The sequence below is a fragment of the Poecilia mexicana genome, unplaced genomic scaffold (assembly GCF_051168715.1).
Source record: "Poecilia mexicana isolate PSO_F unplaced genomic scaffold, ASM5116871v1 scaffold_3, whole genome shotgun sequence".
Lineage (NCBI taxonomy): Eukaryota > Metazoa > Chordata > Actinopteri > Cyprinodontiformes > Poeciliidae > Poecilia > Poecilia mexicana.
The window spans coordinates 19419289-19491377 of record NW_028263372.1 but is presented as its reverse complement, the minus strand read 5'-3'; the positions used below and the strand labels follow the sequence as shown (position 1 = coordinate 19491377).

Sequence of the window (72089 nt, the reverse complement as noted above, 5' to 3'; positions counted from 1 at the left end):
GAGGGGAGGGTGCGGATGTTTCCGCCTCCCTTGGGTGCAATCTGACTCGGATAAATATTTGCTGTGTGGTTTGAACATCACACAAAGCCATTGTGATGATCTTGTGGAGCTTGTTGCGATTGGTGTAGACTACCACAGAAATGAGTTGTAGTTTTTCAGAAACTTTCAGTTGAAATCATTATTATTCCCTTTTATTTCTATTGACCCATTTGTCTTATGTCATTACTAAAAGGCTGAAATTCAATAAGAAAAATAAATGGAAAATTCTATTGAATTATTTCAGCAAAAATACGATATAAAAATCTCAACAAACATTCAGAAATGTAAATCTGTTTTTAAGGATTTTGATTTTTTTCACAAAATACCGCAATAATGAAATTTATTGAGAGTTACCACAGACAAAAAATGTCAATTTGTCTTTAAAAAGTGTCACTAAAGATTTTCTCTGAAATTCTGCCCACTGACCCATGTTAGTTTGTGTTTTACCATCACACACATCCATCACAGCGTCCAGAATCATATCAATACTTGCCCATTTCCCCAGCTGAGTAGATCAATTCATTTAAAAGGAGCCACAGCCAGACATCCGTTGCAGAGATTAGTGCATATATTGGCCAGTCATCTGATGGAGGGTTGAAGGTTCATTAAGTCAATGGAATCCTTAATCAATAGGCAAACTTTAAGTCTAGGCTTTTATGGGGGACTTTCTGCTTCAGATGTATTTACACTGGGATGGCATGATGCACTGAAGAGCCAGTTTCTCATTTCCATGATGTTTATATTGCATTTCGCTCTGTGTATTTTGTCCTTGGCAAACAGTGGTTCTCGCAAAATGCTTGAAATATTTGTAACAGGATATTTCAACCAAATATTTGGAAAATGTTTACAGCTATGTTTCATAACCTTGCTGCTGTTATGAGATTTTGAACTCCTTTGGGTATCAGATGAGACTTCATTGGCGTTCTGCTCTCAAAGCAAACTGGAGATCCTTGATGGTTAAACTCAGCTTATAAGCATCAATTTCATGGCTTCATTCTGTTTCAGCACGGCCCAAATGACAGTAGGTGAAAAGTCAGCCCAGCTGGAGGGGTTTTGTAAAATCCAGGAGCTCAAGTTTCTTGCAGTCCGGCATATCCCTCTCCAGTTAAATCACGGGGCACGCTCTGGCTGTGATTCTTAAGTGTCACTTGTGTCCACCTGAATTATTGTTTGTGTGTAATGCAGGGGAAGAGCTGGGATGCAATGAGAAGTGGTTGTGTCCTCTGATTGATTGTTAAGTGTTGTCCAGGAGCCATTGCCAGACTCCACTTAACGGCCTGCACAGCAGAAAGCAATCAGTGGTTGTTACTAAGGGTCTCGTGGGGACGGCCCCGGTCATGATTGATCTTCAGTGGATCTCTAAAGATGTCTGAGAGAGCTGGGTTTCACTGGAGTGGTGTTCAGGTCAGGGGGAATGCCCTCCAACATCACAACTGAAAACTTTTCTCGGCACAAATAAAACTCTACTTTCTTTCTCCCCCGCACCCAATGTAACTTTTCCTTCTGTGGAGAAAATGAGACATGCCACGAGTGCCTCTGCCATTATGAGGCTTTTTAATTGGCATGACAAATGGTGGACACTTGCATACATCATTCATAAGGCATGTTAATGGCAAATTACTGCATGAAGCAGTGGATTATAGTCAAATAGTAAACCCCAGTGGATATATTGAATGTCTCCAGGCACTACCTGAAGACACACAACACACACACACACACGCACACAGCCGGCTGTAACACCAGGCAGCAGAGCTGTCTGCTCTCCAGTGGTGTGTCAATGTGTTCAGTGACCACAGCGCCTGGTGTTAGTCTCATTACAGAGGGATCAAAGGGACATGAGCTTCATAGCAGCGGGGACTCTCTTCAGCCCCCCCTAGAAGCAACTCCTCCTCTAATCTCAAAGGTCACGTTTAGTCATTCAAATATAAAACAGCATCACATCACTTTCACCCATGCAACCTGCTCGAGTTTTCTCCTAAGCAGATGTTAAGAGAAAACTGAAAGAAAAAAAAAAGAGTACCTTAAAACTGAGTATGTGTGCGGGGGGGAGAGAGGTCAGGATATGCTTTAATTTAATCAGTCGTTAGCATCTTGAATTACCAGCTTTTTTATAGCTATATGTAACAGCTTTTAAAGTTGTAGCAATATACATTATGATCACACTGAACCCTACATCCTACATATTAAAATAAAGAAGTGTAGGATTTAATAGACTCACAAAGTAGGTATGTCACAAAAAATATATTGTAATGTTGGTTTGAAATTTTTTATAGTACATTGCTCTTGACATCCTTATTACTTTTATAAACATTTGCAGGGAACTACATATTAACTGGCCGCTTTATTAGGAAAACCATGCTAGTAACAGGTTTGGCTTCCTTTTGCCCTCAGTACTGTGAACATTTTTCTTTTTACAGTTGTTTCATATTTGTCAGAATATCAATTTTGAGACATTTAAATTCTTGTCATTTGGAAGTAAGGTGTCCAAGAAGTTCCCTTAGAAAATATGCTGAAACATTTACAGCACAACTGAATAGTTGTAAAAGACAGGATGAGTTTATTCTTTCATAATGGGTTTGCTAAATTACAACCCTACTGTCTGGATGACATCCGGTGAAAGTGGGACTCATCAGTCCAGACAACTTTTTTCCAATCTGCTATTGTCCAATTTTGGCAAGCCCAAAGAAACTGTAGACTCAGTTTCCTGTTCTTAGCTGAGATACCGGCACCGATTTGGGCTGACTGCTGATGTTGTAGCCCATCTGCTGTTTGACGTGTCCTGAGAATATATCCTGCATACATACAGAAGATGTAATAAGTAGTCTTTGCCTTTCTATCATTGAAAACCAGCCTGCCTATTATCCTTTGAGTCAAGTTAAATAAATTCAACTTAAGGGGCCATCCCATGATTTGTTTTAAGGAATCTGGACTGAATTTTATAATTATTCAATCAAAACATAAAATGCTTAGAGCATGTAAAGCTGAACCACACTAGAAAGATTCCTTAATGCACAGGTTGGCATTTTATAAATCTATTATAAATTATAAATCTATTACATAAAATGTAATTAGATTTGTGATGCATCATATAAACTGGAAAAACTTGGATTGAATTTGTGTATTTAGATACACAAATTCAAATTCAAAAGTTGATTTGAACCAAATCCCAAATCAACTTTTTTCAGATAAACTATAAATTGGGCCTTAACCCATGTGTTTACAAATGGGGTCCAACTGACCCCACACACGTAAAACTTATATCATTTGCCACAGTCCTCCACTTTTGACACGTTTCACATGTTGTTGGGCAGCCTCCAGTAACAGAAAAAAGTCACCAGACGGGTCTGAAAAGTTGCTAAATAGAGGGACAAAGTTGCAAAGTTAACAACAGTGCTTCTCCTGACCACATGCTAGCTTAACAGTGTTGTGTCATTCACCAAAATGATTCGTTCAAATGAACAAATCATTTCGGTGAATGAACTGAAGCAAGTCACTGATTTGTTCATTTCTCTAGGTGAGGTCAGCGACATCATTGAATGGAATTGCATTCTGTGATTCACAGAATGTATGATAAAGATTCACTCAGGCAGTGACACAATGCCACTCCAGCACAGTGTACTGCGAATCAGAACGTGATCCGGTCGCTCACTCACAGTACAGCAGGATATTGTGAGTGAGTCGTGTACCGCACGAATCAGGGTATGGATGCTGTCTAACCCCTGAATCAAATATGCAGGCATAATGCAAAGCAATATAATGCTTCACTTCATGCAATATGCTTATTTTGACTGAAGACTGCATATTATGCGAATGCATTTCCAGCCTGTCAAATAAACAAGTAAATGGTATGTTAAGATAATGGAGACTGGGGGGTGTGTGCGTTTGCTTTTATGTCTCTTGACACAACATTAACTGTTAGCTTGGAGAAACAGAGTGAGCAGCACTGTGTTGGACACAGCGCCACTCCAACACAGTACTGTACGCAGATTGTGCTGGAAGAAGCGCCGTTTCACTCTATCAACTGTGTAAATCAACTTGTGAACGGATCATTTTAATGTACTGACTCTAGAGATTCAGTACACTCAAATGAACTTCGGCTCCCATCACTCTTGGTTGACCTCTGCTCATCCCAACACTTGACCATGCCCCTCAGTGCCTCCTAAAATGCCCACTTTGGTGGAATTTTTCAAAAATTTGTCTGGGATTGTTTAGATTGTATTTACTTCCACTTTAAGGTTCTTCAAAACAAAGTTATGATTTGTGAAACCTTTATTTTTGTGAAATGGGTATTCTTAGTCTCACTTTTGTAAATCATGGGTGGCATTCTTGAAATATGTGCCACTGACCCTACTAATTAGTCCTTCATCAACATCAGAAAAACAAACCGGTCAGCCCTACTTTTTAGTGTGAAGGCAGACACCATGTAAGTAGGCCCAAGTGGGCAAGGGGTGAAATGGGAGTCAAATGAGTACATAGTGTGTATCTCCATGTTTTTTTTTTTTTTGTTTTTTTTTTTTTTTTGTATTCTGGACAACAACTTAATTAGAAATGATCCTTCAAACTGATAAATCTTTATTAATAGGTCGTTTTTAATTTCTGTTTACTGTGTGTCTTTCCCTTTTTATGTATGTCTTGTTGCTATCCTCATATGCTGTCTGCAATTAAAATTACTTGACTGATTTTTGTCACAAAACGAAGCCCTTATTCTTTCAAATGACACAGTGAGTGGACAATGATGGTGACAGCTAATAACACTGTGGTGCCAACAGCAGTTCCTCGGGATCTGAGCAGCTGTTCTGCACTCTATATTGGCCTGTTCTTCAAGGGGAGGGAAAAAAAGAGCAACCTAGATGAGAATTTTGTGCTTCAGTGGCTATTGAAAGATGAGGCAATAAACTGCTAAACTTGAGTAATCACACAGTCCCTCAGGAATTCCTCAAATGGGGATGGTCAAAAAGCTTGAAATTTGAGCCCCACGCACACGACCCGGGCTTTAACATTTGATGAGATTCATTATTGTACAGAGCTGAATACAAGTGTCTTTGATTACAGGGCCCACCATTATATTTCCCTACCAGTGTGCATTTCCATGCAAGAAAGTCAGTGGGATTAAAATCTCAATTCATTCCAGTCAATTCTCCTGTAACAAGATTTCTTTAAAACCAGGCAGAGAGGAAAATGGACTCGAAAGCACTGAAACAACTAGACCATAAATTATAAAGATGTGCTATCTGTTAACTGAACACACCTTTAGCTTGCAGATGCATTATTATTTAATGTTCAGAGGAGTTGGTTTTATGTAAATTGGAGTCTTGTATTCTCTTCTGCCCCCTTCTCAATGCCAGGTACTTCCGAACCAAGCAAAGGGGAGAGATTATGCAAAGCAATTAACATATGAAAATAACGTATTAATATACTGTCTCTGAACTGTATCCAATCAGTTCCTTTTCACTGGTGTGTGTACAAAACAATTAAAATTAAATTTATACTGCTCTTCCTTAACATATTCTGCAGAAAATGGAATCAGTGAGCAAACGCTGACAAAAGTTTTACAGGCCTGTGTTTTTCCTTAAAGGCACACTGACTTGGAGAATATTTATAAGACGCCTTGCTAATAAATTCCAGTCTTTGTTTCTCCCTAATGATGTGTGCATCTGAGACAAAGCACTGAAATCCATAGCGGTAGCCAGGTGCTAATGAATGGCTTACATTATGCTGTCCACTAATTACTACTGCACCATAAATAAAACACAAGACAATCAATTAGTGGTAGGCGTGTGTTTGTTAGTCACGGGCAGCAAAGATCCTCCAGGCCAAGGCTTTGCAACAGACCAGCCTCTTCAGGGTGTAATTCTGCAACAGATAGGATGAATTCAGATAAATCATACTCTGAATCTTAGCAAATGCTAAGATTCAGAGGCAGTCTTCAGGCAGTCTCCCTCAGACGGATTACAGGTAAATATTATCAACAAAAGGATAAATGAAATTTTTGGATGCGCATGGAGTAGTAGGTCCCTTTCAATGATTACGACAAAAGAAAACCTCTTGGCAGTTTAAATTTAAATTGGGGAAAATAGCAGTGCTTCTTCTCCAAGCTAGCACGACACGAAGCCCAACCAGCTTCCCCAGACACCAACTGGTTAACATATCACCCTTCATCTGGACCAGAGCAGGCGAAATCAAAGTGCATTAACACTGCATGTAGACTGCACTAAATGAATTACACTGGCATTATGTGGCCTCTGGTCCGGCCTACATGCGTGGTAGGATGCATAATTTGTGCATTAATGTAATTTACATTTTAACACAGTCCTAAAAGTAAACTGATTAGTTGATAGCTATCTACTAATGTGCCAAAGAGACCTGCTTGTTACTTGCATCCAGAGAGAGGGCTGGGATTACGCATGACAAGGTTGGCCTTGCAGCAACATGGACAAAGAAATGATGCCTGCCAGGAGGACAGACAACGATCAAGTTTAGTGGTATAACATTTACTTCAAAAAGAGGCCGTTTTTCTTCTTTATTTTCAAGGACCTTTAAAAAGATCACACCAATAAGTAGTTTGGGCCATAACAGTAAATCCACAGGATAAAACAATAAGTTCTCAGGTATAGTATCTGCCTTTAGAGCCTTTTTGTTCCATCAAGAAAAACGTGTAAGATTTCAAAAAGTAGCTAACTGGCAAAGTAATGCAGTCAATGTATGCAATTCAAACCAAACGCTGCCACATTAAATGTCTTTTATCTCTGTCCCAGCAGAGTTTCAGCTCTTTCTTGGGACAAATTCTTGTCCCTGTGGATGACAGAAGTTTCCTTTCTTAAAAAAAAAAAAAAAAAAAAAAAAAAACAGAAAACAGTGCGACCGGGTTGCAGTCCCATGATGCAACGCTCCCAGTGGTTACATCTGCTCCATTCTTTCATCTTTCCCCATTGTTAGGTGGAAGCTGTCACATTAGGAGGAGAATCGTGGCTCCTTCCCACCCCCAAGTACCCCTCATTTCCCATTCCAGCAGTTGGCAGGGTGGCAGGCCTATACAAAGGAGCATGCACCAGGAGCGCAGAGGGGAGCACCGTTAGGAGGAAAAACAGTTTGGGAATTAAGGTCATTAATTTTCCACTTTCAAGGGCTGCCACACAGACGGAGATAAAGTCAGCATAAATATTCTGCCGAAGTTTCTCCTGTTTTTCTCCTCTCCCCATTTTCATCGGCAGCCCATTTATCTCCATGCTGTCAATTAGAGGCAAAAGCAAAGAACTAATTAGGAACTGTGCAATTTTAATTAGCTGTTTTGATAATTAAACTAATTGGTTCCCTTGTGTTTCTGCAATGTGTGCTAAGAACTTTTTGATATCTGGGCAGCAGATTTTCTATCCGCTGGTTAATTAGTCACTTTTGCATTAAAAAGGAGCCTTCCTTAATAGCCTTAATTTGCAGTTGAAAAGAGAATCTACCATCAATAATTTGTGTAATTGGTAACCGTTTGATTGTAATTTAGAGGCACGGCCGGACAGCTCTGCATGTCTAATTCCTAATGACTAGGATTAAAGTTGGATTAGCTGTTTGGGAAAGGGATTCACTCTCCCCTCTTCCCTACCCACCGAGTGACACCTTGTCGACATTTGATTGGTCATGAAATTCAAATTGACTAGATTGAACAGCGGGGCTTATGCTGGTTTTATTACTTTCTATATGGTGAGCCTGTCAGGTTACATCAAAAAGATTGCAGTGATTCTTATTTTCCACCCACCACGTGAGCAGCTCCATGAAGATGAGAAGGAAAAGTGGTTACAATTTATTATATTATGTGGTAAATCCCTTCTATCAAAGGTATTTATGTACAGCTGTGAGGAGAAAATATAGTCAAGATCAGCCACTAGGAGGAGCAACGCTCTCAGTGTAACAAAGTGCATCAGGTCTCATTCATGTATCTCCAAGCTTACAGGCTAAAATAACAAGCAACTAAGTACCCCTCTTTCATCACTGCATTTTTAGGTATGCATGTAATAAATGCTTTGTAAAAAAAATGACTTCTTGCAGTAGCAGAAACACAAAATAGATGCTTACAGGTGTCAGCAAGGTGCCAAAGAGCATTTGAACACAAAGGCCTGGATTAAAAGCATATCATTCAGCATCTTAACTGTCAGGCACAATCTCTATACTTTTACAAACCACAACCACGTCAGTAGTCTGATTAAAAAGCACGATTCATCCCACTTAGCCAGAATACAATTAAGGGATATGGCTTTAAAAGCCCAGCCCTGAAGCCTCTCCCTATTCCACATAAAAGGAGCACTCTCCACTGAGCTTTGCCTGTAAATATCATGTTTGATATGAGGTTTTAATCTGCTTAGCCATTCTGAACTATAGAATGGGCTCATCCTCTCCCTGGAACCTCTGTCCAATGGTTGTGTGCCTGAGGACGAATGGGAACACAACACAAGTGCGCTATCTGATTAGTTGGGGTTAATTACAGTGCACTGTTTTGTAGTGGTTGCATTTGAGAGCAGCCCATAAATAGACAGGCATGGCTAATGCATGCTCAGAAATGAATTCTAATTAACTGTGCATCAGAGGAGCCCGCTCAGGGCTTGTTGCTGGTATCCACTGACCCAGGTGTTGGATGTAGAGTAGGAGAGAGGGAGCACCCTAAGACACGGCAAGGAGCTTAGGGGTAACCTGCAAAAACATAACTTGTTGTGACTTAACACATGGGTAATTTGTATTGATGAGAACTATTTTAATAAGGGACCCTGTGAAACCTGTTCATGTGCTCTTATAATAATTGTTGAAGCAGTCCACTGAATGGTCTCCACTTTCAAATGTTAAATGGTTATTTGAAGCCGAGCCCTGATGACACTGAACCATTGTTCCCTTTACTTTTTCCAGTTTTCTGTGTGATTGGATTAATTATGTGTCACTCACTCAACGCTATAGGTCAGCAGACATACATTCTCGGTCATAAGTCATCAATCTATGCGACCGTGGAGATGAAAAGTCAAGCGTGTCAGCCAGAAAGCGGTACAGAGAGGGATCAGACCATTGATTTCAGGGCCAAACCAATCTTACCACAGCTTGCTGCCTTGAGAACTGAAATTATCCCTATGGGCATGGTACAAGAGGCTTTGTATCTTAGATTTGTAGAATAGGGCAGACATAATGTTAATTTGGGATTATTATCAAATGACTAAGCATATGCACTTCATACACTAGGTCAAACTGTTGAAACCAAATTGCAGGAGGATTTGAATTAAAATTAAAAAATTTTGTTTTTGCCTTTTACAATTTTCATCTCTAATTTAGACTGAAATATCTTAGACAGGTGTGCAGATAAGGATGCATAAGCTTTCTTCATCATACAGCACTGTAAATAAGACTGACCTCCACTAACAGATTAAATTCTACTTTGCTTTATTTGTCTGACCAAAATCTTTCAAACATTAAACTATTTTAATATGAAGCAAAGGTCGTTTTAGCTCTAAAAAAAAATAATTTTCAGAGTAAGATTTTTTTTGGGGGGGGGGCTATTGAAACCAACCTAATCCCATGTGAAAGGGTAATTCAAGTCCCATTGCTATACTATGAGAGAACTTTGACATTTTATTGAAACAATGTAAAAAAAAAAAAAATAATAATAATTTAAGCACAATCTGTTAACACAAAAAAGACTGAAATATTTCAAGAAGAATTCCATTATGCCCAAACTAAGTAAATTCAACACCTGATAGAAAACAGTGTCTTTGACATCGGTTCGTCTGTAAGAAGATTACAAAGCTGTTTCTAAGATTTAGGGGCTTCAACAATCTAGAGAGAGAGAGAGCTTCTACACTCATGGACAAATGGTAAACCCTTTCAGGAGTGACACGTTTACCAAATTTACTCCAAGAGCAAATCAGTGACTTTTCCTGGTTACAAAAAAACCCATGTCATCATCTAAAGTACTGAATGCCTGACTTGCCTTGGTTAAGGTCAGTTTGTATGGGGGCACATTCCTGCCATGATGTTAAGCAATCACAACGACAGTGTATATATTAATTGAGAGATCACATAGCTCTGATCAAGTTTGCATTTCCATTTACTTGCGGGCCCATGTAAATGCGAGTGGTAAAATATGCTCCTTTCACCCATCTGTATGCTCTCTCAAAAAACATTGTGCTGACTCTCTGTTTTGTGGGTGTGTTTGTCAGTTGGAGGTGATAACTCTTCTGATTGATCTGGTTGGCCAGAGTTTCAGTTGATAACAAGCACAGGTCCTTGTCTAAGAAGAAGAGGAAGAGGTGGAGAAGGACAAAGATAGCACACTTTTAACGCAATTGCTTGAGATTCACAACACGGTGTGAAAAATTGCACATCTCATTATTTACAGATTAGAACAATCTTTTTCAACAGTGGGAAATGCAGAACATCTAATTTTGGGGTTCTTTGAACATCTAAAACATTTGATAGTTTTAAGCAGTGTTGGCAAAACAAGACAGGCAAAATAACCAGCCAAACCTTTGACACCTAGCATAGCGCTGTTTATGTAGGGTGCTAGCAGCAACAATTATTGCCATATTTACTCTTATTATTATTAAAAGATCCTTGCAGGGATAAAAATCTCATTACATATCAGCAGAAAGTCATTTAAGGAACACTGTCACAAAATATTTGTGGTATATTTGCATATTTTACTGACTTTCTCTTTACCGCCAGAAGAGCAGGCAGGAAGTATAAAGGTCTGGTCATGTGACCATTCACAGCCGCTTTATTACATTGATATTGCTTAGAGATATGTTATTTTATTTCAAAACTTAAATTTGCTGCCCATAGCTAAAACAACACTTTTAGAGCTTCCAGAAGAAAAAAAAAAGTCTTGCAACAATTGTTTTCGGTGGAATTAAATGATTTGTTTTGGCATGAATGTAATGACATGAGTGTTTACTAAAAAAAAATAAATAAATACATTAACAGATGAGTTTCAAGGACAAAGCAATGCTGTTCAATAGTACAAAAGCCCTACTCAGATTTGCCACAGAACATTTTGATGGTTGACCAAACCTTAAAGAAAACATTGAGTAGACTAATAGGGTAATTCTATAATTATTTTGAAGGTTCTACTTAAACATTCAAGAAAAACAACATCATAGTTAAGAGTCAAGTGTTGTGGTGGTAGTGTGATGCTCAAACACACTTTGTTATGAAGTAGGCCAATGATCTGAGGTACATTTGCAGGTCCATTCATGACTGACTCAATAAAACAAAGTGAAGTTTTAAGACTGACTTCAAAGTTTTAACTTAAATCTTACTGATATGTAGTTCATGCTCAAAATGCATCAAATGTAGGCACAATTGTGGTTATTTCAAATCCTTGATGGGAGTTGTTGCCATCAAGGTTGGTGCAATCAGTTGTTAAGCTTAGGGGATAATTACTTTTTTTACATCAACATAGGTGCGTATCTCCAGCGGTCATTGGACGAGAGACAGGGTACACTCTGGACAGCTCACCATCACAGGGCTCTTTGCCCAATATGAAAATGTATTTCATTATCTGATACATTTGAGTAACAAAAGAAGAGGATACAAGAACTCTGTAAGAGGGTAATACACATGGCAGAAACATTCACTTGTAGAGATCTAGTACTGATAATGAACTGAAACAATGGAATAACTGGTGCAAAACGTGACAGAAGGCAAGGACAGACTGAGCAGGCTCACACCACAGACAGACAGCCTGCTGGCCGCTGACAAACCAGCGTTATTGTAGCTCCACTCCGCTCCACTCTCCTAAATGGCTAATCTTTGTTGGATCTCACCCTTAATTGGTTAACAGTCTCTGCAGGGCAAGTGAAAGTGGTGCTATTTAAGGCTCCGCCACGAAACAGCAACACTTTCATCTTGGCAATAACGGGCAACAATTATATTACCAGATTCGAAACTGAGCCCTTCTATCTAGCCACTAATCAAAAACGCGGCCCATCTGTTGTGCTCGCCTTGCTTTGAAACGGCTGCGTGTATGATGTATGTATGATAAGTGCGTCTGGACGCTAATTAGCGGCTAAACAGACCGCAATTAGACGGCTTCAAATCTGCGGAGGAAAGTAGAAGTCGGAGAGGAAAACAATAAGCGCATTTTGTGTTGACTCAAAGTCTACCAGGACGGAGCAGCATCACTCTCCCTCTCAGCCGACACTTACGCACACATTAACACAACCCCTCCACGTGCACGTGCGCGTGCTCTCGCTCTCTTTCTTTCCATCACGCGCATTCAGACTGGCAGGCAGCCTCGCATGCATGCGCGCGCGCCCGTGCACGCACTCACTTTCCCTTAGCTGTGCTTTTGTGTTTTGTCAGAATTAATGAGAAAAGTTCCCTTGCCCTAGGGGTAATTAGTGTCCTTGGAGTTAAATAAGCTAATACTTAGACACCTCTGGCACAAGCAATTATGTTTGTGTATTGAATAATTGATTCAAAGAGGGGGGGAAGGGCTGCTAATCAGATCTGAGCATAATGAATTGATTTAATTAACAGGGGAATCCGAGGGTCTCTGGAAACTGCGCGCATTTATTCAGCGGCAGAGAGGCGAGAGCGCGGCACACAAACTGGGAGAGAGGCGGCGCGAGTTTGCTTTTAGCAGTTGTCAGATTCGCAATTGGATTTGTTTGAATATATAGTTGCTGTTTCGGAGCAAATGAGAAGACGAAAAGGAGAGCATTAACACCGAGAGGAGAGAGCTCAGCTGGTTTTCAGTCCGAGCGAGTGATACGTCCGTGTGTGTGCACTCTTTTACGCAGATATACTCTAAATTTATCTCGCTTTTCATTGTTTTTTTGCCATTTTTTCCCCTTCGCATGGAATTTATCAAGGGCAACCGAAGCGGTGTTTATTTGCATTACAGTTCAGCCCGAAAAGGGGGTTCTCGTCGTGTTTATCGCCGCATTCCGTGTGTGAATTATTATTGATAGGAGGTGCAGAAAGCGATCCGTCTTTCCATGTTTTCTCGCTCCTTTTTTTTCTACCCCCTTTTTTTGGTTTAGCGAGGCGTAGTCTAGTAGAGTCAGCCGCGCGTTTCAAAGCCATTTCCAGGAGAAGCGGAGAGCAGACGGAGCGGTGCAGCCTGCTGGAGCCGAGGACGGATCGCCCGGGGAAGGACTCCTCGTTCCTCAGGACGATGGTGTTGGACAAGGAGGAGGGTGAGTAACATCCTCAGCAGCAGGATGCAATAATAACAACCCGGGGAAACTACTGACATTTTTACACGTTTGAAGTCTCCCCGGGTCCCGACCTCATTCAATCACGACGGGCTCCGGTCTTTTATTTGCTTGGCAGGGAAACATTTCTCCACGAAAGTTCAACAAATACACTGCCACCTCCAAACTGCCGCTCAGTTTGGAAGAGTTGCGTGTTTATTTCAGACCACGTTTGTTGTGTTACGTCTTTTTAGGGCAGTATACACCACTCCACACACTCTCCTCTCCTCTTTGCTCCTCTCTCTAAGTGCTTTTTGCGTCTGTGAAGTTGGCGAGGCAGCCTTTGACATCACACGGGATGGGAGATGACAGCGGAGTGCTTTTAACTTGATTGCAAATTATGGATAGCGCCGTGCGACGTTCGCTCACTTCCCATCGAAATAGGCCTTCTTGCATTACTTATCTATTTCAATGTATTCAGGTTAATGGGTGAGGCAGTCTAATTAATTTTAATTTGAATCAAACTTGCCTCTAATGACGTCCCATTTTGGATGAAATGCTCAGATGCACTTTCATTTATTCAGCATGATATCCACAGCAGCCTCACTGAAGGTTTTTATGTGTTCTGAAAAGGGGGGAAAAAAACTCTCTTTATTCTGCACCTCTTTAGAGGGATTGAGTGAATATGGACCACCTGCTGGTATACACAGTGACAGCCTTCATGGACCATATACCACATCTCGGTATATTTCTGCTGCACACTGAAGTTTATCCGCCTCATATGAAAGTAATGGATGCATTTGGAACACATTATTTATGATTGAAAATGGATATTTCATTTGTCTTAGCGCTTCATCCTTACACTTACACATCTGAGAACCAATAAAAGGATTGCGGTGCAGACATAAATTGGTCTGTCTGGCTCAGGCTATGTTGTGCTAATGTACTCAAATTAACTCAACTGTAAATTGGCCCCTTCTTCGGATGTCCATCTTGCTAAAAGTTCCCCATATGATTCACGATTCGGATTGCTTTTAGCAGTTATTGGCTAAGCAATATGGTAAATGTACAAGGTGATGCAAATGGCATTAGTGGGGAAAGGATGCACAGGAGCATGTAATGCAGTCAATACTACATTAACTACTGATGCCCAATTACAGAAGCAGGGAGAGAGGCTTTTAGGAGCATTAGGACTTGCAGAAAAGCTGAGATCACCTGCTGCTCATTGCCTAAAAGCTTCACCCTTTATTTGCTGGGTACAACCCAGGGCTTGAGCATATTCTCTTTTTTTGGCCAGGTTGTCAACACAGCAGGCTGGCCCTGGTCTCTTTCACTGTGGTGCCCTCTTAGCGTTTATTGGCTCTAAAGTTATAGGGTTGTCAATTCAACCTTCTTGTCTAATGTATCCTCTAAGTGCCTGCACAAATACACATGTGCAGCGAGGAAGGCGTGGGTTGGTGTTTTTGGGTGGCCAGGTGTGCGATGGCTCCGTGCCTCTTGATTGATTTTTTTTTTTCATACACCGGTTTGTGTTTACACAAATAACTTTTCTATTCCGGTTTCAGTATTTTCCAAGCGAGAGCTCACCGGGTATTCTACTGGTGTGTTCAAAACTGCGATTTTAGCCTGCTCCAGTGTATTATTGCTGCTTGTCTGGTTTTAAACTTAGCAAAAATCTGCAACAATTTGAGCTGCAGAAGCTATTACAAGACATTAAACTTTGTGGGACATTTTTAGAGGAAATTGGGTTGATAGTTTATTGCTGGCCAAGAAAAACAGATCTCAATACATGAACTGAAATCTGCAGACATGCACCAGTTTCACATTAACTTATGTAGAGCCAATGTGCCGTTTCGTAAGCTAGGGAAGTTTTTGACATTTTGAATGTCTTTTATGGCAGGCATTGCATGCAAACTGCAAACTATTTACTCTTTTAAAGGGTAATTAAAGTATGAACTTATAATTTAAACAATTCTGGAGAGAACTGAGAGCACTACGGATGACTGTAGAAGGAAAACAGGCACTGCTCTTTGAAATGACCTAATATGCGGGCCATAGTCGATAATGAATAGCAACACATGTACCAAAATATTCTGTGTCAACATTTTACTTCACCCTGTGATATCAGGCTCCAATTTGCCTCTAATTTGAAAGGAGAAAAAAAAAAAAAAAAAGCAACTCAGCCATTTTCTCTTTTAACTATGGGAGAAGAAAGTGGGTGCACGCTGAAGGCGTATTTTTGCTGAATATTAACAGAACCACAGTTTATTTCCCCTTAGAGAAGGGAGCAGAAAGGAAAATCCTCCAGCTGCTGATAAGTTTCTGGTCACCTTTGTGGGTTAATTTAAGATCCCGTTATCATCCTGTCCACTGGAATTTCTACATTCATAACACATGTGATTGAAAAGCAATGCTTCAGCTGAATACAGGCTTGGCAATCTGTCGGCCGCTGTAATAAAAGTCGGGCTTCAGGCTCCGATATTTATTTTGAAATAATAAGAATTGCTTCATTCTTTACCAGTGTTGCCATGGCAATACTGTCTCGTAGCGATGTTATATTGATTTAGAAAGTGGACAGTAATATTTCTTTTCTGTTATTCAGTTTCTGAGGGTTGATTTCTAATTTCCAGCTGGAGATTACTTTTATATGTTCCTTAAGTCTTTTTTTCCACTTTTTTTTTATTTAACAGAGGAATGCAATTTGCTCTTTTCTATTTGCCATTTTCTCAGCTTATTGGTTCGCTCAGGCTTCAAAATTAAACTTGCCCATTTCAAACAGTGAAATTACGTCTCATTTTTCTGCTGTAGGCCTTGAAGAGTATTAAAAACACACAGCTTTGTTTGATTTTTTTAAAGTCAGGAGCTATATATATATATATTTTTTTTTTCTTAATGTCAATTTGCTCTACTGTAATTTTATAGTAACTTTTTTTTTTAATGGTTCTAATTTCAATCTGTGCAGATCTCTTATATCCATTGCATTGCATTTGGCTAAATCTACATAATTGATAGAAATGCTTACAATGGATTGACTGCTACCAACGCACGCTGTCAGGTCACCCTAAAGCTGCTCCGGCTGTTCATTCTAGCTAAGCTCAGGAGAAAAATGTCCTACAAAACCACATTAATACCATTTTCAGCCTTGAGTGTTTAATTTAATCTAATCTGAGTCTGATATCTCACAATTGCAGAATTCTCACTAGAGACAATTTCATCTCGTCACTACTAAACCTCTAGATCCCTATCAGCCCTGATCGTTTCACATTTTACGAGTGCGGCGGATCCGTATCATTTCCGTGATCTAAAGTGGAATTCAAAGGGACCGAATTGAGACTTGAGAGACACGTTTTAGTGTGCGCACCCACCTGCCTTGGATGTAAATGGCCGCACTCATCAGCACTGTGCACAAACTCAATTATGCATTCTTGAGCTGCAAGAGCATCTCTTTTATTACTGCCAGAAGCCACATGCTGGTCATGTTATAATATACAGATTCCCAGCAACAAGATGTGTGGCTGCAACACAGGTGGCGGAGAGCAGATCATCGCTGCTGGATCCTACTATAATCTGGCCTACTGTTTTTATTCACTCCGAAGGATGTTTTTAAATATAGATGAAGTTTGGGCATCGAGTGAAAGAACATATACATAGTGGAAATCTTGAGAAATTAAGAGCATTAGTCACATTACATCCTGACAGGCATAAACAAATGTTTATATATAGTTAGTTACTGCTCTGCTAGAATCCATTGGAAGAAGGTCTGACAGCTACCTGTCACTGTAAAGCTGACGCATGAGTTATGTTTGACAACACTCTTGTCAAAGTGTTAAAAAAATAAGTAGAATACACAGAGTGATGCTTCTACAAATATACATGTACACATCTCCTTCAACATTTCTCCATCTTTTTGTTACACGCTGTTAAGTTATTTATTGACTGCCTTCTGCTCTGACTGGGAGTTATGATCTACTCTGTTAAGGTTACTCTTCACTCTGTGAGAGATTTTTTTTTTTTGTCCCTGTCATCACAGGCGAAGAAAAAGTAAGCATGAGAAAGAGGGATGACCTGTTGCAAAGTTACTGAGGTGATACGTTGAGCTGATTCTTAAACTACACTTTAATCAGCAACGATTCCTCAGTAGCTGAGACATATTTCTCAAATGGTGCTATAAGAGCATAATTCATATCTAAACTGGATCCTAAATCTTCTTTGCCCTGATGGGTCTCAAAGAAACCAGTCTATCTTCTTTAGTGATTTTGTGCATAGTATTGATTTGCTTTTTAAACAATGGCCAAGAAAAGTCGTGGAGTTTGTGCAGTCCGAAAGCTTGAACTGACATGTTTTAGATTCACAAATACCAGGTATGACACCTTGAAAGGCGCCTGTGGAAATTTCTGTTTTGAGGGAAATGGTAGGAGGTGAATGTCGATCTTCAGAAAACAATACGTTTTGAAATCCAGCAACGGATATTTTTACAAAAGCAGGCCTATAATAAGTTGTGATAAACATAAGCCTTTGATAACAAAAGCCTAGGTGTTCACTTATGATACAGTGTAAGTGTTTCAAGTACCGCCAACATTTAGGCTGGCATGTTTGAGTAGGCGTTCTCTTCATTGCCGAAAAGATTTGTGAAAAAGCGAAAGAGAGCCAGACAACCTGTTAGTATCCAGGTTTTTGTTGAAGTATTTTGGTTGAATTAGACACATGGTTGAAGTATACCAGTCTTCTCTCTTGTGCGACGTTTGTTTTTGTTTTTGATAAGATTGAGTTCATTTTATATATGTTTTGCAAATTATTTTTTGTACATTGAAGTGTCAAAACTAGGTTATTTAAAATGTTTATCACTGATTTTTTTTTTCTTCCATTTTCACAAGTGCAATAAATGTTTATAGCAGTTTAAAATCATTATAGATGGACTGTTCCAGTCCATGTTTGACTAGTTCATATGTAGAGACACTGTGTGATATTAGTAAAATAGGACATATTATTGTTAAATGTTTCCATGACATGACGTTTTATAAACTACTTATCAATTTTCTAGTTGCAAAAAACGGTGTCATAGTTCTACATTTTGATTGCTAAAGCCAACAACAAGAAATCAAAATAAAAACAGTAAGTTAACCAATACAAAACTAACTGCATTAATTATCAAAAACTAACACAGTTATTTTATCCATAGCTAATCTTACTTTTTCACCTTAAAGTTTATTTGCCATCGCACATTTGTTTTTTTCTATGAAACGGCTGACTTTTCAAATCAGTAATATTCTCTTGAAAAGAACACAAATCTTAATGCCATTTCATACCGCATCCCATATCAGATTGACTGATATCCAGAGATATATGACCGGCCAAAAATCCTGTCAATTCCAAGGACAACAGCAAAAAAATATTTTTCCTGACAATCAATTCCTCCAATAAGATTAGCTATTCTGATGATACATTCAGTTTAATTTAAAGAAGACATTTCAGGCCACTAATTAGATTTTTCTTAAGATTTTACATACTGAATATTTCACAGTATGATTTTTTTTTTTTTTTTTTTTTTTTTTTTGCAATTGTAATTTATTTAAGTTTCTTAAGGTACACTATGCCACCCACTGGCATAAATAAATTATTCTGGCTTAAATTCAGAGAATTGTAATGTGTCTTGTTTTGGCACACTTCAGCATGACGCATCCAGTATGGCCATCATTAGATGCACAACAAAAGCTGCATCGCAATACGACACTGCCAATATGCAATTCTCTTTACACATTGTAGGATTTCCCATAATACATTTTGGCCTCAAGCTTTATTAAAAAGTTAGTTTTAAATTTCTCACAGCTGAGTATGTCAACCTTCTGACAGTGTGCAGGTTTGAATTAAGCTGTTTATTTTCTTAGCAAGCATGGCTTCTGAACTGAGAGGAGATGTGGCTGGTGAGCGATTTTTAGCTAGCTTTACCTAGCTGGCCAACAAACTCGAAGGTGAATCAAGCAGCAGTAAATGCATGTTTAAAATGTATACAAAATATAAACAATATTAATAGTAGTAGAATATGGCTAAAGTAGACTTCTGTTGCATAGCCACTAAATACATCACATTTTGAAACAGAGGTGAATAAATACATCCTAGAAACCATAAAAACAGAGCGTCAGCCCCTTCATGCAGCTCCAGTCCTTGATAGCTGCTGTCCTTTCAGTTTTAGAAGTGCCTCTGCTCCAACAGATCTGCTTTTAAACTTATTCAGAGGCTTGCCAATGAACTATCATTTGATTCAGGGGTGGTGAACCAGGAAGAGACCTAAACCATTCAGGACACCAGGACTTAAGGACCGACTTTGGACACCGCTACTTTACAGGAAGGCGATGTTAGCTTTGTTGTGGTGAACTGCTAACAGTTAGCCAGTTGCTATGTTCTGACTGTGTTTACAAATCATTCACTGTTCAAAATGAGTTGGGTGCTTCTTAGCGCTTAGGTAATCCAATGTTGTCGACTTGTTTAATCTGCCACCTTTATCAGTTGACTGCTGCTAAAGGCCCTTCTCTCTAATTACTCCAAGAACTACTTCTTGTCTTACTTTCAAATAAGAGTCTCAAACATAGTTACAGGGTGTCGGGGTAAAATCCCTCACGGTCATATATGGGGTTCATAATAATTGCTTGGTCTAACTTCACATTGACGAGAATTATCTTGGCCTTTAAGTATCTCATTCATCAAATTGCATTACACTAATTTTTGATTCATTGATCATCCAAACAAAAGAATAGTCAGAACAAGCCTTATAAACATTTATCCAGCAGTAAATTACATGCAGGGGGTCACTAGTTTGACTGACACACCGGTGAACTAATGAAGTGTCACCTGCAGATAAGCAAAGTTAAATCTCTGTAGATTCTCTAGAAACATTGACAGAGAATACATTTTGTTCTGTCGTGTTCAGAATCTGCTCTCAGAAACCCTCCTCTGTGCAACTATTGTTTTCAAAATTCCCCATCCTTATTTTCTGTTTGCTTCTGTCTGTTGTGATGGTAAATATCTCACAGTATGACGGTGTTAGCTGAGCAGCAGCACTTTGTTTTAGTGTGTATAAGGAGCCGACAACCTCCAGGGGCTGCTAGTGAGACTGAAAGTGCCACAATCTCACTCTGGACAAATGAGTAATGCTGTGCTCAGTTTTCCTGCAGGTCAGATATGTACTTTTCTTTTAAAACCAATTTAATCAATTTAATATAGTCATCTTTACTTATCCTTACCTGAGCAGCTTGAGATGCAGGTCAGTGTAATTACACTTAGCCATAAGCAAGAGGTGTATAAGTTGTATTTTTATCCTCACTTGATCATTTGTAATTAAAAATCTAATTAATTAATTCATGTACACCATAAACAACAAATTAAAATCTCCTTTAAGCCGTTTCACTCTTTCAACCACAAGAATTAAAAGTACGACGAAGCTTTACGAGATTCTTGAGGTCTTATCAGTTATCTGGGTGGTAAATAGAAAAGCCCGGAGTCCCTTTTCATAAATAAGATCCAAATTGCAGTGGAATAACCTCTCCTAGCATGACCTTCAGTAAATAAAATCTTAAATGGCTAATTAAAACCTGTGTTTAAACCAGGTTTCTCAATGTCCCTGAGGTCTAATAGATGAGGTTGCAATCATTGAAGTTGAAGATTTCATCAGCGATTAAGTGGGGTGTTTGTTGCTCATAATTTGAGTGGGTGATGCCATCCGCACACATTCCCAGTGAACTTAATGTGAACTTTAAACTTGTTTCATGGACATTCAGCTGCTCTTCCTCCATCCTGTTCTCTCTACTTTTCATTTTATTCCAATTCATTGCACCAGATTTTTATGGCTGAATTACCGTTAGAGTTTGACCCATAACAAGAATTACTCCAAGAGAGAAAAAAAAAAGTAGTCATTTCTTGTAATTAAAGATATAAAACCATAGTCATAATTGCATTTTGAATGCCGTAAATGATGTTTCTTTGAGTTAGTGGAACAACAGGAAACAGAGCATAACATAGATTGTTCATAAAGGGCCTTCTCTCTAACTGTGCACCCACCCAGCCACCCTCATTATTTACCCCATCAGCTGTGGGAGTGGGATGCTTGAATGACGCGCTGCCAAATAACTGCCCCCTGTGGGGAATTTGCATTATTCACGATTAAAGAAGCTCACACAGTGCGTCACAGTATGGTGTTCCTCCTTCCCCTCCATTTTCCAACATGCTGAGGACCCTGAATGGCACACCTGTCTCCTGGCATATCCTTTGAAATAATAAGTGCGTGGTAATTGCTGGGGAGTGGGAAGGATTTTGTACATCACTTCCTGACCTCATGAGTGACAAACTTTTAGAGGGGCTGCATTTATTCCTTTCTCAATGCATTTTTAATGTGGAGTAAAAAGTGTTGGTGCATTTTGTTCTGGACGGCAGGAAAGTGGCTGTGACAGGTCTAATGGTTTTAGATTTATTTTTTTATTTTCTTGGGGATTCAGAGGGTGGCAGATGTGATTACCTCTCCCCTCAAGAAAAGTTTACAAAGGCAAAGCAGAGTAAGTGGTTTCAGAATAAATGTTTTTTTTTTTTTTTATTCTGACTGGGAGTTAAATTTATTTTAGCATTTTTTTCTGGTAAATGATAGCTGCTGTTGACCAAAATAATGGCAAAAATCAGGTTTTTTTAATGTAGATACCTTGCATTAGCAAGAATGAAAGCCCTGAAGCACCTCCACTGATGATTGGCTGGAACAAATCTTCTTTTTGCTCTGCCAGCACTCTGACAATCTTCCTTTGCTGTAAGAGCTCTCATGGGTTTATTCGTGGTAAAACTGCATGATAAAAATCACAAATGTTTTGTGTCCCGTCTCCTCCTCCTCATTCATCTTATTACCTCATTTTCTTTGCCCCCATCTCGCTCCTTTTAACTCAAGCGTCGCTGTTGACAGCTTACCTTGCAGAGCTCCCACTGTAACCTACTACTGAGCAACCAAGTGCTGGAACACGTTGCCTTCTGTAATAATTTGGAATCTCTGCCAGTTTCATGTCTTAAAAAAACAGGAGCAATGAATTTAATTAGAAAGCTGTTGCATATCTCTGTGATACATTTCTTTTAATTAACCCCAAGTGAATAAATTAAAAATAATAGGGGGCTGAAAAGTGTGGAAAAACACCCTAATGAAGTTTTCCGTTAATTGGGATGAAGTCTGTAGCCAAACCGCAGAGAGCAGTGCGCACCAGGAGCTAACAATGCCGTCTGTAAGCCCCAGAAAGGGGGAAAAAAAAAAAAAAAAAAAGGGCCCAGGGCCTTCATGCTGACTTGAAGTGTAAGAAATGCACCTCTGACGTGATGGAAATGACCGTGGGCTGGGAGAAAAGGCAGTCCTGTTCTGGGCCGCTCTGCTGAGACTCCCCGTGCCGCGCTTGAAGCCCGGCCAGTGTTATTGCAGTCCTAATGCGGCTGACTCATTTGGAGCGGATCAGGAGTAATTATGGTAGGGAAAGTGGCTGCCGACCGTGGGGGTCAGGACACTTGTAACATGTGAAAAGAGCAATTATTCCAGGAGACAAAACCCTCCCTTATCCCGGCCGGTGCCAGGGTCAATGCAAGGGACGGCTGGGCTTCGTTTCAGCGAGGCTTATTAGCCACAGCAAGCTGCAAAGTTTGAGAGAGTGCATCTTGTTAATGAACAGTCCCCCTGCACCATTTCTGTCTGCTTTCTCTCCCACTTACTGTGGGTGTTAATTATGTCATAATCATAGTGGGCATACAGTCTCAGAAATCACCTCACAGACCCCAGCATTCATACACAACCATCTGGAAAAGCAGCATGCTGTACAGTAATAAAGAAGGTTCTTACAGCAAATTATAAGGGGAACACAGTCAGCTTGAAATGTAATATTGACTTGGGCTTTTGTAAGAAACTACCTAATTTGAAGGGAAGAGTGTATGGATGTGTCTCTTTCTGTGCTCATGCATAGCTTTCCCTTTACTCCTTCCATATGCTCCAGCTAACGACAGGAACACGAATCAGTGGTCTTTGTTTATCGCAGAGAACATTCTCATCAGGCTGCTTTCAGCCGACATGTGTATTCCAGCTGATATTATTGCCAGATGTCTTGTATTTTGTCTTGCAGACTGAAAAACATGTCTTTGGTTGAGTTGCAGAGATTTTGGAAACTGATTTCCGCATACAATAGCGAGACATCTGCATCAGATCTCTATTAACCATAGTGGCCGACACCTTGGCCCCAGGACAACATTTTATTTGGGATTGCCATGGCCACAGCACTTACAGTGGTGGCTGAAACACAAAGGACTCGAGTAAATCGGCGCCTGAAGGCTGTAATCTCATGAGGGCCGATTAGAGTTATAGTAGTAGAGCAAAAACAGAGAATGTTTTTACCATTCTATACAGCAATGAGTATTATAGTAGAATATAATAGAATAACATGTGGATGCCTTAATCAGTTGTACGAGAAAATGAATTGTCACATTTTTTTAATCAAAGGTTATTTGTAGATCAAAAATCAGATGTTGTTTTGTTACTTTTCATTTGCTTCTCTATTAGTTTTCACTAAATCAAAACTAATAACTACTACTTTTTCTGAATATTAATACATTAACCAAAAGCATGTACCTGGATGTATTTTTTCTCCAGAATTTCATAAAAATTAGATGGTGTTGGATGAGCTTTGATGAATAAATTGAGTTGATCTTGTAATTATTTAATTTTCATTTGGATTTAAAGTTCCTCTCAATATGAAAGAACATTTTCTTCCTATTTAACACCTTACAATCCTAATGAAAAATCAAAATCAGACCTTAAAGGAAACTGAAAATTGGAATAGGCCAGGAAAAAGCTCTGTGTATTTTTTTTAGTCGAATAGTATTAGAATTTTGCAAAAGCATTGCCTTTATGAACATTGATTATTACTCTGATCTTAAGCAGAGCTAATGTTATCCATTACAAAATGATTTAGGAGTACAGAGAATCTCAGTTTTATTTACCTAACATCATGTAACTCAGGAGCCAATTCCTTGTTTTTCCACATGTCAGTCCTTCTCATGCATCTGACTTGTCATTCATTTGAAGTGACAAAGAAGAACCACATGGATAACAAGCAACTTAGTCCATTACCACCACCTTGTGTTGGTCTTCTAAGTTATATTTTTTTCGCCTCGAGCCAGTTAAGAGAAGACTCATCTAAACAGACATTGTTTAGAAAATGTTTTAATTATTGTTCAAAACTTTTACAAAGTTCCTCAATATAATGACTAATGTTGGTTTGGTTTTTGTAGAGTTTCTAGTTTATAGAGCTATTGTGAGATTTCTTTTGTGCAGCACTCATTTCAATTAATAGTTGACACTGATGAAGATAATGATGACAATAATGAGAAGTGCAAGTGCTCCAGATAAATGCAATCATTAAGTGAGGTGGTAGCCAATTTTCCCGCAGATCTAGGTTTTTGTGCTTACCACTATAGTGGCTAACCCCGTCTCATTCAGTGCAGCTGGGGGTTGCAAATTATGAGGGGTCCTTCAGAGAAAGGGCCACCCAGGGCCAACTTCCACCTCCCCTCCTAATTTGTCAGGAGGGCTGAACGGTTTTCGTAAGATCCTTTACCTCCCAATGAACCTCCAGAGTAGGCGTCACACCATGGAGTCAGAGCTTTTAACTAATCATAATGAAACGCAGAAGCAGATGTAACTCTTTGTTCTGCCGTTAAAGGTCAAGATGACTTCTTGCATTGGCAAAAGGGACATTGGGTTCTGATAAACACCATAAATTACTCATAAACCCCATAAAACCTGCAGCGTATTGCATAAACTGTTGGTGATGAATTGGTTCTGATGTTTCTTTAACTTTTGAGGCACAGCAGCAGAATTTCACAAGCAATGTGATGATTGTCGTCAATGCAGGAGCAGATGTTGAATCGGTAACCAGTCTTCCTTCAGATTAAACAACCGACAGACAGGCAGTTGATTGTTCTCTCAGGATACACGGGAAACATGTGTGTACATGATTGTAACATGTAGGTAAACACGTACTTGTTTTAAACTCTGGAGCCAAGTATTCTTACAAGGATGGCACAAAAATGCGGCTTCAAGTCTTTTTACTTGTGCGATATCGCTGCAGTAACTGCAATTTTTTTCATTTTCCAAACATTCCCTTGAATGATCTATGCTGTGTATTTTCTCTTAAAAACTTCCAATATATACAAAAAGCCTACTGGACTGATTTGGTTTTTCTGATAACTGCAAAAATGGAAGTGTAAATAGGGTAAGAGAAATCGGATGCTATCTATAATGAAAATACATGGTCTGACAGGCCGCTTGGGCTGAGTAAAACTAACTGTACATATTCTTTGAAGATGTAATCTTAAAGAAAGAGAGAGATGACAGGGCTTTACACACAGCACTAATGGCAAATTAAATTTCCCCCTCAGGAAGGATATTTGGCAGGGCAAGTGCTGTCTCTCCACTTTGAGGGGCAAAATACATCCCTGTGTTGGAGGAGCGAATTGTGATGTGGAGAGGCATGCTTTTGGTGACATCAAATGACACCGGAAGGTCAGTGGCACTTGTATCTGTTAAATGGAATGGATTAAGTGGAGGCTGCCTCTTCGTCTGCTTCTTCCTTTCATAATGCAACTTGGTTTTGTTGGGTTTTTTTTTTTTGTTTTTGTTTTTTCTGCTTTCTGGGAGTTGCCAGGAATTTGAGGTTCTGTTCTACTTCAGCATTACGCAGAGCGCCCGGAGTGGTGACAGGTGCAAGAAAATGTCTCATGGCATTAAGGGAATTGAAAAGACATTTACTTTACACAATCGCTTTCTTTCCTGTCACTGCTTTTTGTTTAGTAGGTTTTAGCTCCTGCTTGCTACACTCCTGTTTTCCAGAGGCTGTTTTTCAGGGAAGACATAAAACTTATGTTTGTTCCCAGCGATGGCTCTTCAGGCAGTGTGCAAAAAAATAAAATAAAAAAAAAATCTCTGCCACACTTAGGAGCAAAGAACCCAGCACGTATGTCTGTAGAAATAAATGTCAGACTAACTGCAAACACAGAACCTGGGTCATATTAGACACAAACTGTAGTGTCACTTTAATGATGCTGAGCAGGGTTTTAAACATCTACCAGCGGCTGTGAGCGGCACTCGGTAACTCCAGGATAGGTTAAGCTTTGTCCTTTTCAAACTTGATGTAAAACACACACGATATGTTAAAGGAATGTGTGGTGGGGCTGTGGTCTCAGCCAATTAGGAGTTGTTCCTCGGGAGGTGCAGGAACGACCTTTTTATATAATTAGTTCTCTTATTTAAAGCAAAGATTTTGAGTAGAATAACTAATTAGGTGTCATAAAAGGCAAATTAAAGATTTTTGTGATCCTTGAGGGAATTGCAGCTACTCGTTTTTTTTTTTTTCCTTCTTGCAGAACACAAGCTCCGAATCAAACGCACACACACACACACACACACACACACGCTCTCCCTCATTAAGACTGTTTTTAGTTCTGTAGAAGCCTGACAGGCGAGCGCTGTTGGCATACCTGCAGAGAGCTCCCCTAACAAGCCATGAAATACAGGTAGGAGAGTCCGCCCTTATCCAGTGTAGCTTGAATTTGAAGCTTTTTTAGCTTCATTTACGCTGAACATTGGTATTTATGGCAGGTTTTGTGATCCTAACGCAGCAGCTTTAAGGGGTCTGTTTTGGGGTGGCAGGTGGGGGAGCTGAAGGGCAGGCAGAACACTAATTGATGGCTCCCATCACTAGCTCAGGACCAATTAGCCTCTCCTTTCTACTTCTGATAAAGAAATAGAACAGCTCAACACCGCTCTGCTCCTTACTGACATATAAACCAGCGCCATAAATTTGACTAACAAGCTCTGCATTGTAATTCACCTCTTATGTAAAAAGGGAGGTACCTAATTAATTTACGTTCCCTGTAAAATTGATGCAAGAACAGAGAATACCTGCAAATCTAGATCCAATAATGCATTTTCTGAGTCCATTTAAGTGCATGTACAAGTGTGAAGGAGTAAGAAAAGCTGGCCAGAAACGGGATTTTCCTATTCCATGCAGGGTTTTGTGAAAAGCAGTGTAAAGTCGTTTTGAAAGAGGGCAAACTCAATAAAACTTAGCTGAGGAAAAACAGCAAGGAGAGAGGCAGTCCATTCGTATCTGCCGAGGCTGTTTCTATCATTCAACAAAGCAAATAGCAGGTCTAACTGCACAATACGCGCTGTCACTGTTGCCATTTCTTTCCTGCCAAAGAGATGCAAATAAAAACTTTTATCTGGCCCTGCACAGACTAATAAGTCAGTAACATTTTATATAAACTTTGTATGACGTATAAAACAGGCCTCCGTAGCCGCTCAAACGTACAAAATGTTAGCCTAACCCCCCGTCACGCAGATGTCCTGCCCTTTTTTCCTTTTTTTGGTGGAGAGAGACAAATGTGTTTTGAAAGTAGAGTTGCAAGTGGCGTCCACTGTGTGTTCTTTTAGACGGATCAATAGCTCAGTGTGTGAGAGAGTGTCTTAAGAGCTGTTGTCTTGTGCTTTCAGCTGTGGCAGACCTGTTAGTGCTACAGAGGGGAGCTACGCACCCCTGCCTCCGTACCAGCAGTGGCCTGAGGGGGGCTTTTAGTCCAAACACAAATGTCAGCCTCACATAGACTATTAGTGTTTAGTGCAGTTATTAAATGGACTTTATTTGTCCTTTAGGAGGCTAAAAGGCGCACTTAAAGGGGACCTGCGTGACAGCAGGGCAATTTGCGAGTTTGGTAACTTAGGCCCGCTCATTGCGGACACATGAGTACAGATAAGTGTAAAAGGAGGAAAGGCTGTTATGCTCAGAGCACAGAGAGGAGAGAGCATTGTGTGTTTGGGGTTTGTGTGTGTGTGTGTGTGTGTGTGTCCCTCTATGAAACACAGAGTGAGTGTATGCTAAAAGGCACTTAGGCCATAACATATCTCACTGGGGTCTGGTAGCAGCGTTTTTGTGGTCAGAGGCTTTTTAAAAGGTTAATGTTAATCTATACCAAACAAAGCCCATGAGGAGCTTTTACAGCCGTGGACAGTTGAGTGAAATGGGTTTTGATGAAATGGTAGGTAAGTAACATACTGCACATCTTGTTGTAAATACCACAGTAAGCTAAACAGGCGTTGTGTATTTTATTCACAGAAATCCGTCCCCCTTCCTCTATGGCCCACAGCCAGTGATCGTGTAACTTTTGTATTACAGCGTGTTCTTAGCCGAACAAGTGAGTCAAGGTGTTGTAGTCCAATGTGACCTGGGTGCCTATCTACATGGAAGAGTGTTTTCTTTAATGCATATGAAGCAGGTAGGCAGCGTGCCGTGGCCATGTGCGAACACCAGGCTTAGACGCCTCAGGAAGCAGCTGGCTTATCAAAAAAAAAGAAGAGAACACGAAAAGTCACTCGTGTTCCCAGGCCGTAAATCACGCGTGGCTGTTTGTCTCCTTATCGCTACAGGTGTGCCGATGCTCTCTGTCCAGCCCAAAGGGAAGCAGAAGGGGTGTGCTGGCTGCAATCGCAAGATTAAAGACCGCTACCTGCTCAAGGCCTTGGACAAATACTGGCACGAAGACTGTCTCAAATGTGCCTGCTGCGACTGCCGCCTGGGGGAAGTGGGCTCCACCCTGTACACGAAAGCCAACCTCATCCTCTGTCGCAGGGACTACTTGAGGCAAGAAAGACACACAATCATTTTTGTCCATTCACAAAAATACAAAAGGCCGTGTCATTACAAGACTCTGTGACATTTTAAAAAAATTTTAAGCTTCAGAACTATGGTCTGCATTTAGGAAAAAGTGATATTGGTAATCTTATTAATTTAGTTCTGTTGCAGGTCAGCCCCAAATTGTTCATACACTTGCAAGATTTGTATTTGAAGTGATGTATGAATTTAACTTTCATGATTTATTACTTAAAGTCAAGTTAAAGTTTTGGAGTGCGTCAGCGAGAGTCCTGACTCGAATTTGATAAGAAATAAATTTTAAAAATAGGTGTGATGGCAAAAGTCCTTCCAAACTCAAGCCCTTAAAGCTCACCAATAAATATAAATCATCAAAGTATCAGTGGAAATATGAAAAAAGCTGGTTGGCCTTTATAAGAAGGGTTTGGCTGCTATAATACCAATAAAGATTTTCCTATTTATTGTTGAGAAGGGCATATTTTTTGACTTGTACTTTGCTAATATGCAAATAATAGCAAATCTTTTTTTCTACACTAATAGAAAGTGTTATCTATAGGAAAGAACAATAAATCTATTGTTCTTTGCTATAGATAATAATTTCACTTTCTATGACAAAAAGCTCCTGGTTGAATAATTTATTTTAAGTCCAAATCTGCTAGTATTATTAGTAATTATAGTCTTAACTGTGTTATCGGTGTTAACAGGCCATTGATTGTGTCTCCTGACCTATTTTTTTTACATATCTGTTAATAATGGATATATATTTTAGAGAATCAATAGGATTTGTATGGGTTTATGCAACTCAGGAAACCCATTACCCTAACATATTAGGACCATAAATTAGACAAAAAAGTGATGAATATTATTAAAAACCATTAAATCTCTATTTATATGCACGTGTCAATTACGTTGTTGACATATTCTACAACTGTAATGAATTTATTTTAAATGAAATAATGATCAAATAAACAGCGTGGCAATGGAAAATAAGTCACTTATTTTCCGTTTCTGTCTGCCACCACTGGGACAGCTGCACTGTAAAAGCATCTCTTGGTTGGTGGGTATTGTTTTCATGTCTGACGTTTTCGTGAACATGAAGGACCTCTGTCATGAAAGCTCTCTGTATTGTAGAGGGGCTGAAGGCTGTGAGAATCCTCCAGGCAGGCTTGTTGCTTCACTTCCCGACCCCCCCCCCCAAACACACATACACACTTCTGATGCCCCTGCCATCTGCTTGTTAAATTAAACATGACCATTTCCTGGGCGTTAGGTCACATTCCCCACCATTTATCTGAGAGGGAATCCCCCTGGGACCGACTTAGGGATGCCGGTGCCCTGTGCCCCCCTTTTCCCTCTCGTCCAAACATCCCTGGCCAGGATTGTCTTCCCCCTCTCTGTATTTTCCTTCTGTCTGTTTGTGTCTCAGCTATCTGGTTGTTATCTTTGACGTGCTGCCGTTTCCTGATTGGCTTTGGATCTACAACTAATTTGAGAGCCTGGATTATTAAGAAGCTCAATGATTTCACATTCAAACCAAAAATTCAGCCTGAGGCCTCGTCCTCTTTAATATTATTATTTGTATTTGTGGTTCTTATCCCCATAAAACAAATTTGAAAGCCCTTTTTTGGGATATGCGTGTAGACAACGGAAAGTGTGAAAATCCCAGCAGCCTATTTCAAGCAAGGCAACTATTCCTTTGTATGCATCATGATGCTCTAGGTACCATTGAGTTGTTTTTACATGTTTTTTAAGTTCTGTAAAAGCCTGTAGCAGACTTGCATTAGCACCTTTGTCTCTGAAGTTTTCGTGCTTTGGTGATTCTGAGGAAAATGGCAAATAACATGGGTGTAACTATTGCGCTAATTCACAAGAGGAAATGTAAATGTACAGTTAGGACTTTTTTTTTTTATTTGAGATGAACAAAGGCAGTCCAGATTCCCTGAAAATTACAAAACAACTCTATAGTGGCATTGAGAATCTGTGCAGAGAATGGTTAGCTAGTGTACATGGGTAGCCAAAATGCCATTAGTTAAAGGTGGTGCTTGGCCAGCCCACCATGCAGTGTTTAAAACCAACTTTATCATACAACAGAACAAAAAATGAAGAACTGCTTCCTTACTTCCTTCAAAGGAAAAAAAAGTCTCAAAGGCAAAGTATTGAGCTTAAAACCCTCATTTAGGCCTCACAAAACAATCTAAAAACAAGACCCAGATGCTTCACTTTGACCTGAAATATTACAACAGTTTCATAGTTTTCTGATATTGTACTTAGAGGTTTTGTTATAATTGTTACTCATTGCTGTGACAAAGTAACAAGAAAACAAACCACAGTCATTTTGGCAATCACTTGTGAAGCTTGGAATAACTTTATTTTGTAATCATCTGTGGTTTTTGAAGTTTTAGGGCAGCATTTTTCAAAACTTTGGTCACATTTTGCTAAAAAATTCATTCTTACACTCGATAGGCTTTGTCAGTCATATTCCCATAAATCTATCAGCTCAGTAAAATATAAACATATTGATAGAAAAAGCAAGGAATTCAGCAAAAAAAAAAAAAAATAAATCATTTACAAAGAAATATACTGCTAGCCAATGACAGTATTTTTTTTGTTTTAATTAAAACTCCAAGAAGTCTCAAGTTTGCAGTGATCATTTTAACGTTGTGTTTTAACGTACATATACAATGTTATTTGCTCAGTTATATCCTGGCAGGTATTGTTTCCAGGGCAAAATCACTACAGTTTCGGATTTCAAAGTAAAACAAAACCTGACTAATTTTTGAATTGGAGACTGAACTTGCATGTCATTAATGAAGAAATCAACTCTGCTAAAAACATATGGGATTATAACCAGTGAAATCCTGACTCCAGGAAATCTTAAGAGCTTAGTCTGGTAGTTTGAATAGCTTTTGTACACATGCATCCACAATGTCAAGCCAGTTAGCTAGTTTGTTAGCCCGTTGCCTCTTTATATATTTACACACAGTGGTCGCATGAACAAATCTTGCGTACCTTTCAGGTTTTTCCAAGGAAAACAATAATTTATAGATGCTTTTCAGAAAAGAAAATGCTCCTATACTTTTATATTGTATTCAGATTTCAGGAGTGTGTTCACTGGACATAAACTAAAAACTTTGCAGTGAATATGACAAATCAAACTAAAAATGGTATGAATGGGAGGTAAAAGCCAACCTCATTTGAAGGTCTTGTATCTGGTGTAGTTTATTAAATAAAAGCCTTGTTCGCTATTAAAGAAAGACGGTAAGATTTTTCCCCATCTCACCCATGGTTTTCAGTGACATTTTACTTTCATCTTAGCTCTTTTTCTGACCTGGAAGGAGCTTGTGGCCCACTTGAGAGGCGCTCAGGGACGTTACGTTGAGATAGGCCATTACCATCCATCAGTCCCCACCCACAGTTAATGCTTTTAAGATGCAGTGAGAGGTCCACTAAGACCTGATGTTGCCCCCAGAAGGGGCAGATGGCGCAGATGAGGTTGTAATAAATGGGGAAATGACCAAGAGTAGGCAAAAATGATGAAGCTCTTAGTTTCACTTAGTAAAATACATCAGCTGAAAGGACAGCAACCCCAACCCCGAAGCTGTAAGTGCCTAACTGGCATAGTGAAGGGAGAAGGAAAAGCTTTCTCGCACATTAGACCGGTAAGATGTAGAGGTCAGGCAGGGGATGAAAAAAAAAAAAAAGAAAGGAGAGTGACATGTGAAATGAAAAGTTAGAAACACTAAAATAAGAATAACATTGAAAGAGGGGAGAGAAAGAGAACTTCCTGTGTGCCTCTGCTGCCCCAGATTGTCTAATGAAATCCATCCAACTTGCCTGCTCTTCAGCCTGCGACAAATGCAGAACACTTAATGGCCGAGATGCTTCAGATGAATTCTATTATGAAGCAAATTAAAAACCTTACCTTGCGTAGAGCGAAGAGGCAGTTGGAGAGACCAGCGCATTTTGAAAGTAGGTGATGCGGAGTCCAGCTGGTGCCAGTTTCCTTTTCATTCCCTCTTTCCTGAGTAGAAGACCAAGTCTACCCTCACCTGCAGTAATGAAGTTAAATCTGTGCTCTGAATTAGTCTCCCGCACTTCATTAAATACAAGCAGTGGATCAAACACACTGGTTATTTCTAAGGGGTTGGATCCCTGCCATGCTCACATTAATTTTTATAGGAGCTCCATCTGTGATTGTCCTTCAGTGGCATTAGCAACTTAAATTCACTCACTCTCTCCTGAGTCTTTCTTTTCAGCATGCACAAAAGAAATGCCTGCACATCTCTCTGCTAGCGCTTGCAGCAACTAAAAAGTTCACTTCCAACCTACACATTCTTCACTCTGTCGTTTCTACAAGTATTTTTATCCAGCTGGGCAAATTTCTCGTTCAGACACTAGAATAAGAAATTAATTAGGTCTTTGTCTTAGAGCAATATAGTTATTGTGTGATCATCAGGGTTTGAGGACTGATATAATTTAGTCTTTCATTTCACCTACTACAAATGACATAATAGTCATCAACTTATCAAAGTGGGTTATAATTAACTGTAAGAGGAAAATGTGCTCGAGATAATGAACATCATAAGTTAACTGCACACAGATGGAGCAGCAGGAGAAAGATAACAGTATACGGGTGTGGCTGTTGTACAAACCTTCTTACTACTTCAGGAAGTAAAACAGTAGCTCTTATTCTTTGGAGGTGATGCAGATCAAAAGACAAAGGTTTACGCTTTAGAAATGATACAACTGTTGGGGAAGGTCAGAGCATGCGATGCATGCATTAGCAGCTCTCCCTCTTATAAAATCTGACAAGCCCTGCACAGTCTGGGAAGTCTCAAAGAGCTTAGAGAACACATAGAGAACTTCAAGGGCCGCAGCCCAAACTGAAGGAAGCAACGCGGAGAGGCAGCGGATACGCTGCAGGAGCTTTAAGGGTTTGAAGTTAGCAAAGCAGCAAGTTGAAAGAAACAAAGAAGGCACACTTTTCTCTGAAGACCTGTTGTAATAACTCAATACCAGGCAAAGGAGAGTTGCTTTATGGTGCTGCCATCCAACTAACATCACAGTATGTCATAGCGGTACACGGTTACATATTTAGTTACTTGACAATACCTCTTCTAATGACTGTAGTGGATTCTTATGTGTTACAGAAAATAAATAAATAGGGACCAAACACACATATCCATTCATATGAAGGTAATTAATTTTGGCTAAGACATTCCTAGAATTATAAACTTGCATTTTTCATGCTAATGTGACGCTCAGTCATTTGGACAGAGCCTCACGGCAACAGATGTTCACGCCAAACAAAAACGACATTGCCCAAACTTCTAAAGGTCAGAGAGTCATAAAAGCACAGATGAGAAAGTTGCTACGACTGCATCACAACTGATGCACTAAATAAAATGTGTTAAATAAATATAACATATTAAATACATACATCACAACTGATGCAGTCGTAGCAACAGTTACCAGTGTTAGTGCCGTCACAAGATTTTCTAATATCATGCAGCTCTAATATAGACCTTCATAGATTTAATGTTTCAAAATCCTCAAAGATTTAGCCAAAAGAAATTATTGCTAAAGTTGAATTAAAACACTTGCAAATCAAACGGTATGCATAAAGTTTAATACAATCATTTAGGGTAAAAACATTGAAACATAAATAACGATGTGCTACATGGATATTGGTACTAATTTTACTGCCACAGACGGTATCTCACGTAGAAACGTTAAGAATGGTTAACACTGCGTTCCATTTACTTTAAAGTTGCGTCACAGCTAACATTATTATGTTCCAGTTCTTTGTTGGAAAACCAGTAAAATTTGCCAAATTATGTTATTCAATGACCAGGCCAGCAGCTGTTAGTAATACGAGGTAATGGCAATGTTTCCATGCATTTTATACAAACAAACACTTTATTAAAGGTTGTATAATTTATGACTGAATTTGTGCAGTTACTTTAATTAGATACAAACCATGAAAAGTGCAAGTAAGTAGGTGGTTACCATAACTTTTGTAACTTTTTAGTCAAACAATAGCCAATATAATTCAATGTTCTATTGCATTTGGAATGTTAAATAAATATAACATTATTATAACATATTAAATAAATACAACAGAATTGCTCAATGCATGGTGAGAATACTGTATTTACATGTGATGATGTATCACAGGTACGCACTCTGATAGTTAAGGTCACATATTTTCCAGGGCAAAATACCAACAGTTTGGCTTATAAAAATATAGCAAAAACCTTTAATAATAAGATTACGTTCTTTACCAAGTTGCCTTGATTGTATTCATTATAGTTTAATTTAACATTAAATGCTGATGTTTTAATTAACTGAATAAACATTTTTGAAAAGAAGGAACTTTTAAAAAAAAGGGGGGGGCATATATGTATATCTTAACAAAAACATAATAATTTAAGCAGAAGCCAGTGAAAAACATGTATTTTGGACATAGCACTCAAAAACACTCAAAATACTCAGATTCAAGAGAGATTGGCAAAAAATAAACTAAAAATGGTGGTGAATTGAAACTACTTCATAGGTACAGATGATTTTGGCTTTGAACTTTTAAAATGTCAACTTCTGAGTACAAATCTGATGCAGCACAGCATGTTAATGTTATGCTTTACTTTATGGAAAAGGGTATGTCATTAAATTAAACCTGTCACTTTCAATAGAAATGTTTGTAGTCATAGTGGCTTATTACAACAAATACATTGAAAATAAACTACTGTACTTTTTGACATTCTTTTCAGAATGTTTCAGGTTGCGAGGAGCTGCAGAAAAAAGTATTTCTAAACTTTTAATGAATTGAAATTAACTACTGAAATAATTTATTCAAAATATGAATGTAAATAACTAATAATATATATACAAAACATTAAAAAGCGATCACTAATTAGAAAACAAACATGGGACAGGTTTAGCTATGAATAAGAATATTTTCAAGGATTTCAGAAGTCATACTTGCTGAAAAGAAACGGATGTTAATTTTTCTCCTTTCATTTAGAGGAAAGTTATTCGTTTAATCCAAATGACCAAAGAAATTACAGAACATGAGCCACTGCACTCTGACAATACAGGGCATATTTCAGGACAATATGTGAAAATTCTTCACAAAGTAGGCTATTCAGGCCTCAAAATTAATTTCTCAAATGAAATGAATTGTTTTTCAAAAGCAATTTACTGTCTAAATTCTTTGAAAGGTGCACTTTTTATGTAGCATGTTGGGGTTTTAAAAGGATTTATGGACATGCAGTTTTCATTTAATCTAAATGTAGACAAATCAGCCAAGTTCTTTAACATTTTATTTTTTCTATAAACTTTTGTGAAGGCATGCATTTGTGTGTGTTCCACTTAGAAATGTATTAACTGATTAAATACGTCAAAGCAGTAGACAGAAGTCAAATAAATGTATAAAAACAATATATATTAATTTTCTGGTTTGTAGTGGGACCTGTCAAGGACTATGATACATCAGGCAGCAAATTAGCTGTCAATGTGAAAAGCTGATGCGTTGGAAGCAGAAATAAAACAATCTAGCATAGGAATCTGAGCTGGGCCGTTTTCTGAATTATAATTGCAAAAGAATTTTGCAGATTTGTTCTCAGAGTTCAAGGTAAAATACAAATATACCAAATCAGTCCACAGATACAGCACAGTGACTCTAAAAAGGCTGGATGAAGCTTCTGTTTCTGTTTCTTCCTTTTCTTTTTTTTTTTCTTTTTTATTTGCGTGGTAAGATGTAGTGTTTTCTTAGCTTTAAATCAATATCATTTGTTGTGTCACAGTCATGGCAGACCAAATGCAGCGCCCCCTCAGCTGTTACTCATGAGATTACTGCATTGGTTGTGTTTTCTGGCTGTTTATTGTTCTTGCCAAAGGAGCAGCAGTAGAGGAGCTTGTTCTGTTTGAACAGTTTCCTCAGGCTGTAATCTTCTGTTAGCACAGAGAGCTCAATTGGCACATACATTGATGCCACATGATAACCCATACACCTACAGTGTTAACTAAAGAGCTGCTTACGTTCTTGCGTTCTGAACCATCTGAGTCAAATTTCTCACTTGCAACTTGAAATCAAACATCAGGCAATCTAATTTGCATAAAATAATGGACGTTTTTGTTTTTGTTTTCTTTCTGCTGCACGGTGATGGGGCTCCATTCAAAGTTCTGGATTACTATCAAGGAGCTAAACTTTAAATATGTTTATTAAAAATGTGTTGGAATCAAACTAGCTGTGGACATACAAAGATGTAGAAGTCTGCACAGTTTTGCAGTTTATGTGTTTTTATTCTCCTGTACTGAGCTCCAAAACTCTGTTGAATAAAGCAAAAAAAAAAAAAAAAGACAACACAACACACTGTACTGAATGATTGTAGATGCTGCAAGGTGACAATTACCCCAAATCTGTGGCATAGTGCTATGTATGGAGGTATAACTTCAGCAAGCTGGACTTTCCCATCAGGGGTTTTCACAAGTCATATGTATCAAGTGAACACCATGTCTGCAACCCAGCAGGTTGTGATAGAGACAGGTCACAATAATCTGTCTGGGTATAATAGGTGTCTGCATAGCAGTCTGTGTAACTGACCCAAACTCTCCAGGTTCTTCTAGAGCCCTTTTCCCCTGAGGGAAAGAAAAATACATCACCGCCAGTCGTCCAGCTCAGTACAGTCACGCCATCAGACTGGAGGTAAATCGGAGAGACATTCCTCTGCCATAGACACAGCTAGCAGCAGCGTCATTCAAAAAAGGCGCAATTAAAGTGCGTCTAATGCAAGAATTTAACAACGGTGCTTCAAATTACTTGATGGATCTTAGATTTTTTTGGGGAATTTATTCATGTTTTAAGAAATTGCCATGATGTGCAATACTCATAGAATTGCTCGTTCCCTTGAAGCAAGATGTTCCGAAACAAAAAACTTCACCGACTAAAAATTGAGCTTTTTACAATTTATTCCGTTGCATTCCTACATTGAAGATCACCGAGTTCTTTTTTTCCCCTCGTAGATTAAAGTTTATAGATTAAGTATTTTGTCCAGTTTTGTTAAAGTTAGAATGAACAAAATCATTCCTCCTTGCTACATGTTAAATGATTGAGAAAATTTGTTTTCAATACTTTTTTTACTTTTTTTTTTCCAAGTCAGAAGTTTACATAACCTGTGTCTTAAATTCTTTTGAAAAGTCCAGAGATGATTTCATAGAGTTGCAAGCTTCTGTTAAATGGAGGCACTGATAGTGAAATATTTTAAGTTAACTCATCAAACACCGCTTCCTTATGTAACAGCACAAGAAAATCAAAAGTAATTAGCCAAAGATTAGTAAGAGACGAGGCTAAACTCCACCTGTCTAGTTTAGCCTTGGGCACAATTTCCAGATACCTTACATATCACATTCATCTTGGAAAAGCATTTATATGAAACTATGAAGAACATGGGAATGTCCAGCCATCCTACTGTTCAGGTAGGATATAAATACGAGAAATTGCAAATATACTCGGGTACAAAGACTTTAATTATGAGACATTTGTCCTGTGCAACTAAACTAGAAGTGTTGGGCCAAAATGGCCAACGTTACATTTTGAAAACAAAGCATGAAACCCTGAGAACATTATTCTAAAATGCTGCATGCTCGGTTTGCTGCAGGAGGAACTGGTGCGCTGTACAAAACACATGGCACCAGAACGAAAAAACACAATACTAAAGGAGTGAAACAAAAATGCAAGGCTTGAGTCAAGCTATGGATTGAGATCTCATGAGTCATCCACACAGATAATGAGCCTGAGCTGAAAAGATAGTTACAAAATGCTTGGAGGACAATAAAGTCAATATTTTAGAGTGGCCGTCACAAAGTCCTTACCGTCAGTGAGAAAAATAAATATTGATGCCTTTTCTTATACAGGTTATATCAAAATCTGGTTTCAGCTGTGGATGTTTTGATACATTCGTCTCGTAAATTGTTGGAATATCATCATAAGTCCACTTTTCAACACTGAAATTTTGGGGAAAATGTTGGGTTTTTGGATCAATACTGAATGCTGAGAATTTCCTCAGATGCCTGACTAAGCAGAAGTCTTTGTGTCTCACAGAAGAAAAACACATTCTTTGTGTTTCAGAGCAGCCTGTGGGTGGCAGATGCCTACTGTATGAGAACACTGAAGAGTTGTTTTTTTTTTTCACTGAAGGAATAACCAAATGTAACAATGTCTCAGTTTAACACCCTGTGAATCCCTCTCATGGAACATAACAACCTTTCTCCCTCTGTTTCGCTCTCTGTTGCTCCTCAGGGGCAGTGGCCCCTAATTAGAAGCAGAGCTGCTGGATATACATTTTCCCTAACAAGGTGAAAGAAACTGAATGGGACAAGCATAAACTAGGCCGAATATCAACACACTGACTCATCTGTCTGAGCCTTACAAGTTTGAGGAGGAGTGTTTAACATACCGCTGGAACAACGATCTGCAGTTGTTCTTAAGCTCTCTTGCAAAGCTGTGAAGCGGACCTTCTGCCGCTGCAGAATATATAAATCTATCTGGGCTCCAAAATCTCCAAATTAAACATAAGGGCAGGCGCATGGAAAATGAAAATGTAAATCTGTCTGGGAATAGCATTTGAGTTTTTGCCCCCCACCCCCCTTTTCTTTGAAAGAAGAATGCCTTCTGTTCATGTTTATGACCTTTATCATTTGGCTCCGATCTAATAAGCCTAACTAGACTTATGTGAGATTTCATTTTGTTATTTTCACTTTTAAAAATTCAGGTAACTCATCACAGCTAACAGCAAAGGAAATATGAAGACTAGGAGAATGGGTTGAACAACAGAAAACCTCTGGAAATGAATGACCACATTCTGCAGTTTGCCTTTGTGTTGAAGCCTGTATTAGGTTCAGATTGTTTGAAATGGGTTTTCAACAATTTCAGCTTTTCTCTAAAGATAACTAAAACATTTGCTCTAAAGTCAGATATAGACATCCTTTTGTTGTAATTGTAACAAAACTACTGATACGATGCCAAGAAACAGGCGCTTTGTGCATTCTGTATGCTACATCATATCATGTTTTCTCCTTTTCCTTGCAGTCGTTGTGCTGCACATTTGTTTGCGTTTCACGCTATGAAGTTTAAAAGGAAAGTATGTTAATCTCTCTGTCTTTTCTCTCTGTCTGTCTTTCAGGCTCTTTGGTACAACGGGGAACTGTGCAGCCTGCAGTAAACTGATCCCAGCCTTTGAAATGGTGATGAGAGCCAGAGATAATGTTTACCATTTGGACTGTTTTGCCTGTCAGCTTTGTAACCAGAGGTAAGAACGGGAATCATACCTGCAATGAAAATGCATTTTAAACAAACCATGAATGGAGTAGGAAAAAAGGCTCATATCTTATATTTTAGAATGTGTTGTACAGAAAGCAAAAAAAAAAAATTCTGGTACATGTTTTTTGTTTGTTCAATTGCATTACATCTACCAGCTTGTAAATCTAGAAAATAAGATAAATTTTGGTTGTCTCATTATGTTGTGCATTTGTAATGCCCTGCTAATTATTTTCACTATAACATGCTGCCAGCAGTCTGTCCCCATTTGTGGCACGATATGTAAATCTTTAAAGCCAGCGGGATGTAAAATTAGCTCTTGTTCTTATGTGTAAAGTTCAGACGCTCTGGAAAGGGACACATCTTGCCGCATATAAGGGGAAAATAACGAGTGCAGATGTAACACGGTATTTCCAGGTGGACAGCGACCAATATGAAAAATTGGAACGAGCACAAAGCCTATGGTATGATGTACATGGAATATGACATACCCTAATATTGCCTTTCCCCATTAATATATTGTCAGTAATGGCAGCAGTGTGAGAGTGGAGCATCCTTTGCATGCTTGTCGCGAGTGCCGCGACCCTGTTCCTCCACACAGCACAAGCCCATTAACCTTCTGCAGGCCAGATTCAGTTACCATAGTGAACACCTGCTGTAAGGGAATTATGACTCCAGTCTCTCTTCTCAGCTGGCAGATATATGAAGCCAGGGCTCATCTGGCACAGCATTGCCATGGCTGTGACTGTTACCAGCTTTATTTACCGTGTTACCAGCCTGGCATATTACTGAAGCCAAGCTATTTTCAGCTATGTTCTTATCTCCGCTCCCTTTCAGTCACATTATGGAGCTGTTTCCAAAGTGTCACGCAAACAAACAGCAGCGCAGAGAGGGAACATCAGTGGGACAGGCTGCTGTGTGTTATTTTCCCTCTTCAATTGACTCCGACTTTTGAGGAAAAATGATTTTGAACACTGCAGCCAAACTGTCTCTGAAAAAGCTCACCCCGTGGCAGGGCTTCCTCGCAGACTCCCGCGGCAATGTTACCGTTCGACCAAAAGGGAGTTTGACCTGCTTTTCATCGGGTGCCAGTTCTCCTGTCTGCTTTCAAACTCGATTGGTTTATAATCTCATTTTATTTGAAGGCCCACATTTATGGTGACCATCAAACTGGCCCCTAACAGGTCCTGGTGTGCTTGATGAAAAACATCTTGATCTGAATGCGTCTAATCAAACAAAAACCATCATTACCAATCAAACTCAAATGCCGCCCTTCAAGCCACACTTATCTCATGACGCCAGCAGCAGCTGCATTCATAACCTCCCGTTTCTGTCTTCCAACAGGTTTTGCGTGGGGGACAAGTTTTTCCTAAAAAACAACATGATTTTGTGTCAAATGGACTATGAGGAAGGCCAGCTGAACGGCAGCTTTGAGACGCAGGTTCAATAGTTCATGGCAGCAACAATCGGCTCCACACTTTACACACAAGATGGATGTTCTGCTGCACTTGGAAAAAGACAAGCGTCTGTCTGCTTGCCTGCAATACTTTTTAAATCCTCTTTATCAGCTCCTCCCCTTCCCCCACCGCAAGGACTTTGTTGTAAATGTTCAACTTTTTGCCCCTTCCACACTGCACCGATCCCCCTCCCACCCCCAACACTGAGCAGTTACAAATTTTGATGTACAGTTGTGCCTGCTAAGCTGAGCACTGTATTGCTTGTATGTTTTGTGAAATTTGTTTAAGGTTTTCTGTTTTCTTTTAGAAATGGTTCACTGGAGGGTATGTACAGTCTGTTTTCTCTGTATATATAAACTGGAACATTTATTTTATGAAATGTAATGCAATTTTATTACTAGTGTGAATTAAAGATTCCTAAATGTTCATAGTGAGTTTTTTTTTCCTCCTACTGAAACCAAAGTTGTTGAGGGAAGTTGCCCATGTATTGATAAAAATCAAATATCAAAGTATGACAATGTTATAAAAGCCTTGCAAGAGACAGATATATTTGAACATCTCTCATGATGCATTAAAGGTTTTATTACATTTTGCAAACTTCTGATGGAATTGGAAATGTTGTTTAAAATGAAGTGCGTACGATTTTATTTGGAATAAAAGAATGATTCTCCAAACTGTGTTGTTGTGAGCATGCAGGTGTCGGGAAGTGAGATAAGCTGAGCGGCTTCTCTGTGATTCATGCTTCACTAATTGCCATCTGATTATCAGGGTGAATTGGCCTGGAAATGAAATGCAACAGCAAATAAATTAGAGGGGCAAAATAAACGCTCATTGAGTTAGAGCTCACTCAAACTCATCATGAGCAGAAGCGCCGAGCTGTATTTAAAAAGTCCTTTTCCCAGAAGACTCTCTTAATAGAGATGCATGACACCGTCTGTTTATCTGATGAGGTTATTTCTGATAAACGCACCAGGAACCAATGCACTGTCAAATAATCATATGATCCATCAAAAGATAATCCACTTCCCTACGTTTGTACATTACCTATAGCTGTATCAGTTAAACTTGACTGAAAAAAAGCCTTGCAAAGCTAATGCTAACACGATACAATTAGCTAAGTGAACCTAACATTTAACCTACAATTTAAGACTGGGCGTAGTCGGTACCTTTTTGTATTTGTTCAACACATTTTGATTAATTTGTGGGAAGACAGTTAACATTTTGGGAAAAATACATCTAGTTACATATTAAACATAAAATATCATCCAAGGGATTTACAGAAATTTTAATCGAGGCAGATACTTGGTAAACAAACTGAACTTTCCTTGAATGAGCTGTTAGCTTTAAGTTTTTCCGTGCACTAGCTGATCATAGCCGTACATTAAATAACTGTGCACATTTTGTTGCAGGGTTTCCCACTGATAATAGAATGACTTTTCCTACTGGCTCGTGCAGCTACATTATTGCGTTATTACACATTGCTTAGAAAAACAAGCATGATATGTGACAGCCGAGCATGAGTAATGCGCCTGTTAAGTAAAATATGTGCAATGTTTTTACAGTGCGAGAACCGGTAATATTTGGAAGGAAGAAAGAACAATATTGTTGCTGTTCATATTGAGTATGTGCTGCAACAGTCTGGATGGGCATTAGTGGAAATTTAGCTCACTCAGTCTCACAAATTTCCAGACCTCAAACATGTTTTTCACCACTGGTTCCAAAAAATCCTTAAGTTTTCCACCAACAAAATAATGTTGTGGGACTTTTGACCTCAGAGAGCACTGACTGACAAAAGGGGAACACATTGTAATAAGCCAATTAAAGCATAATATAATGAACAGCCTCAACCAATGAAGATTTTTTTTATTGGTGTTGACTAGTGTTTACATCTGCTATACTCTACCGCATGAACTGAGGCTCACTCCAGCCCCACGGTTTGGTATTAAACCACCCACAAGGTGGTCCAGTCCCTAAAAATCAGGATCCACTGTTTTACATGAAAACTAAAAAGTGACTAAATACAGTTAAACGATTTCCTTCAGATTGTCTGACGGTCCTCGTCATGCAGATCTCAGGGGTAAGGTCAGTTAATTCAGTTAATGCATATTTAATAAAAGGATCCAGAGTATATCTTAAATATCCTGCTTTTTTTCTGCCTTTTTTACTACTTAAAGTTGTTTACAGTACAAGCTGCCTTTATCCATACAAATGTTTATTTCTTTGCCTTTCTGTGAACGGAGCTCATATCCCTTATAAACCCTCATATCTTCACCTTGACCCATTGATTTATGTATATCAAATCATTTGCCTTTCAAATAGCCTGAGAGCCTCAATCGTCTAGTTTGTGAACTTAGTTTCACATCATTTATAAATAAATGTGGATTTGGGTGTATGGACAAAGCCTTTAAAATGTTTGATATCCTTTTTCTCAATCCGTTATTAAACACCGTACTTTTTTTTTTTGGCATTTTCTTTTTGGAGAAAGCAGAAAAATTTTATGTTTCCAACCAGGTGCGACATCCTGCAGGCGCTCTACTACCAGCAGGACACAGAACAGCAATATAATTCGCTAACACATAAATGAGGTGTGCAAAGAGCATTAATTAGAAATTCATTAAAAATTCAGACTCACTGGCAGGTGTGCAAATAAAGGATTAGGCCGACATCAATTATACCACATAAGAGAACATTTTAATTGCAATTCCTGATTTACAGAGGGAAACAATCAGGCTTCATGCAATATGCCTGATTGCTCATTTCGCTGAAAAATAATGAGGAAAAACCTCACCAGGTAACACTGTCCTCAGCTTTATGTTGATGAGAACTCAGAGCATTGATTTTCACGTTGCTTATACTCTGTGCGTCTGTCCGTCTCCATAACATATAACAAGTCTGTGTGCACATAATTCACAAAGTGCACGAGGAATTAGAAAAACACGGAGCACACCTGTGTGTTCACACACACATAAATACACATCCACTGCAGTTTGGCATTCCCATCTGCTGGTGCTGGTCGAGAAGTTCCTGAGCAGCAAATGTTGCGCTGTTATGACTAAAGTTGGCGAATTCTCCACCCTCTCCTGTGTTCCTGATTACTGCATTATGGCATCTGCTTAATTAGCTTGGCTGGTGTCATGTGTAGCACCCGAGAGGGTGTTAAAAAGTGCCCTTCCCTCTTGCTCATTATCTGCCTCGATTCATGTGATGTATAATCTCTCCTGACAGGCGTTCGTATTGACATAGGGGCAGCTGTCAGCGGAGCATGGTCATAAAGGGTGCACGCGGAGTAGAAACCGCAAATAGACCAGATAGGTGGAAAAGCTGCCAAAATTCTGCACAAAACTGGTGTTTCTGTGTTTTGCTTTGGATCCATCAGCATTTCTGCAGTCCTAATTATACAAAATTTAATTTTATGGTTGAGAGCTCTTTGGGAGAAGAAACTGATAGCAGGCAATGCATTTTTGATTACAACAGGTAATATTGAAAGTAACCTCCTGCTGGGTTCTTTCCTGAATTGGCAAAGTGTCCAAGTCTTGGCTTGGAATCAGCCTGATCATTGCCATATGCGAAATGCTGATAATTATCTGCAAAACAGGTCCTCGCAGTTTTTCCATCCGTTTTCAGCAAATAAGTTTCTTATTGCAACAAGGAGAGTTGGCATACTTTATATTTGTCACATTCTGTCTCTATCGACAAAAACATATCTTGTTCTTTAATGATGTGGCTTAGCTGCCAAACATGTCAAAGGATTTTAATTTAGAGAAAACCTAACGCTTTTTAAATGTCAATTAACAATTGCGGTCTTATTTACTCTTTCAAGTGAACTGAATATCAACCAAAGTCATTTTTTATAGAGATTTTAAATTTCCTTGACATAATATTTTAGCATTGCTGTGGTAGTGTCGCATGAGTAAACCTTCAAATTTAATATCCAACTTTTCAATCATAAAGGCTGTAAAACTGACTCCAAACCAGATGAACAAGAAATACCAACCAGAACTTTACATTTCCAAGGACACTTTTTTAAATTACTACCACCACACAACACTGTGTGGTTCAAAGTGTGTAAAACTTTAAAAAAAAAAAAAAAAAAGTTTTCCTTTTTGTTGAAGTTTTGCTTTGAACATCTAGCATTGACCAGTTTTCTACTAGTAAATGACTTTTTTGATCTTGCTAATATTTAAAGCTTATTTTTATTATCCTTCAGAAGACCAAGGTTTTGCCAAACAGCAAATCAGATTTTTTTTAAGATCGTAGTTATCAATCTAGTTAGCATTGTCTACACCAGCTTATCTTGCAAGGTCAGCAGTTATTACTCACATCCCAATGAACAATTAAGGCTTATATATATATATATATATATATATATATATATATATATATATATATATATATATATATATATATATATATATATATATATATATATATATATATATACACACTTTATTTGATGGGATGTGTATAACAGTGACATAACACTGTCATAAACATGACATAACACCTGTCATGTACATAAAGAAGTCTTTAGGAATGTTTATGACAGTTGTCATGAAGTGTCATTCGGTGAATAATGACACTTTTAATGCTAAGTTGCTCTAAAAGTTGCATTAAAAGTCCATTGAAAATGCCAACTTTGCATGATTTATATATATATATATATATATATATATATATATATATATATATATATATATATATATATATATATATATATATATATATATATATATATATATATATATATGTGTGTGTGTGTGTCAAGTTAGACATGAGTCAGTGCCATACACGGCCCTTATTTTTGCCTTACTTTGTTTAGGCTTAGACTAAGCAACCAGACTGCCTGGCTTGACCGTGGTTTTAGCTGACTTAGCTTTCTAAAAATTCTAACACATTAAGAAAGAGGCCTTCAGTTTGAGCCCAAATCATTCTCATCTTCTGTCTGTGATTCTCTTAATCTGGTATTTGTATTGGTTAGGGATATTTCCAAAAAAATAATAAAATAAAATACTGGGATGCGACACCAAGCAAATACCTTATCTGCAATGGAGCAGCTCCAGCCGATGGCAGCCTGGCCTATTTTCTGATAAATTAATCTCATAATAATTTGACTACCTATGGTTTCTCACCAAATATAAACATACATAAAAATCACAAATGTTTTATCGGGTATTTTGCTTTCATCTGCAGACCTGCAGAAACTGTTGTCCATCACTGTTTTCCAATTGTTATTAACATCAGATACAATTAGACAGCGAGAGTCATTTCCATGAAATATCAACTTTTGATTAACCAAAGGACAAGAGAGTGATTAGTTCAATATAGGAGATTATTTACCTTCAAAAATGGTCTTAGTAGAAGAAGCCCTTTGATTTCTTGCATTTCGAATTGTCAAAGTTTATCTTTATTCATTACTAAAACAAGTAAACTCAATCAATTATGCAGCTTCAAGTAGTTGAGTGGGCAGAGTTTGTGTAATGTGAATTGTAATCCTTTAACTTGCAATTTACTTTGACTAACTCCTCAAAACAATGACTTGGTTGCTCCATTCTCTGTTTTCCAGAAATGGCTGCCTCTACAACTTTCTCCCATCATTTAATTTGTAAGCATGGTCAAAGCTTTGAGCATCTTGAAGAGCACCGTTAAATCCATCATCTGAAAGTAGAGCAAGTATGGGCAAACTACAAGTTAGTAAGACTTGTACTTTGTAAGACTTGTAGCTGAAATTGATGAAATTTGCTTTAAGAACAATTTTTTTGTGTGTTTTTATAAATTTAGGCCCTTTGAACTGCCATAATGCTGGAATGTGCTATACAAATAAATTTGATTGGTAATTATTTGGGGAACAACAGGGAACAGATGTTAAGGGTTGACACTATAAGTTGGTGGACTGAAAATACTAATAAGGTAACATTATCAATTATACTATAACTGTGAATATTAGCAGAAAGTAGCTTGGTGGATGTGTTGTGGTATGATACTTTGAACTTGTCACTTAATTTGTATTTAATATATATTTTGCCATCAAAGAACCACATCTGTTTTAAAATGTGAAAATCGCCGTTACCTGATATAAATGAAAACGTGCGTTCATAATGGTCAAGTGACTATTATACCTCTTGAAACTAAGCAGATTTTTATCGCCTCTCACAAACTCCAACATATGTTCTATTGATGGCTAATGGACCTGTTTGTGCTATGAGCAAGAGACTGGAGAGAGCAATTAGTTACATGTGGCTTTGATTAGCACCAATTCTGCTGCGGAGCTTGAGGGAGGATAGAAAACAAAATGCTAAATTACTGCTGAAGCTCTTTGTGGCAGAATGCAATAAAATGGAAGAAACTATTTAAATTCATGGTAATAACAGGTAAATGTGAACATGTTAACTGTAGCACTGCGCCCATGGCTAAGATTATGCATATTCTACCTACAAGCAGCTTGCGCCAAGCAGTGCATATAAAACTGAAATAAATGGCTACAGATGCATGAACTTGCCTGAAAGAGGTTTGCTTACTCTGTGATCTCATTCTTAAATGAAACCAATTTGCCTAGAAATTGGTTCTAAGGCCTAATGTTGAACTCTGCACATCAGCTACACAACACACACACACACATCCACAGTTAGCTTTTCACACACACACACACACACACGCACTTTCACAGTCACACTGCTTCCACCCTTTCCCTCGCTGCAAATCATGTTTGACTTTGAAGTGCTAATTTTGGAAGTTTAGCCAATTTTTATTTGCTGCTTTGAAATGTATCCCCTAAGCTGCTGCACCAGCAATGAAATATACAGACCTTTACAATGAGGGATAAGTGACCAAAATGAGAAGCGGCTGGTTTTCTTCCCAACATTATATAACTGTGAATAATCCCCACATGGCATTTTCTCCTGTGCCATCACAGCCTCAATTTATATTTGGAAATATTCTGCTTTTTTTTCTTCTTCTTTTTTTTTACTTTTTGCTTATTCCTCTATTATCTCTTCCTAAAGTTGGAGCCAATTTAAAATATCTGTTATGCAATGATTATTACTAACACTTTAGAATTTGTATTTTGCAACAACAACAACAAAAAAAATACTTCAAGGTAATGAGAGAAGTCTATTATTATGGGGTGCTGAACTTTTGGTGAACCTCAAACTAAATGTGTATTTATTTGCATGAAAATGTTAAATATAAGGTTTTTAGATTCAGGATTCCATGAATCTCTTTATGGAGAAACATTTTGAGGGTAATTAAGTAATTAATTTGCTAGAGACTACTGAGTGTTTCCCTTCAGATGACGGAAAACAGAGCCCACACAAGAAATCACCTTGCTATTGTTATAGTCGTATTTACCATTGTAATGGATGCAAGGGTGACCTCAATCACAAGCCTTTTTTACTACTTTTATTGGGAGCTGGAGTATTGTTCAGTAAAATAAGTTGATCAGATTGGCTTCTCACCAAGCAGCCCAGCTTAATAATGTGGCAAGCAAAGAGCTAGAGGGAGAGAAGATTTGGAATGAGGGCCCCTTCACTTTCCAGCGCTGCTCTGCTTTAAAATAGTCCTAGAGTTGGCAATAAATTGTTTTTGTAATCAGCTTTCTGAAAAGCTTATTTACAGCTTGTTTTGTGTTTATTGTAGTTCTCGGAATAAAATATAAAACTGGATTTTATTACACGTGCAGTTTTCTTCTCTCGTAAAGAATCAGCAGAGCGTGCCTCACCACGTTGAGTGTGGATGATCCATAAAGACATACAGTATTATTATCTTGGTTTTGATGCCGTCTTTCTATGCTGAGGATAGATCAATGGGATTGGACCGAAACATTTCATGGGTAAAATTTTCAACAACAGCAAAAGAATTGAATGTCTGTGTAAAAGAGTGATAGAATAATAGTATGAATGGCATGTTGGTTGGATTGTGAGAATTGTATGCAACAATACATTTCATACAAACTAAATGGTTTGTAAAGATATATCAGAAGGGCAAAATGAACTAGTGAAATGTGTTGTATAAGTATACCAACACTGGGTTTTGTAGGGCAAGGTTTTGAAAAATGTTCTTCATTAGCAATTTTTCAGACTAACATTAGCTCACCAGCAAAAGAGCTTTTGTGCTTCCAAAATTTTGTAAATTATTAATAGTTAAAAGTTTAGCTAACTCAGGTGAAAGGCATCTCAATAGTGTGGACTTTATTAACTTCAATAAAGAATCAGACTTGGAGAGGTATCTGGGACACAAAAATTCAGATTGAAAAATTCCAAGTTAATGTTAAATTAACTTATTGGCTCCTATGGATTATTAGTTAATGATGCACCAGTTAGATTTGAACCGTTTTAAATTCATTAAATCAGACTTAACTCAATAGGATTTTAGTTAGATTAAATACACTGGACATAAACTGAACCTTTTACCCTCCTGCGTAGCCTCAAGTTAAAACTTTATGTGACTTGTCAATAAGTAAATGAAATAAGGTGGATTAAATTGTCAATGTATGCTTATACGAGCTATGCATTACAAGCTGGATGTGGCCTCTTTTTATTCTCAATATGTTGCCGGTGATTCTCAAAAAGACAGAAAAGAAAACTTCGGAAGACAACCAGATAGTTTTCTACATCATCAGTTCAGCTTAAATGAGCCAAGGCCTCGCTTGTTTATCACTCTTTGTGTGGTTGAGCTTAAACTCTAATTTATTGCTGTCAATGAACTGTGTTCACTGACATCACTTCTCAAAAGTGTGTGTACCAATAAAATGATTTCCACAACAGATCTGTGAGTGTTAAGAATCCAGCCCTGGGTGTGGGCTCTGAAGATCACAGCCAGTCGGAGACGGTTTTCAGTCGTGTTGCATGCCTACAAAGATCTCTCTGAATTCTCCAATTGCTGTGTCATTCTTTGTGTTCAAAATGAATTTAAATTTGTTGGAATTGCATGCTAAAATAACCTCATTATTCATCTCTAATAAAAAAAAAACTATGTGGATGTGCTCTGATGTGGCACGTCTCCGTGTTTATTCTTTTCATGATATCATAAAGCTCAATAGCCTCAGAAATTTGCTCCCCACTCACATTCTTTAAAAGCAAATGAAAGCAGCATAACGGGCAAAAAAGAAAAAGACTTTGATTCCTAAAATTTCACTCTGCTTCACTGATGGTATAATCACAGGGAATAGTGGCTCAGTTTCTGTATATTAAGTTCAGAATAACTTCCTACTCATATTTAGCCGTTATTGTGGCGGCAAACAGTTACAATGAAATCCAAATTAGATCTCTGTAGCACTGACATACTTTCTGCTAGCAAGTACAGGGCGCCTCATATATGATTAATTAATTGCGGCAGCCTGCCATCTGTGTTTTAACTGATTAAATAGCTCACAAAGTGGGATGCACCTTTTGATGTGAACCTTTGGGGAGCTGGTTCTGTCTTTGTGCTTCCACCTTGATTAAGCACAATACTCCTGCACTTCCACTGGCCCTCTTTTTCAAAGTCTCTTTAATATGGAAGGAAAGGACATTTGGGGTGCTTTAAAATGTTGCCCATTTCTAGTAGTCAAGGCCCTGTCCATGCCATTTTTTTATTTATTTATTTATTTATTTTTCCTTTTTTAACAAAGTGAACGTTTCACAGTGTTGTGCTGGTGAGCATGCATCGAGCTTTGAGATAAAAATTGATTCCAGTAAATTCTCACCTGAGATCCATCACAGTGAAAGGCTTTAAAAGGTCACACATGTAATAAGTTCCTATGGTCTCAGTCCCTCCAATAATAGGCCTTTAGTCTGCCATGGAAGGCTGGTATATAGAAATAATTGAGTAATCTGTGGACCATTCAATTCAATCGTGGGACTCGGTGACAGTGCAAGGCCTGCTGGGCTGTGAAGAGGTTGTTCTGTGGAGTCTTTCTGTTGGCAGGGAAATAGTTTGTCCCCTAAAGCCATCCACCACCATCTTTGTAACAGCACAGGGGTCCTCCAAGCTCAAATTCGTCAGGATTTCCACCAAAAGCAAAAAAAAAAAAAAAAGTACATAACATGAGAAAAAAATGTCTAAGGGCTTTAATTAAACCCAAAGCTCTCCAGTTAAATATAATGAATGCATGTCCACAAAATCTAATGAAGACCAAAAGAACTACAGGGTAAATTTAATGAATATTTTATATAAAGGACTTATTTAAGGAAACAATGCAAAGAAAATAAAAATAAAAATAAAAACTCTCAGCCATTGGCAATCTACATCAGAAACACAAACTATATACCATCAAGCTTTCATTCCTGCAGAATATAAGCAACTTAAAATGTTTGTTGAAATCCACTTCACTTAAGTGGATTTCGCCCCAATATGACGATTAATAAGCCTTTGTCTAATTTACAAATGACCCTACAAAGTAACATTTGCTATTTCACATGCTTCTTCAGGCAAATAGTGTCTCTTCTCTGGTGCAGTTTCTCCACAGTTATATGAAACAACTTGTTTGCATTTAAAGAAAAATATACACATATTTGCAGAATATGTGCATTTTATAAATACTTCTTAAATGAAGTATTTGGTTGTATGTCAAATATCAGACATTCTGCACACCGATGATATATTTGGTAATTTAAAATGGATGCCAGCCGCCCTTAATGCCCACACCTAAGGTCAAATTTTGGTGGCATGATGTTAAAACTCAAGCAGAGGAATAGGAATATTACGTGAAGAAGGAGAAGTGACACTTTGAGATGATCATTTTTTTACTACTAGTTTCATTTTTCCCCTATTTTTTTTAAAGTTATAACATAGAATAAGCTTGAGATAAAATGTTCTGTCTGAGATTTGTCCCTCATAGTGCTTATGTATTATGAAAAACCAAGCAAACAAAACAAACAAAAAAAAAAAAACAATCAGAAATTCCTGCCATGGGTCTATGGATGGAGCTTTCTCCGGGTAGAACAAATTTGCAGTTCCAAATCCAATCAAAAATCAATTTGACACAAATGCCGTCATCTGCACCACCCTGAGGGTCTTCTTTGTCGGAGACCTTTGCAACCTGCAAACGGAGACAATGAGTGTGCTAGGACAAAACTTCCATACGTTGCCAAACAGAAACAAGAACATTAAGTAGAACCGCAAGCTGGAGAAGAAATACAAGGACTACTGGTAGGAAAGATTTGTTTTGGAGTGGACATGAAACTAGCAGGATAGGAGCTTCACTGTGATCCCAGAGGCCATCGAAAAGCATGCAATACACTGAAAAGTAGTAAGGGAAGGGAATCTAATGTCCATGCTTGTTCATTTAAATACGTTTATTACGTTCTGACAGCCAACTCATATTATTGAGATTTCATTCATATTTCTCCCCCAACTTACAGAAGTGCTAATGCCTGATTCTTCTCTTTCTGAAGAGGAATTTGATGGAGCTTTCTCCATTGCTAATTTATATGATGCCTTCTCTGCTGCAACCCTTGAGTGAAATCACAAGCTTCATCTTTCTCCACCGCTGAGGTTTTCTCTCCTATAATACATTTTTTCTGGAAGGAAATGAGACAAACCTTGCAGTTGTGACAGCTGTCTTGGAATTAAAATACTTCAGGGGGATAATTTGATTACGACACGTTGTTGTATTTTACCAAGCAGCTAATGGCAATGAGCGAATTATACCAGAAAGTCTGGAAACGGCAACAGCCATTCATACAACTTACAGATGTCACAATAGTCTTTACACATAATTTTATACTCTGCAAAAGCTGTTGCCTCCCATCAAAGAAGCATTCTGCCCACATCCACAGCCACACATGCACGACATGACAGATTTAGAAAAATGAATTAAACCAGAACAGATGGGCCTTAAAAGTAAAACAAAGTAATTCAATCTGGCTAATGGGAGGAAAGCCACAAACTACTCAGTTCTCCGACTCAGAAGCTCGGCTGAATTGCTTCTCCAGCTTTAATGCTCAATCCCTATGTCATAGTGTGTTTCTGTGTTCCCCATGCATATTATAAGACATTTAAAAGGAAAACACTGTATATTTACAAGACAAGCCCCACCATGTGCACAGACAGGAGCTATTAGTGCCTAGACAAAGGGGGAAATGTATCGTAATTGATTGTTACAAAAGATTGCCCTCCTCAGGAAAAAAAAAAAAAAAACATTAAGCTATTTCAGAAGCGCATTTGATGCCTTAAAGTGCTGTGCAAAGGAGGCTCTTTCTGCACTACACATTCACGCTGACATGCAGTTTGCAAAACAATTACCATCCGCTCTTGTTTGATCTTTGTCCCCACTTTGGTTCTTTATGAGTGTGAGTACAACTCACTTGCCAACCATGCGTGCAATAATGGCTTCCATCAAGGGATGTCAGCTGTCAGAAAATGGAATACGTATTTCCAACACAAGTTTAAAAACTGCATGAAGGAGTCGCTTTTAACACCAAAATGATATTCCTAAAATAATAATGAATCGCCTTTACAGGTTTTATCTCTGTGTGTGTGTGGGGCGGCCCTTTTTGTCCTAAAGTTGTTGCCTCACCATTGGAATTTGAATGTTTGCAACTTGACAAAGCAAATTCTTAATGGTAGAATAACCATAAAAAAATGTCATTTTAGTAACACTTTAGTACATTACTATGAAAACCTGGCTAAATATCTGCATTTAAATGACAGATCTGTCACAGGAGTTCTTTGCATTTACATCAGAGAAAAAACTTAAAGCATGTTGTGTCATCATTACTATACATTTGAACAATGCACTAGCTGGCTGTGTTTGCATACATTTTATCAGCTTATTGGATGCTCCCCATTACCAAATGACTCACTCAGTTCTAGCTGTAAAAGTGGTGCAGGTGTACAACTTTAGCTCGTGAGGAGGCAGGAAATAAATAAATCTGATGAACCTTCAAATCGAAGATGTGTTAATCATGCGCGTTTAAGAGAGAATAAAGAAAACGAAGCAGACGTATGTAAAATAGTGACGAGGCTGTTAAGGAACTGAATAAAGGACATTCATGGCCTTAAGGACAGCACAAATTAGCGACTTGTCAAGTGCGTAAAAAGTATGCCTCAGAGGAAACCTGCTTTGTTGAACTGGTGAATGAACATTTTTAAAATCTTCTTTGTCCAAAAGTAAAAGTTATGAATACATTTCTATTCTTTACAACAACAATAAATTAAGTGATACAGGAACAGGCTGGGCTTATTTCAAAATCCAAATTTTCTTCAAAACATTTTTCTCTCATTGTGTAAATACCTGGATCAAAAGTTAATGATCCTTAGAAAAGGTTTAACTCTGTTAAAGTGGTTTTTTGTATTCAAAATAAGAAAAACACTTTGTTGTGAAGTTGCTGAAGCAGCTACTTCTATAATTACATTTTCTATAATCAACCATCATAAGTATCTATGTAAATGCTAGTTTTGTTTGTAATCCATGATACACATTAGGTACTTCTCTTGCTAGTTCCCAGTGCTGCAAATAATACCAACAGTCCTATTGTTTTTTTTTCCTTTCCATGATCTGACAAAAAAGATTTACCATTTAAAATAACTTAAGTGATTTCCTTGAACAGGGTAACTATAGTTCATTTATTTTATCTTTCCCATTATGATGGTAGTCATTTGTCATGTCATCCACATAACCAGGAAGTTGTAGATTACTCATGAATTTTTAATGTGCATTCTGATCAAGTATATATAATATGAAGTTAAAAAAAAATCTATTTTTTATTGTCTTGCTGTATAAAATCCTTCCAAGAGTCAGAACTCCATTAGCTTGACCATTACCACTGCAATTCTCATCTGCCTTCACTGCTCCATCTGGGGTTTCTCACATTCAGCTGGATTTCTCCAGTAGAATTTCAATTGGGCCAATCAGCAAACAGAAGGAGAAGTTCTGAATGACAACACAGATTTTGTGCGCCATTTTAGAATTGTGCTCTGCCTATAGTAGAGTACATAGCTAAAAAATACTAGGAAGTCCACAAAGCCACTGAGTGCATGTTGGCTTCTAAATATTGAATTAGCAACAGCCATCTTGTTCTGCTCAGCGCATCTCTCTTCACAATGGGGTACGTTTGTTTACAGCACAGGCACTGTAGGCAATTTCACTACAGTATGGTTGTAATGTACTAGCATCAAACTTAGCAACCGAGTAAAATGTCAAAGTCCATATCTCCAGGAAGTAATTGTTTCTCAACAGCTAAACTTGAGACCCTCAGTACAAAGCAAAAAGTAGAACAAGCGGCTGGTTTTTACCAAGCTCTAATTCTATAGTTGTAGATGTGAGAGCGCTTTTCAGTGTCCAGACTTATAGATCAAACTTCTTCCATTATGCAACACATATGGCTGTCCATGGGAGAAGAAAGAATTTTCCTCTTTATGGATTTTACTTACTTTTAACCTTACCTTTCTGTATTAGTAAATAAATATCAGAATAACCAACATCTACATTTGGATTTTAGAAGAAAAAATAAAAGCATCTCTATGAACCAGTAACATAGGGTTAGTCTTTGAAGAAAGTATATCAACCTGCTGGGCTCCACACAAACTTCCCTACCTTATTGTTGACAGTTGTTATGAGTCTAATGCACTTTGTGATGTATAGCATAATAACCCTGGCTATGACTTTAGGGCCTTACTCTTAATATTGGCTGCCGAGTGGATCAGGCAAAATTATTGTAATGAGACCAAATTTCCATACAACAGCAAAATGAGTTCATTACTCTAAATTATATTGGTGGAGTAACCAAAAGATATTGATGGTTTTATTAAGCAGGAATTGAGTTTCAGCCTTAAACAGAATTAAGCAAACATGCAGACTGCAAAATGTAGTAATAATTACATCAGGTGCTTTTGGAAAAGGTTATCAAAATAGCCAGCACTGATTCATACTCATGAGGAGGGCTTCGACTCTTGGAAGCTTTTAGTTTTCTGACATTAAAAAGCTCCATGAATTTTGCACAGGTGACCGTCATAAAAAAAAAAAAAAGAAAGACTGGAAAACTGCAAGTAGATATCAAATTTTTGAAACATATTAGCTTATTAATGCTGGGCTTTTGTTTTACACACTAAATATGGAAATGACTGAAGAGAGAACGAATAAATTAGCTTCCTTTTCAGATGAACTTTTGCAGGCAGTTTCTGTCGTTCCAAGCTGAATGTGTTAATATTGAGGGTCTGTCTGCGAAGCTATGGATTTGAATTTTTTATTTTTTTTTAATCAATAACAGACGTGGAAAAATGCTGATGTCTCATGATAATCTGTTCTATTTAAAGGGGCCGTATTATGCATTTTCCAAGGTATTTAGTGTCTTTTTAAAACACAGTGAAGAAACTGTTACTTTCACTTGTTATACACATAACGTAGAAGAAAATTGACTTTGCAATTTTACGGCTGTGAAACTGGCCTCTGTCTCTTTAAGAAGCTCCTGCTCCATCTGATGCTGCACATCATAACAGTACTAGCCCATGATTCAGTTTAAAACCCTGCGGTTTTACTGCATGGAAAATGATCTACAAGGTTTGGACACAGAATTGCGAACACGGCTATGCAAAGAGGTTTTCCCTGAAAAGAGGCCACTTTGCTGAAAGAAGCCTCTACTGTTGTATTGTGTTGACATTTTGTGAGGTTACTTGAAAACGCGGATCCATGGAAGAAACAAGTCAAACTCTTTACAGCTGAAAGAAGGGTAATTTTTTCTCAAACCAATGTCAAAGACTGGTAGATGGCTTCTAAAACAATCTCAATGAAATTATTTCAGTAAAATTGGAAAACATTAGCTATTAGGGGTTTTGGTGCCTTAACATTTTTTTTTTGTTTGTTTGTTTACATTTTTTGGTTAGTAAGTAAAAAAAGGATTGATTTGTCTCCATTTCCAGAGATAAAGAATTACATTAAACATGGATATGTGATCCTTTTCTTTTTAAAGAGCTCTATTTAATTTGGTGTCCTTGTTTTTTTTTGTTGTTGTTTTGTTTTGAGGTTTTTTTCACATCATGGATTGAAAAAAATAAAAATCATAAACCTTGTATTTTGCACAGTTAAACACCCGATTCGCTCATTGTTGATTCTGAAGCTGTCGCTCATGTATTGATTAAACAAATTAACACTACTCATTCATCCCAAGGTTACCGTCTCTCTCAGTGGCTGGGTGTGCTCTGCAGCTGTCCACAGAGGACTGCTTCAATGCATCCTCTACATCAGCTGATTATGTTATCTATCAAGCCCAGCTGCCACTGCCCATTTAAACCTTTGTCAAGTCATGCATTCAGCGTGGCTCATAGCAAATCACATAATTGAACTTTTGTATTCTACCACCTGAACATCATACCTTGATGTTTTTGTTGTTTTTTTTTTCCTTTGGTAAAAATACAGAAGTAAGACTGTTGCACATAAGAAAAGCAGAAATCGGCCGCTGTGCTTGAACTGATAGAAGCTGGCGTTGTAGTCCTGGCGATGAACACACTGGTGTCGAAGAGGACATTGTGTTTTCCTGTTGTGGTTAAATCTAACTAAAAAAAAAAGAGAGAGAGAGAGAGAGAAACAGATGCCAACAGCTTTTTTTTTCTTGTTGCCAAGGCACAAACAGGATGCTGGCAGCTACAAAGATTCAATTATAAAAAGTACAGAAAATAATTAGAAAAATAATAGCACTTGAAAAAAAATGCCCCTCCAGAAATTGAGCATAACAATAAATCCGTTAATTAGCTCATTAATATTCAATTGGGGTCAGTGGACTTAATGGAACCTTTTTCATGGGCCAAGGAAATGTTTAACACTCAGTTTTTCCTGTGCCTGTTCTCATTATCAACTATGCACAGGCGGGCCTTATCAGCCCTCCAGATGGCAAGGAACAATGCAGCGCCATTATCGTCTTACAGCAGCATGTGTGCCTTGTAACCGGTGTGTGCCTGGGACAGTGAAGTATAGATACTGAGGCATTTAGTGTAATTGATATGTGGTATATATCGTATTGTTTAGGCCTGTTTGTTTGCTCCGCCGGTATTCAAGGCGAGAGGAGAGGCAAAGATTGATTTTCACCGCAGCCACTCCCGCTCTCAGCACAGGTCACAGATAACTTGTCAACGCAGTTTTTTGGGGCTGGTGTAAAATGCATCAAGGCTAAAGTCTCTGGGGCATTGTGCAGGATAGGGAGTTTCATCTCTGCAAACACAAGCCCTCTTCATTGTCGTTACCTCGCGCATGAGACAGATGTTTTATTCAACAAGTAAACAGTATGGCAATATGTCCTGAAACCTTTTTCGCTATGTTGGGTTTCCATTTGAAATGCTTGTCTGTTTTTGATTAAAAAAACAAAACAAAAAAGAAAACAATTAAATTAATTTAAAGATGAATATGTTTATCCTTAAAAATGGACTGGAAGCTCTGTAATTTAGCTCCATTTCTACTACAAAAAAAAAAAAAACTGAGTTTCTGAAATTTGGACAATGATAAAACCACTGTTTTATTTGCACTCTATAATATTGAAAATATCAAATTTCTCCCAAAGATGCTTTATACGGAAAGTCCAAATTGGATCCCAAGTATCGGATGAGACCTGATCAAGGCAGTTCTTGATTGATTGGGGTAGGGGTCACTGAAGATACCCTCAGACTCCAATCTCTGTTGTAAATTAGCTGCTGCATCAGCAACCGTCTGCATGGTATTGTTAGCACAAGGCTAATCAAATGCTGTCAATCAAAAAACAAAAATAACTCCTCAACATACTGATGTATAATTGGTATAAACCTGGAGAGATTGATGTAATACATTTCTACATTTAAAGGTGCGAAACATTTTTAGTCATTCTTTAGAAAAATGACTAAACAACAATTGTCATGCTGTGTTATAGAATAGAGCTGCAATTTCCAAACTGTGGCAACAGACGTCAACGGTGAGTATAAACCACAACATTTGAGGTCTTGAGCTCATCTCTAAACATACAGTTGAAACCAGAAGTTTACATACACCAAATAAAACGACATCCACATTTTTTCCAGTGAGGAAACTTTAACTTTGTTGTTAAGGGGCTTTATAACCAGTTTGGCTGTAATGTTAGAGTTATTGTCCATTTGGAAGGCCAAAATGCAACCAAGGTTTAACTTCCTGTTTTGAGGTGTTGCTTTAATATTTCTAGATAAATTTTCTTTCCTTGTGATGGTGTCTTGTGCCAGTTCCTCCTGCGGCAAAGCTGTCCCACAACATGATGCTGCCACCCGCATACTTCCCAGTTAGGATGGTACAAGCAAGTCCTTGTCCCTTTGTTTATTTGCAAAGGGCAATGTGGCTTTTTATGTTTCCTTCTTCCTCACTGAAAGGCTCTTTGGTCCATGTTGGTACAAGACATGTTTCACTTTGGATAAGGACAATGTCTTACCAACTTCAGCTAGAATCTTCACTAGGTCTTTGGCTTTTATTCCATGGTCAACCTGCACATAATGGACCAAAGCATGATGACTGAACATTCCCAATAGGTCAGTACTTGCATATAATTTTTTGAACAGATGAATGTGGCACTTTCAAGCATCTGGCAGTTGTTCCGTTGAACCAGACTTGTGCAACTCCACAGTTCTCTTCCTGTCAGTAGACATGAAAGAGTCGTGTTCCAGGTGTGGCTTTAAAATACATCCACAGCTGTGCCTCCATTTAACTCAAGTGTCTTTGTTAACTTAGAGGTTTGTGGGAAAAAAAAAAAACTCAAAAGGTTTGACTCAATTTATACAGCTTTAAAGAAAATTATCCCCGATTCTGACCAAATGTAAACTCTAAGAAATCTCTCACTAAGATTTCTGGAATTTAGTAAATAATAGTTTTGATAATTGTAAGTGACCTAAAACAGTTTATTCAGATTTCAGATTTTTATCCTGATTTCAGACAATGAAAATTGATATGTGTCTTTTTATCTGGTGTATGTACATATCTGGTTTCGTGAAGCAGGTCAGATGTTTTTCTTCTGAGTAAAACAAATAAAAAATTAAATATGTTTGGAAAGTAGATTTGCTTTTGGCTAATGGTATGCTTCAGTCGTTCAGATTACCTGAATCTGTCTTCTAGCAAAATTCCAACTAAACCATCACCAGAGAGCAAACAAAGAGACAAAAATATTTAGAAAAAAAAAAAATAGCACCATCAGAGTGAACAAGAAAGCGTAGTTTAATTAATGTTGGTAGAATTAAAGTTAAGCTGTAAATACTAAGTATTTTTTCCTTTGTTGGATTTTTTACCAAAATGAGTGAAATATGCTTGGATTTAACAGTTTGTGAGCAAAGGAAGTCTGCTGGGAAATCCTTATTTGCTCAGAGAGAAAAAAAAAGGAATTGATACCACTTGTAACAAATTGTGAGTGCATTTATTTATTTTTTTATCAGCATTTTCCATGACACTGTTGGATTAATGTCCCTGAATTCAGAGGATGAACCATGACACTTATTTCCCATTTACGTGTTCCATCTTGTGTATCAATCATAATGTCTACCACTTTTAAATGTCAACCTTTTTGAAATCCAAACCCAATTCTGGGTAGCTCTTTAAAAAAAATAAATAAAAAAATAAAGTACACACATGAAAGCTGAAGAGTTAAATTCTGACTGTTTGAAGCAAAGGTTGTGGATTTTGTTTGGATGATGCCTTCAGCAGTAGTTCTTAGCAGGTCAGTTTGCTGACATTTTTTCCCCCCTTGACATTACAGATTATTCAAGTAAAATAATTTTCTCACTTATACTTAAATAAAACACAAAATGAAAAAACAACATTTTCAGGTCATACTCTGGCAAGAAGGCTTAACTAAGTGTTAGAAAATACTTGAACAGAGTGAGAAATACCTGACTTAGAGTAAATGTGCTGAATGTGTTCAGGCTATCCCACAAATAGAGGTGATTCTAAATCATTGACTTTAGGGTTGCAGCTTGAGAGCCCAGGTGTCATGGATAATTCCCACTCAGATATCCAGAGCCTTCGCTATCTCACCCCACTCCTCTTCTTCTGGCTTACTTCACCTCTGTTTAAGAGACAAGCTGCCATCCCATTGATCCCCCTCCCTCCAAACAGCTACCAAATGCCACCCCCCATCCTCAGACCCAGGTACAAGGGCAGACAATAAACTTATGGGTAGAAGGGAGGGCGGCACTTCCCGCTGAGTGCAATTGGGATTTAGGAAAGTTAAACACTTCTCAAGCACAAAATTCCAGCATGGGCAGCAGACTGGGGATTCTGTCCTAGGCCATTCCACATCCACCTGATCAGGAGGTCAGTCCCATCATCGTACTTCTTGCCCATTTTGCACTCTCACTACTTGTTAGTGACTCTGAAATCTCTCTCATTTACTTCCAACAGCGCTGTCGACAGTTTTTGATGCTGGCTGAGGCTCTCAAATCACAGGCGGTTCAAATTTTAAGATGTGTACAATCCAAGAGGAAAAGTCACAAAAGCAACAAGAGTGAAGACAAAACAGTTTATTGTGTGTATACAGGGACTGTAGTCACCTAATACTGACAGGGTAGAAGTAGATTCAGATATGAAAGAAAAGCACAAAGTTTCAAATGAACCAAATTTTTGGGGACAATTAAACTTGGCAAAAACCAAGCTTGAATGTGTAGTTTGTGACAGCTCTAATGAGCACTGTAGTTTGCAATATTTGATTCTCCTGCCACACATTTGTGCATCTACCTTGTCCTTAAAGGTAGATGTGCAGCTTCAATGTCCAGTGGTCATTTGGTGTCAATGACCACTGGACATTCTGACCTATTTTTTTTATTATTATTATTTTCACTGTCTTGCCACCAGGGGCACTAATGCACTGTTTGGCATTAAACTTTGATCTCTAAATCAGAGAGCTTAAAAAAGAAGGAGAGATGTAGAGAAAAGTAATGTACCCTGATGTGACGCAGTAGATCACTAAATTTTATTCATCTCAGAACCCACACCGTGCATCAAAAGTGGCACGTATGATTCGCCAAAATTCATGACAAGAAAGGGAACCTTATGACCAGAGGCTTCTGCAGCATTCAGCACACTGATGTCAGTGGTCAGATATTTGCACAGAAGCTACATAGTGATGGTTACTTTTGTGACTCACATAATTGTAACAATGTACAAATTTCAATTTCAATTGTGCAAGTGACCCAAGTTGGGAGTAAGTCACCAGATTGTGAATACAATACACTTTATTGATCCCCAAGGGGAAATTGCTTGTTACTCGACAAGCTTTTTGAGGTGCTAAATATTAATAATACAAATATAACCATAAGAGATAATGTTTATAAAAAAATAAATAAATAAAAAAATTCCCTTCTCACCCTTCGCGGGTGGTCTCTCTTTCATCCTCTGAGCTCGGGTCCTCTACCAGAGGCCTGGGAGCTTGAGGGTTCTGCGCAGTATCTTGGCTGTGCCTAGAACTGCACATTTCTGGACTGAGATGTCTGATGTTGTTCCTGGGATCTGTTTGAGCCACTGCTCCAGTTTGGGGGTGACTGCCCCGAGGGCCCCGATGACCACAGGCACCACTGTGGTCTTCACCTTCCAGGCCTTCTCCAGTTCCTCTCTGAGGCCCTGGTATTTCTCCAGTTTCTCATGTTCCTTTTTCCTGATGTTGTGGTCACTTGGTATTGCTACATCCACCACAACGGCTTTCCTCTGCTCTTTATCCACCACCACAATGTCCGGTTGGTTCGCCATTACCATCTTGTCTGTCTGGATCTGGAAGTCCCACAGGATCTTAGCTCGGTCATTCTCCACCACCTTTGGGGGTGTTCCCCACTTTGACCTCGGGGCTTCCAGTCCATATTCGGCACAGATGTTCCTGTACACTATGCCCGCCACTTGGCTATGTCGTTCCATGTACGCTTTCCCTGCCAGCATCTTGCACCCTGCTGTTATGTGCTGGACTGTCTCAGAGGCCTCCTTGCACAACCTACACCTTGGGTCTTGTCTGGTGTGGTAGATCTGAGCCTCTATTGCTCTGGTGTTTAGGGCCTGTTCCTGGGCGGCCAGGATGAGGGCCTCTGTGCTGTCCTTGAGTCCAGCTTTCTCCAGCCATTGGTAGGATTTCCTGATATCAGCCACTTCAGTTATTTGTCGGTGGTACATCCCATGCAGGGGCTTGTCCTCCCATGATGGTTCCTCCAGCACCTCGTCCTCTGTTCCCCATTGTTTGAGACATTCGCTGAGCACATCGTCCATTGAGGCTTTGTCCTTGATGTATTTATGGATCTTGGATGTTTCATCCTGGACAGTGGCTCTCACACTCACTAGTCCTCTGCCTCCTTCCTTACGGCTTGTGTACAGTCTCAGGGTGCTGGATTTGGGGTGGAACCCTCCATGCATGTTTAGTAGCTTCCGAGTCTTAACGTCCGTGGCCTTTATCTCTTCTATTGGCCAGCTAATTATTCCGGCAGGGTATCTGATTACTGGCAAGGCATAGCTGTTTATTGCACGGATCTTGTTCTTGCCATTGAGCTGGCTTCTCAGGACTTGCCTTATTCGTTGGAGGTATTTGGCTGTGGCTCCTTTCCTTGTGACCTCATCGAGGTTGCCATTTGCTTGTGGTATTCCCAGGTACTTGTAGCTGTGCTCTATGTCTGCTATTGTTCCCTCTGGGAGTGAGACCCCTTCTGTGCGGACGACCTTCCCTCTCTTTGTAACCATCCGGCCACACTTCTCTAGTCCGAATGACATCCCAATGTCAGTGCTGTAGATCCTGGTGGTGTGGATCAGTGAGTCGATGTCTCGCTCGCTCTTGGCGTACAGCTTGATGTCATCCATGTATAAGAGGTGACTGATTATGGCCCCATTCTTGAGTCGGTATCCGTAGCCAGTCTTGTTGATGATTTGGCTAAGGGGGTTCAGGCCTATGCAGAACAGCAGTGGGGACAGAGCATCTCCTTGGTATATGCCACATTTGATGGACACTTGTGCAATTGGTTTGCAGTTGGCTTCAAGGGTGGTTTTCCACAGCCCCATCGAGTTTGCAATGAAGGCTCTTAGAGTCCTATTGATGTTGTACATCTCTAAGAATTCAATGATCCAGGTGTGTGGCATTGAGTCATAGGCTTTCTTGTAATCAATCCAAGCGGTGCACAGGTTGGTGTGTCGGGTTTTGCAGTCTCGGGCGACTGTGTGGTCTACAAGGACCACACAGTCCTATATATATATATATATATATATATATATATATATATATATATATATATATATATATATATACACCCAAGAGTGATGCAAGTAATTCAATACGACAGAAAATAGATAAATAAATACATATTTAAATCTTTAAATAAATAAATCTATCAGGCATACAAACGTGCAGTATGAAGAATAAAAACTGACTTAGTAAATAAACAAATAATTGATGGAACACACTAAAGCTCCTTTTTCTTTTATCCCATTTAGATGCAATGCTAAATTTATAATGGTGGCCACAACAGCTTTGTGGGTCAAATGTTCAAACACCAGAAGTTCACAAGTAATAAAACACATTTTGCTGTGGTGAAGAAACCCTCCGTTTGTTGTGGAAATTGCATTTTCCAAAGAATTCAAGAAAAACTAGACTGAGCTACACAGTACTACCAGAACTCCTTTGTACTCTGATCCATTAGACCAACTGAAAATGAATAAACAAAACCATCCCCATGCACCTGTGCATTTACTTCAGCTCCATTATTGACCGTTTTCATTGGCAAGTCTTCCGCTTAATAGATATCCAAACCAAAGCAAAGTGCATTAATTACAAATGTAGAAATACTTCAAAGTGCTTCAGAAAAAAACTATTTCCAAAACACACTTCAAATACAATAAATGAAGAGATTAACCAAATGTAAGGATAAAAAAAGAGAAAGTGAAATGCATTCAGATTCAGAAATGCTACTGCTTTCTGTTCTTTTACAGAAGATAAGGCAAAATGAACACAGTTTTCAGTAAAACTAAATAACTGTTCAACAAAACACATTTTGAGAGGAAGTTATTAGTGGAATGGCTTCATCCACATTTTTAGATTAAAGGTATTAGCACCTTTGTTCATTTTTGATGCAAATTTAACTAATCCCCTCTTACAAGTTATTAGGCCCTTTTTTTCATTTGGTGTAAAACTAAAAACGCACCCGCAGCAGGGCTATGATGAATGCTTTGCCGTTAAATTGATGACATCAGTGTTAATAGATGCTTGTGGGAATGGACTCACTCAGAAAAACGACAGGTTTGCGCTAACTCTGCTCTCTGGTTCCATTAAACTGTGGGAGAGACGGTCCACAAAATGAGATGATCTAATTATAAGAGCACCAGTCCAAACTCAAAAAAAGCAGTGACAGAGATATGATAGTTCTGTTAGTTCCTTCCTGTTATCTTAAAAAGATAAAATATTGCAAAAGACATTACTATATAAATTCCTGTTGGTCAGTAGAGTTCATTTTAATTGGATGATTTCCTGGCCTGCACCCAGTTTTGTGTGTTGAATGGTCCATAAATTTTCAAATGGATTAGGGTCAGGGATTTTAGAAGGCCTTTCCAAAAGCTTGATGTCAGCCTGCTTTCACAATTCCAAAACCAGTTTAGATGTGTGTTTTGGATCATTGTCCTGGAAAATAACTGCTCAAATAGATCCTTAAAAAGCTGTCCTACAGCCATCATGCTTTCATTTTTTCAACTATCAGGAGACCAAAGAAAATACTTTGTTGCTTGTTTGCCAACGCATGTGTTTTATACTTTTTTTGTGCAACAAAGCTGACAGGCTGAGTGCCATCTATTCTCTTTTCTTTAAATGATTGTTTTGGCACTAGTGGCCTTTATTGAACATCAATAGAGAAGAGGAAATCATGCAGCAAACGACCCAAGACGGGGATTCGAACCCAGAAGAGCCACATCAACCTCTGCACATAGTTTCCACATGTTACAGACTAAGTAGCCTAGCAAAATGATAGCTTCCAGCACAGTCTGGGCTTTCTCCCTTTCACTTGGATTGTCTCAAGGCCAGTCAGTGAGCAGAAGAAGTTGTGAACAATGGCATTGATTTTCTGAGCCGTTTTAGAATTGTAGTCTGCCTGTAGATTTAGAAATGGCAGAAGAGAAAATGAACAAAACCGTTTGGTCCACGTTGGCCACGCTTCCAAATATTGAATTAACATTAAGATTCGCCTCGTTTGGATTGGAACTTCTCTCTTCGCAGTGGAGGATGGTTCTTTACAGCAGAGGCAATTTCTGGTAAACTTTATAGCTGAACTGGCGCATTACATGTATCAGGGGCAAACGATGGCAATTGGGTAAAATTAAAACCTCAACACAGTCCATGCCTCCAGGAAGCAATAGGTTCTTGATTGCCAAATGTCCAGATCCTGCCAAAAGCACATCGCGTGGGACAAGGGGCTGGTTTTTAACCAGGCTACCAACAAAACCCCATTCGCCCATTTTCTATACCCAGTCGGTCTGTGCAGAGGAGTTGTTGTGGGGGAACTGCACTGGTCCATATGTCATCAATGGGTGAAAAGTGCATCCTAGGCAGGTCTCCGATCCATCCCAAGATAGACAACCAATCCTACACAGAATCACACCACAGTCCAAAAGAATGCATGGCTTTGAACTGTGGGAGGAAGTGCAGTACCCACAGTGAACTTGTGGATGCACAAGGAAAACATGCAAATGTGTGTGCCAAAACGCCCTCACAGGGATTTGAACCCAGCTCCTTCATGCTGCAGAAAAACTGTCAGCAACTGCTCTGATATGCAACACAAGTACCAGACACGGAAACAGTAGAAGGATAGAAGGAGGATCTGACAAATATCAAATTAAACTGGGAGATACGTGTTCTGGGTAGAGTGATGGATACAAGGTGAAACTGAGTGGAAGGAGGCTAAGATAATGAATGTTCAGGAAATGAATGGAAGGGAATAACTGAACATCAACTCAAAAACGGAACTCACGATTCAAGAAAGTAAACAGACACAAAACGACTCCTAACTCAAAGGTGATAAATATGTCAGGATAATGTGACCTGCAAGAAAAAGCTCTGAAATATAATTTTTTCCACGTACATTATAACCTAATAGTATTAGAAAAAGTAAAAAAAAGAAGAAACTGTCAAAGACAATACATGAAAGTAGAGTCTGATTCTTGAACCAGATGGAACATTCCACATTTTTAACTATTATAACAGAGAAAATGTATCTACTTGCGCCTTCCTCCGGGCTTTTGAAGGTTGCATTTAATATTAGCATCAAACGGATACATGAGGGAAGGTCAACAGCAGGCTGCCTGGATTCTCTGACCACAAGTGGTTTGACGACCCTCGCAAACACGCCGCAACCTGCAACTGAAAGAGTTTTTCCTTATTGTTGATACCATGTTGCCCAAGCACCTTTTTATCTATTGAAACATGCAAGTCTCCAGGAACACGACCTGCAAAGAGGGGTGTTTAAGCATATCAGCTCTACAAAAACAGCCACATGTTTACAAAGACAAGACAAGCATGTTACGTCCTAACAATGCGGCACTGCCTCCAATCCGCTGCTCTCTTTCACTTACAACATTACATACCCTCGGGGTTAGCAGACCTTCCTTCATGTTCAAAGATTATCTGTTAATCCAAAATGTGCAGGAGCATGAGACGACAGGAAAGGGACCAAAACTCTGGGGGAAGGGGGGAATGGGGAGGGGAGGGAGGGAAGGATGTGTGGCTTTATTTGTTTGTTGGCTTTCTTATTAATCCATTGGAACAGAGTGAATTTCCCCCACTTTTCTGGGCATGTGTTAATGTTTTAGAGCCATTAAATGGAAGATGAAATTTTCAATGGATAGCATGTAAAAGTATTAATTGTAAAGACCATTATTTGGTGTCCATGAGGCTGAATCAGCTTAGCCACTCCATTCCCCCATTTGCATACAAAATGCTTTATTTTGGCAATCAATGAAAGTGCTCCACTGTATGTGTGGCTTATCACATGCTTGCAGGAAATGGATTCCTTAGCCATCTCGTTAAATTCTGTTGATGCAGAACAATTTGAAACATGGCACAGGCAGCAATGACATTTAAAGATGCCTTGGCTTAATTATATTTTGCAAACATTCGGGCTGTTTGTCCTCGGGGATAAAGCGCCTCCACTACAAAGTTAACTTGTTAATAATTCAAAATGAATCTCTTTTTTTGTTGAGCACCAATCATTATCTCCTATTAGAGCTGGTTAAGGGCATTCAAGGTGCCTCAAAGGCTCAAGGGAGACATGCTGCTATTTAATACTTAAAATGAAGTGCACGCATGTGCCACAATGAAGTTTGTAAAATTCAGCGGAAAATAAAACGCTTACAGTTTCAGGATATTAGCTTTAGACTACCAGAGGAAAATATGTATAGTGTAATGAAGAATTGCTGTAGTTAATTCTCTGTCTGGAATAATCTCGTCCTGCAAATTAACATCGGAAAATTATTCTCTGTCTGGAATAATCTCGTCCTGCAAATTAACATCGGAAAATTAACATTCTGGTGACTGACAGCTGGTCAGTCTGCTAGTAAATGCACTTTCTACACTGTTTAATTATGTTTGCAGAACAAATGACTCATAAATTGTAATATATTTGTTGCAATTCCCTGCTCCAAGCCCAGTGTCTTAACAATTTCCGTGCCTATGTGGGGGAAAAAAAAAAAAAAAATTGCAATCACAAGGTAGAGCACACGTACAGATTCTCCTTACAGAGAGGTGAGAATGTTTTGTTCATGTCAGCCCACAAAGGCAACACAAATCTAAATTGCATCCCTTGGTGATAGTCCGTCCTCCTCATAAGACATAAATTAAAAGGCGTGCAGACTGGCAAACGCACAGCTAAAAAGACAGTCAAGGTCTGGCACATATTGTGAAACACATTTCAACTCCATTAATCCACTTCATTCACTTATCACAGCCGGCTTTCTTCTTTGAATACGCTAAACTAGAGAAAAAAAAAATGTGACAGTGTGTCCTTCATGACACTCAAAGCCAGGTGCATCCCCATCAATATCAGCAAAAAGAGGAAAAAAATTAAACCATCTCAAAACATATACTGTAGGAGTGCAGTGATTTAATATACTGCCATAAGCCCTTGCTCCTACACTCGACATGCAATTTGGAAATAAATTGACTGATTTAGATAGAGGCACAGGGAGGAGAGGGGAAAAAAAAGAAGAAAAAAAAAACTGATGTAAACCTGGTTCACTACTATTGAGTAAGGTGACATTGCGCAACAAATCACTTGCATGAATAGAGAAAGAAAACGATTTCTATTTCTAAAAAGTAATTTTGTTTGGGGAAGGTGCGTTGATTGCCATGTGTGTGAATCTATTCCTTACTCGGCTCGAGGAGCCTGAACATTTTACACAAGTCAATGTTATATTTTGCTGTTAGCATAATAATCAGAAAGGCCAGACTTTCATCCAAAGAATAACAGAATCTCATTTATTCCAAGTACATAATAGAAGGCCAACTGCAACAGCCTATCTCTCCCATTCTTTGCATATCTTGCTGTGCGGGGAGCAGAAATAGTTGACTTTTACAGCTGCAAAGTCCATTGTGTTTTAATTGAGCCCAATGAAGAATAATTAAGCAATTACAGTGTTGATAAGAGAGAGGCATAATAAACAGATAAAAGACAAGTGCTTGTACACTGCAGAGTGAATTGGACATACCTCCAGTATGGCATCACCACAAGAAGACAAAGGATCAACGGCAGCGTCCGAAAAGGGCCAACAGCCTGCGTTTCCCTCTTTTTTTAAAAAGCTTGTGGCTGAATGTAGAGAAAATGCTCGTGGTCAGACTCAAAATTTAAGACTTCCCAGCTGGATTTTGGGAATGGGAGTGCACTCTGATATTTTCTTCACTCTGACATTAGTGGGTTTTATTTTTTGAGTAATTGCACAGCTTGATGTGTACTCAGGGGTTTCCATGAGAACGATGAAAGCCTTATTTCAACAATGCTGCAATTATGGGGGGAAATATGGAAATACATTTTGAGCCAGTTCACAGTTGAGTTGGCTGGAATAATAGGAGCAGAAAACAGAAACAGGGAGCAGGAGTGAAAATGGCAATTTGAAACTCAACTGTCTTTAAAATAGCAGCCCATAATGAAAAGTAATCCTTACATCCAGAATGCCTAATACCCTGGATGTGTCAAATATTGCTGCACAATTCATCTTACCTTGAAATAGTCTGTGGTACCACAATTTTCCAAACAGTGGTATCTGTTTTATTCAATATACAGCAGCCATAATCTCTGTTGGCATCATCTGCTGGTTGGCAGTGATAATCTATAATCCATTCATCCAGAGAGGGTACACAAATACATATTTGTTTCCTGGGATTAAAAGCTTATGGAGGGTGTATGGCATGGCCAATAATGTTCATCCATGCCAGCTATGACAGCATTTTCAGCTGTATTGTGGATAAAGGATTTGCTTTTAAGTCACAGAGCAGTATCCAACAGTATCTGAACAAAAAAAAACAAAAAAAAACAATTTAAATACGGAGAAGCTACAAATACACATCTCTCTTTAAGATTTAGGAGTTCCACCTCTGCAAAAGTTGTACACATTTAAAACAGTCAGGAAACAGGGTCACAAACCCCAGGCTCATTGCAATCCAATTCAAACGTAAAGCCAATTATTCTCAGTATTAAGTCTGTAGATGCATACACATGGAGCCTTCTGTCAGTGGCTTTCATTCATTTTGGGAGTACTCTCGTCAGTCAGCAGGACGCATGACAGAACAATGCCACTGGTAATCGGGGGGAGGGCAGTGTGGTGCAGTATAGCTAACATGAGATCAGTGAAAGAAACAAAGAAGAAGACGACAGAAATGGTGAAGCATCTCCGTCCCAGTGCCGCAATCTATTTAGCAGTCACAAAAACAACCTTCACTTACACGAGACTCTTTTAGTTTTCTTTTTTCTGAGAATGCATTACAAAGATTTTCCCATATCTGCCGTTATACTCTGAACTTGGAAGCTGACAGAGAACCTTCTGTTGGATATAGTGTCTAACAGCAACCCCAATGTGCAGAGTGGCAGTTAGTAGCACTGCTGCATAGCAGCAAGAAAGTACTGAGTTCAAATCCCAGCCTAGGACCTTTCTAGAGTTCATAGAGCCGGCATGTTCTACCCATGCATATGTCTAAAAACATGACTGCTGGATTAACTGGTCACTCTTAAGTCCCCTTAGTGAGTGTGAGCATGCGTGGTTATTTGTACTGTATGTCTTTATGATGGACTAGCAATTTCTTCCAAGTGTACTTTTATGTTGTTGCATTAACACGGTGTGCACCCAAGAGACAAGTAACAATGGAAAAGTTTCCAGTTAATATATTAAAGATTTACAAAGTGATATATTCAGGAGGAGACACAGTCAGAAAATGGTATCAGGGCAGTGGATAGCTAACGTACCATATGAAAGCGCTTTGCCGAGAGCCCGGTTTTCCAGTATTTCACCATAGTGACAAAGGAGATCTAA

General features: G+C 38.7%; 1 protein-coding gene across 2 annotated transcripts; it reads left to right on the top strand.

Annotated features, from left to right (window-relative positions):
* Window positions 1-12381: 12381 nt before the first annotated feature.
* On the top strand, window positions 12382-42109 carry lmo1 (LIM domain only 1). Of its 2 annotated transcripts, XM_088004272.1 has the most exons (5): window positions 12382-13205; window positions 25641-25764; window positions 28687-28900; window positions 40093-40218; window positions 41571-42109. In XM_088004272.1, the coding sequence occupies exons 2-5, from the start codon at window positions 25752-25754 to the stop codon at window positions 41674-41676; spliced, it is 459 nt and encodes a 152-aa protein (XP_087860398.1). In that variant the 5' UTR covers window positions 12382-13205; window positions 25641-25751; the 3' UTR covers window positions 41677-42109. The 2 variants fall into 2 exon arrangements, with proteins under 2 accessions (XP_087860398.1, XP_014862208.1); XM_015006722.2 differs by lacking the exon at window positions 25641-25764 and having other exon boundaries at window positions 12392-13205.
* Window positions 42110-72089: the final 29980 nt, after the last annotated feature.

Excerpts from the sequence above, each read along its gene's own strand:
- lmo1 (XM_015006722.2), top strand. The coding sequence starts at position 13,184 with ATGGTGTTGGACAAGGAGGAGG. Across the intron at positions 13,206-28,686 it reads GGTGTTGGACAAGGAGGAGG|GTGTGCCGATGCTCTCTGTC; the intron begins GTGAGTAACATC and ends TTATCGCTACAG. Across the intron at positions 28,901-40,092 it reads TGTCGCAGGGACTACTTGAG|GCTCTTTGGTACAACGGGGA; the intron begins GCAAGAAAGACA and ends TCTGTCTTTCAG.